The 71190-nt window shown below is 46.1% G+C and overlaps 1 protein-coding gene across 3 annotated transcripts; it reads left to right on the top strand.

The window, feature by feature from the left end:
- The first annotated feature begins 13202 nt into the window (after nucleotides 1–13202).
- Nucleotides 13203–57727, top strand: Mapkapk2 (MAPK activated protein kinase 2). 3 transcript variants are annotated; one of them, XM_047521439.1, is made up of 11 exons: nucleotides 13632–13701; nucleotides 19355–19423; nucleotides 52332–52471; nucleotides 52657–52730; nucleotides 52983–53062; nucleotides 53500–53626; nucleotides 54303–54378; nucleotides 54781–54905; nucleotides 55259–55344; nucleotides 55460–55540; nucleotides 56175–57727. In XM_047521439.1, the coding sequence occupies exons 2-11, from the start codon at nucleotides 19367–19369 to the stop codon at nucleotides 56316–56318; spliced, it is 990 nt and encodes a 329-aa protein (XP_047377395.1). In that variant the 5' UTR covers nucleotides 13632–13701; nucleotides 19355–19366; the 3' UTR covers nucleotides 56319–57727. The 3 variants fall into 3 exon arrangements, with proteins under 3 accessions (XP_047377393.1, XP_047377394.1, XP_047377395.1); XM_047521437.1 differs by lacking the exon at nucleotides 19355–19423 and having other exon boundaries at nucleotides 13203–13701; XM_047521438.1 differs by lacking the exon at nucleotides 19355–19423 and having other exon boundaries at nucleotides 13204–13701; nucleotides 52657–52721.
- The last annotated feature ends 13463 nt before the right edge of the window (nucleotides 57728–71190 follow it).

The raw sequence follows: 71190 nt of genomic DNA, 5'->3' as shown, positions 1-71190 counted from the left end.
ATGCCACAGGTGACAATTTTGAAGAATGACATGTATAAATATGACACATCACAAACACACATCTCATGACGTGAAATGACATGTGTGAAAGGTGGCACAAATGACTATGAAAGCGATACATGTTGATATGTGTGTGAGAAACAACAGTGGGGAAATGACACTTGTGTCATTTGTGAGAAATGGCACATGGGCAAAAAGGACACACCTTAATCAAATGATGAGAAAAATGACACGGGTGTGATAAGTGACATGTGAAAAATGGTGACACACATGAAAAATGACATGAGACAAAAATACCCATGTAACAAAGGACACAGGACACACACGATGCACTTGGTCCATGTGACGTTCGTGACAGGATGGTAGTCTTATCTCTACTGTGCTTTCTGGGTCTAGAATAAGGGTCTGTAGATGCACACCTGGGGATTGGGATGGGATGAGAGTCATGGCAGGGGAATCGGTTGAAGAAAACCTCTCACATGGAGTTCTTTGTTCCCAAACTGCTGCAGTCATTTGTCTGGCTTCCTATTTGGAGAACATGGTAGCTAAGAAGACAGGTGTTGGGTCCTTGCTTCCTGCTTTCAGATCCCCTCTCCAGGCCTCACTTGAAAGCATTTAGATTCACTGGGCCTCAGGGTCCGGGTCTGGGCCACTGGAAGGATATTAGTAACACCTTGTAGGACTCTTCTGGAGCATGGATGGAGTCAACACATGGAACCACAGTCGTCTCAGAAGCATAATGGAAGCTGTTGCCTCAACCTTTTTATTTATTTACCTTTCTCTGTCTGCCGTCCACCAGCCTCCAATTCATCCATCCAGCAAAAGTACACGTGCCATATTTTGTGACAGGCATTTGGCACGTTAGTAGGGATAGACAGATACAAAGTTAGCAGAATATAAATCTTAGAGGGTTCACAGTTCACCCCTCTCCAGGTTTCTGTTGTTTTTTTGGGGAGGTGGTAAACCAGGGCCTCACACATGTGAGGCAAGCCCTCTACCACTGAACTATGCCCCCAAAACCTATTGTTGCCTAACAATAGAGTACATAGGTACTGTCACACTGAACTCAATTCTTCCTGGTTCCTTGTCCATTCTCTACTTCATTCTCTCCGGCTTCCCTATTATTTCTTTTCCCAATTCTATAGGAAGATAGGCACCAAGTGTCTTGGTGGAGGACAGTCCTGGAATCCCTCCAGTCTCTGTCTTGGTGAGGGAGCCCTGGAAGGGCTAGGACCCGAGCTGGTTCACTGGTTCTTCCACTCATCATTTCTCCTTGGGCCAGGCTCCCCTTCCCAGGCCTTGGGTTCTTCCATAAGTTCTCTGGGCAGCTGGAGGAGGGCCGCTAGGCTCTGTAATAACCACAGTTCTTCATGGTAAACAAGAACCAGATTCCTGGGCAGTGACGTGGGCGGGAGCTCTGGCCAGGCAGCTGTGATTACACCAAGACATGAAGAAACACCTCTGCTCAGCCCTTACCTGCCTGGGGAAGGCCCAGAGCAGAGGTTGCCCACAGACCCCTCTTTGCTCCCTCCTGGTCATTTTTGGCCTGAGTTAGCGGGGCCTTGGCACCAACTCGATCTTCAAATATAAGTGTTTAATCAGTTGGGCGAATACCAAAGTAGCATCCTTCCCTATCTCTCCTTTTTCAGAATTCGGTCCCCTTCTTCCTTGCTCATGTGCCCAACTGGCACTCTATCCCTCCATGAGGAGAATTCTCATGTACTCTTCTCTCACTGATGCCAGGAGAAGTCGCTTATTCCTGTGAGGTTGCCTCGATCTTAGGAACTCCAGAACGAGTGCTGCTCTGGAGTCTGGTGCTGGCCCACAGGCTATTAGAGCTGTCTGACTTTGCGTGCATGGCCTGGACCAAGATTTTCCTCTTAGCAATGTGACTTCTGACCATAGGATCAGATCTCCTGGGATTTAGGCCAAACATAATCTCTGCTAATTCCTAGGTGGACGGTTGGACAGGCTTAATTCTCTAGAAGGATACAAGAAGAAACTGGGTGGAGAACTGTGTGCCTGGGGGTAGAGGTGGTTAGGGTGGGAGAGAGGGAGACATTTTATTATATACCCTTTTGAGTTTTTGCACTTTGTACCGTGAGCATGTATCAAAAAATTAAAAACAATACAATGCAACACAACACACACACACACACACACACACACACACACACAAAAGAAAGAAAGAAAAGAATTCTATGATTTTGTAAATTTCTTGTAGGTCAAATATAGAGAACAGCTCCTTGCTTCTGTCCTCATGGCAGAAGGGACAGCGAGACAACAGCATCAGGAAGGCATCCTCTGGACCAAGTTTAGGCTTAGAAGGGACTGTCAAATGTGGGTAGCGGCTTGGCTTTAAGATTTTCTGAGTCCAAATGACTCAGAATCTTGTAATATGGGGCCCCGTTGCTGTGTGCCATCAGCTAGGAGGGAGGTCCTTGCTGGCCTGAAAGATGACAACTCTCCCAGGTAAGGAACAGCAGTATCCCCTCCTGACCCTGAAAGATCGTCAGGGGCAGACCATTGTGCTGCTCACTTATCTTTGTACTTGGGAGCCAACAGGGAAAGAATGACCAGTGTCAGCACCCTGGGGAACCAGTGTCCTAAAGGGTAGATGCCAGAAGCTGCCAGCACTTCCTGGGAATCGTGGAAGTGGGGAAAGGGAGCTGTTGTCTAGCAGGCAGAGTTTCCATTTTCCGAGATGAAAAGAGTTCTGGAGATGGACGGTGGTGAGGGCCACACAATGTGGAGGTAATAACGCTGCTCAACTGTATATTTAATCTTTCTAAGTTCTTACATCATAAAATATATTGCAATTTATACAGCACTGTCATACACACTACCAATATCTCCCTGTTTTCCAGAGTCCCAAAGCCTGAGTGGAATTTCTAGCCCTTGACTCTGTCTTGTGCCTTATATCTTGACATTCTGCCTTATAAACTACATTCCAGCCCAGGCTGTGCTAACCCCATTTGTGCTTCTAAATAGGCCATACAATTTCATTTTTTTTTTTTTTTTTTTTTTGCCTCTCTTCATTTCTATGCACATGTTAAACTCTTTCTCCTGTGTGATTTTCCTTCTCTGCCTGAAGAATTCTTGCTTATCTTTAGAGACCCAGGTGAATGTCACTCTTGTGGCCTTCCTGGATAAATCTCTTCCATTTTTAAGCCCTGGAGCACTGTGCTTGATCTTTTTCAAGGCGACTTCCACTAGGATGCTATTAGAAAAACAAACAAACAAAAATGAATAATAAGAGTTGGTTAAAGTGTGGAAATATTGGAATCCTTGTGCACTGCTGGTGAGAATGTAAAATGGTGCAGCTGCTATGGAAAAACACTAGGTAGCACCCTCAAAAAGTTAAACATAGAATCACCACATGATCCAGCAATCCCACTTCCGGGGATATACCCAAAGGAATTAAAAGGGAAGACTCAGAGAGGTGTATACACATTCACAGTATTATTTGCAGTAGCCAAAGGTAAAAGCAACTCAAGTGTCCATTGATGGATGAACAAAATGTGGTATATGCATACAACAGAATACCATTCAGCCTTAGGAAATTCTGATACAGGCTACAACATGGATGGATTGGGAAAAAAGTCAGAAACAAAAGGGCAACTATTGTGTGATTTCATTTATCTGAGCTAACTATGCAAATTCATAGAGATAGAAAGTTGAATGGTGGTTTCCAGGGGCTGGAAGGAGGGGAGAATGGAAGCTATTGTTTAACAGGTACAGAGTTTCAGTTTTGCCAGATGAAAAGAATTCTGGAAATGGATGGTAGTGATAGTTACATAACAATGTGAATGAACTCAATACTACGGAACTGTTTGTTGAAAATGGTTAAATGGTAGGGGCTGGGTTGTGGCTCAGTGGTAGAGCACTTGCCTACCATGTGCAAGGCACTGGGCTTGATCCTCAGCACCACATAAAAAATAAATAAAAAATCAAAACCACCCTAAGATTCCATCTCACCCCAATTAGAATGGCGATTATCAAGAATACAAGCAACAACAGGTGTTGGCGAGGATGTGGGGAAAAAGGTACACTCATACATTGCTGGTGGGGCTGCAAATTAGTGCAGCCACTCTGGAAAGCAGTGTGGAGATTCCTTAGAAAACTTGGAATGGAACCACCATTTGACCCAGCTATCCCACTCCTTGGCCTATACCCAAAGGACTTAAAATCAGCATATTACAGAGATACAGCCACATCAATGTTCATAGCTGCTCAATTCACAATAGCCAGATTGTGGAACCAACCTAGATGTCCTTCAATTGATGAATGGATAAAGAAACTGTGGTATATATATATATATACAATGGAATATTACTCAGCCATAAAGAATGATAAAATTATGGCATTTGCAGGCAAATGGATGAAACTGGAGAATATCATGCTAAGTGAGATAAGCCAATCTCAAAAAACCAAAGGAAGAATGATATCGCTAATAAGTGGATGATGACACATAATGGGGGGTGGGAAGGGTTAGTGTTGGGGTTGGAGTTGGGTTTAGGGAGGGGGGCAGGAATGGAGGAAGGAAGGACTGTATAGATGGAGGGGAGGGGTGGGAGGGGTGGGAGGGGTGGGGGGGAAGGGAAAAAATGGCAGAATGAATCAAACAACATTACCCTATGTAAATGTATGATTACACAAATGGTATGCCTTTACGCCATGTACAGACAGAGAAACAACATGTATCCCATTTGTTTACAATAAAAAAAAATAATAAATAAATAAATAAAATAAAGAGATATATAGGTATAAAAAGAAAATGGTTAAATGGTAATTTTTATGTTATAGTTTACATATATACACACCTTTGACCACCATATATAGATATGTGCATGGTGTGTGTGTAAAACTTCTCAAGGCACTTAGAGTTGTCTGGCACCTCCACTAGGTGACACATGCATCACAGATCCTTGGGTGTTCCCATGCCCAGCATATCTGGCACTCACTGGTGCTCAGTCAATGTTTGTTGCCATGGAAGGGGACAGAAAGTTGATGGGTGTGTTGGGGGTAGATGCAGGTATTAGGTTAGCCCACAAAATCTACCTTCTCTCGTGCAGGACATTTATGACTGCCCAACTGGAAGAGGTTCTAGTCATCTGTCCAGGACCGTGGGTCAATCCCTCCCCCAAATCAATGAATGCATTTCCAGGAATGAAGCCTGTAACATGTACAAGGGCCACACAAAAACCAGAACTTCCTTTTGTGGTGGAAAAAAGCACCAGAAGTCTTATGAGACTAGAATTTTTAGGGTCACACACCTGCCTGTATGAAGGTATACATGTGGTCCTCGGAGGAAGGGGACAGTTCAGGAGATCTCCCTGTGTCCTTTTACTCTCGACAATGTTGCAGTTTTCACAGCCTTATGAGAAATGTGGGGAAAAGCTTAGCTCCTACCTTACCTGTCATGGGATGAGCAAGAACAAAACAAATAGTACAGGTTGAACATCCCTCATTTGAAAATCTGAAATACAAACTTTTTGAGCACTGTCAAGATGCTCAAAAGGTTTCAGATTGTTGAATATTGTAGATTTTGTTGGGATTTTGGATTAGGAACACTCAAAATATTCCCAAACCCAAAAAACAAAACAAACAAAAACCTCTTATATCTGAAACACTTTTTCTCCCCAGCATTTCAGATAAGGGCTGTGCAACCTGTATATGTAATATCTACCTCATCTATTTAGGTCCTTCCTCAAAAGCTTACAAATGCTCGGATCCCACATTTGTTACTGCTTAAATGACTTTCTTCATTTAGATATAGAGTCTCTGGAAGCTCTGAGTAATTTGCAATTGCAAACTGTGTTTCCTTCTCTTGAGCCATGCACATAGACTGATAGGTGTCAGTAGCTGGACTACATGCAAGAGCATTTAGGAACATGGGTTTTGGGACACATAGAGAGAGCATTGGTTGGAATTCTGATTCATTCCTTCTAGTTGTATAATGACTTTGGCTGGTATGATAGCTAGCTTTCTATTACTATAAAAAAATACCTGAGATAATCAACTTAAAAAAAGGAAAGGTTTGTTTTGGCTCACAGTTTTGGAGGTTTCAGTCTATGGTGGTTGGCCCTGCTACTTTTGGACCCGAGGCAAGGTAGCACATCAGGGTGGGGAGTACATGATGGAGGAGACCTGTTTACCTTGTGGTTGGAAGGAATGAGAAATAGGAAAAGACTAGGGTTCCACAATCCTCTTTGAGGACACAGCCCCAGTGAACTAAAACCTCCCATTGGGACTACTTCCTAAGGGCCCCACCACTTCTCAATAACACCAAGGGGTGAGGACCAAGCTTTACATAGGTCTTTGAAGGACATTCAAGATTCAAATTATGATAGCTGATTACTTGACCTTTCTGAGTCACATTTTTTTTTTTTTTTAATTCTAGTACTGGGCATTGAACCCAGGAATTCTTAACACTGACCTATATCCTCAGTTCTTTTTATTTTTTAATTTTGAGACAGTGTCTAAGTAAGTTGTTGAGGTTGACCTTGAACTTGGGATTCTCCTGTCTTAGTCTTCCGAGTAGCTGGGATTACAAGCGTGCACCACTGCACCCAGATCTGAACCACAGTATTTTTCATGATGAAAACAGCAGAAATAATACCTCTTAGAGCATTGTCAAGAGGATTGAATGGGATGATTCTTATGAGAGTACCTATCATATAACAATAGCTCACATTTATAGAGGCCAGTTACCATGTGTCAAGAACAGTTCAAAATGTTGTCCTTGTATTAAATATAGGGAATATGATCTCCTTTATAATAAAAAAGACACAGTGTGGTGCTGCTAGGATCAGAACCCTGGGTTTGGACTGGGGTTGTAGAGCTCTTGCCTGGCATGTGTGAGGCCCTGGGTTCGATACTCAGCACCACATATAAATAGTGAAGTTTTTTTAAAAAAATGTTTTAATTGTTGATGAACCTTTATTTTACTCATTTATTCATATGTGGTACTAAGAATTGAACCCAATGCCTCACACATGCAAGGCAAGCACTCTACCACTGAGCCACAACCTCAGCCCTCAGCACCACATATAAATAAATAACATAAAAGATCCATTGATAACTAAAAAAAAAAAATAAATAAATAAAAAAAGAAAACCCTGAGCTTGATTCTCCTATACTCTGCTGCCTCAGAATTATGTTCTCATATGTAGCTCTTTATTGTTATATCCTTAGGAAATCTCTGCTCATACCCATTTCACACTTGGACACCACTTCCTCACTTTTTCTACCCTTCCACTTCCAGAAAGGAGAAAAATCCCAGGCACCACCAGGCCACCCAGCAAAAACCTGCTGACTGATCCTTTGGATTGAACCACCCTGGTTGTGTTCCTGGACAGCAAGTTCCCTTTTCTTTTCTCCCTTCCCCAATTCATTATTCAGGCTGCATGTTCATCTGAGTGGCAAATGATGTGCCAGATACAGGGTAGACAGGGGCAGAACCTGTAGTACAGGAACACAACTTTGCACCTTCTGGAATCCAAGTGGATATTTGCCTCTCTCACCTATACTTCTCATACGAAAGGGCAGGATTCAGAATTAGGCATCCTGTAGTCCTAATTAGTCCCATTTTTAGTCCCTTTAGACCATGCAATGTCTGTTGATGTGCAGAGGTGAAGTTTCCGTTCCCCCTGGGGTACTTCCTTCTTTCTCTTTCCTTTCTCATTCCTAACCACTGCTCCAGCTGCTCCCTTGCTGTGGCTTACACTGTCAAAAAGATGGGTACAGACAAGGGCATTACCAGTGGAAGAGCACAGCATTTCTTTGCCCAGGATGTTCTCATGAAGGGCATTTTTGATGACACTTTGGGCAGCAAGCTCTTAACACCTTCAGAAAAGGTGTGATGGAAGGGATGACAGATGCCATTGAGACTAAGTCTTGAAGTTGTTTTCTGGGTCAGAAATTTTTGTGACTAATGATTCTTATATATCTTTCACTGTTGCTTTGGAAGTTTTCTCATTTTCTCTAAGAAATACTAGCCTATGACATGAAGACCGCTTATCTGTCCTTGGTCTCAAGTCATTGTCCTTTTCAAGGATGAGTTTGCAGAGGACACCCTCGCCTGCAGTATTTTGTCTAAGGGCCACTAGCCTGTGAATGACTCTATCTCATCCAGAGATGCTATCTGGACATTTTCAAGAAATCCACTTCCACAGATTTCCACCCTCGATTATCCACTCATAATGCCACATCATAGTAAATTGGGAAATGTGTATTCCTTGATGGTGTGAAGACAGGGTGGGGGAAGCTTCGGAAGAGAAATTATCATGGATTCCTGTAATAGATTCCAGCCATACAAATGAACTTAGGAATAGATTAGGCCAAGATTGAAGGAAATCAGGTTTGGGGACAGTTGATATAAAACGGAAAGTACATCCTATATTTCTTAGGTTATTCCTGCACAGGAATGATGAGTACATATTTCAGACATCAAGAAGAGTATGTGGTTATATGTTTGCTCAGGATTTTAAGTAGGGATCATATGCAGGGACTTTAGGTCAGAAATACTTGAATCTTGTCCTTTGATAGCTGAATGACCCATTGAGAATTATTATTTCATTTCTCTAGAACTCAGTTTTTCTCCTTTATATAATAGATACATGAGGATAAAAGTATATACCTCAAGGGTTTGAGTTCTAGTTAGGATAAGGTTTAGCTATGAGTGATAGAAAACCTAGAACATCAGTCACTTCACTTATTTTTCTTTTCTATAAAAGTCTGGGTAGGGTTCAGGGCTGATAAGATGGATCTGTGCTTACCATGGCACAGGCTCCTCTGTCCTTTTCCTCTGTCATCCATGACCTGTGGTCTCTGCTTCATGAACCATGAGGGTTGCTCAAGCTCCAGCCATTAAATTTTCTTTCCATACAACAGGAAGGAGAAAGAGGAGAGGGAGGAAGACCTATCTCTTTTCCTCAACTATTTCCATTTACAAGTCATTGGCTAGAATTTGAATCTCATGAGTGTAACCAGCTGTAATGGAGTTTGAGGAATTGGGAAATATGTTTTAGTCTAGGTAGACACGTGCTTAGCTAAATATTGGGGATTCTTCATGGTCAGAGAGAGGAAAAATAGTCATTAGCCCAGGCATCTAGCAATCTCAGCTACAGATCCTTGTGAGATTTAATGGAGACAAAGCAACTGGAGAGCTGAACACAGTCTTGGCTACTCAATAATCATTGTCATCATCATCATTACTGTTGCCATGAAAAGGTTGAGGATACTTTGAAACTCTGACAAGATGTTTCCTTATTTTAACTGCATCTTGCTGATAAAGCCACTCGTTCTTCTTCTTTTAAATTTTTTGATACAAGAAATTGAACCCAGGGATTATTAACCACTCAGCCACATCCCCAGCCTTTTTATATTTTATTTTGAGTCAGGGTCTCCCTAAATTGGTAAGGGCCTAAATTGCTGGTCTATCTCCCTTTTTAAGACACTTTGAACTTCATCTTTTTTTTTTTTTAATTTTTGTTTAGTTGTAGATGGACACAATACCTTTATTTTATTTATTTATTTTTATGTGGTACTGAAGATCGATCCCAGGGCCTCACAAGTGCAAGGCAAGCGCTCCATCACTGTGCCATGACCCCAACCCTGAACTTCATCTTTTATGAACTAAAACTACATAAAAAGGAAGAAATGAGCATAGGATTCAGCATGATGGTTATCTTGAGTAACATCAACAAGGTTGGCTGGAGGGTGGAGGAATCATCTCCTTCTGTTTATACTATTGTTAAATTCCTGGTTCTTATTTTGAGTAGTGGGTTCACAGGTGCCTACTAAATTATTAAAACTAACTAAATAGACCAATGATCCAATTGCTATGATCCAGGGTATGCTATGAATTGCGGATTATAATTAATCTACTTCCATATACCTGAGTTTCTTAAATTGCTTTGTGTGCTCTCTTGCATGGCTTGTGTGTTTGTGTGTCAACAGTAGACAAAAATAGTACTTTCTATTTGCATAGATTTCAACTTTTATTTATTTATTTATTTTTCGTGGTACTGGAGATTGAACCCAGGGCCTCACATGTGCTAAGCATGGGCTCTGCCACTGAGCTACACCACCTTTCTGACTTCCAACTTTTATTTTGTATTGAACCCAGGGATGCTTTGCCACTGAGCTACATCTCCAGCTCTTTTTATTTTTCATTTTGAGATAGAGTCTCACTAAGTTGAGGCTGACCTTGAACTTATGATCTCCTGCCTGAGCCTCCTGAATTGCTGGGATTACAGGTGTATGCCACCACACCTAGACTTCTGACTTTGGAAATTGTCAAACTAGTACATTACAGATGACCCAGAGATGCAGAAGCCTGATGACTTAGGAATAATTGGACAACTGAAGTCCAGCTGGGCAGTCCTCCTGGAGTTAGCAAGGGCTGAATGGGCCACAGAAGGACTCTGAGGGTACCTGAAGCAGTGTGTGGAGTCTGCACATCCAGTGCCCAGAAAACACAACACAGAAGCACGAGATGCCTGGCACATAACAGTGCAAATGCCTGAGGAGATGAAATAAAGGAGGAAGCCCTGGCAAGAGATCCTGAGTGGTAAATTCTCTTCTGATATTGGTTAGGTATGTAAAAGCTCCTTGCACCTCAGTGTGTTCTTTTCGGTGCTGAGGATTGAACCCAGGGCCTTGTGCTTGTGAGGCAAGCACTCTACCAACTTAGCTATATTCCCAGCCCCCTCAGTTTGTTCTTTCTTGTCTGTAAAACAGTGACAATAACATCTGTCTGGTCTACCATGCAGCGCCATTGTAATGATAAATGAAATACTTTTCTACAGGCCAGAAGTACAAAGCATCTCCCAGAACTCCAGATAGGTAGAAAGGTGGCTTTGATGTCAGGGACAGGTATCTAGGCAGTGAGCAGAGTAGAGGAGCAAGGCAGTAATGCCTGAGCAATGGTGATATTTAATATAGAATGAAAACTAATAGTTTATACTTAATGAAAAGTTCTCATAAATACTCTCATTTAATTCTCACTCAGTCCTGAAAGTAGATTTTATTAGTTTTCTCACTTTTTTTCAGATACAGAGAGATTAAGTGGCTTCTCAAGGTAACTCCAGAATGGTCTGGAGACCATTCTGCTCAGTCGTCCCTAGGTTCTGTGGTTTTCCCACTGTGCCTTGCTTCCTCTGAAAGGACATATGTACTTATTTTCTTTCCAGCCTTGTGGAGAGGAGCTAGCTCAATGTCAACTACCAGGAAGGCCCCAGCGAACCTCTGTGAAGGACCAACTAAGAGCCCTGGGCAGACCACACACACCAGGGACCCCCTTCCACCTAAGGAGGAGCCTGAATAGCTGGAGCCTTCCTCCTCCTCCTCCTTATATTCCTTTCTCAGCCCTGGGACATCTTTTTGTGTGCTTCCTGGAGGGAACAGCAATCCTGCAGACCTGGCGAGGCTACATCGTTTTCCTTTCCCTGTGGTCTTAGCTAGAGTCTTTGAAGAATCAGGGGAATCCCGGAGCCCTGGAACCTATCTATCCTGCAGCCTAGGCGGACTCTCTGTCTTCCGCCGCGGAAGACAGAATTGAATCCCTCCGCCTTCCCCTCCCAAGTGTGATAGTGCGGCCCATTGGAACCTGTCTTCTTCCCCATCAAAGTAACACCGTTCACAACCACACAGTTAAGAATGACACCTTGTGCGCAGTAGGCACTAAATAAGTGCTACTTGATAAAAGCAACTATTCGTATTAGCGGAATCATTTCTCTCCTTGGTCCATAGAGTAAGCCCTGCCGCCCCTGAAAGGGACAGCACTGGGAGGGTGACTCTTCACTCCATCCCTCATTCTTGACTCCCTGAGGAGGGAGGAGACACTTGCACCTGTGCCTTACCCAGCAGGACTGTGTCCTCATGGGCTCTTTTTAAAGGATGCTCTCTTCTCCCTGGAGTTTTGTTGGGATGTATTAGGGGCCATGTGTGGCTATAGGTCAAGCCTCATTCTCTAATTTGGCAGGATTCAAAATTAAGCTGAGGTTTTATCTTCACTGTATTATTCCTTTGTCTCATTTCTCAGCAGCTCTATTAAAGCAGGGAGGCCAGCAGGAATGTATTTAATGATCATCCCCAAACCCCATCAGAATGTGCGTAGAGATGCTCTGGCAGCTTACAGTCTGGGTCTCCCCAGACCCCTCCCTGATCTGGACTATGCTAGATACTTGGTATCTTCCTCGGAAACCTGGGGCTGACCCAGTCTAGAAGTAGGCCTCTTTAAAAATACCCACTTCTCCTTATGGTTGTAGGTTCTGGGACTAATTTTTCCATATTGGAAATCAGACCATTTCCCAGACCTTCCCCTACGCCACATTATTCCATCGAGTTCTGTCCAGAAATCTATGAAAAGATATAGTTGATCTTCCCACAGAGAGAAGTGCCAGGGGTGTTCAGGATCACACAGCAGATCAGCGGGGAAGGCTGGGGTTGGAGTTCAGGCAGTCTCGATCTTAACCCATCCTTTTCTCAGCTTGTGTTCCTTTTAGTTTATTTACATAAAAATATGTTCAAAGGCACAACTACTAAATTGTTCATGGTTACACAGTAATAAATCTTTACTGAAAACAGTTAATGAGAAAAGAGATGTAAAACTTAGAGGAAAATGTTCCAGTTAAGAAAACAACTTAATGTTTGCCTGACACTTGTTCCTGGGATGAATGACCTCTGCAACTCCAGCTCACCCCTGAGATCTTATCTAGCAGGATTCTTACCAATCATCCCTCTCCTTCAAAATACAGTCCTTCTCCCTGTTCGTTGCTGCTGTCTAAAAGGTTCAGACAACTGAAGAACAGTAGAATTTCCATCGGAATTATTTTGCTTCTTTCCTACGACTCCCTTTCCTTTGCGTGTCTTCTGTAAAAACTAGGATTTCTTCATTCCCTCTCTAGTTCCCCATCCTCCAGCCTCCAGCCCCTAGCCCCCAGCCCGCGATCCCCTCCTCTCCCGGAGCCTCGCGTCCTCCCCTTTAAGGCGCGCCCCTCCCCCACACCCACGCCTCCCCAAGCCCCACCCCTCTGACCCTCCCCTTTAAGGACCGGCCCCGGACGCAGACGAGCCTGTGACGCGGCCGCCGGCCCCGGGGCTGGGTACATTGTCGCGCGGCCGCTTTCCCCCCGGCCGGGCCCCCGCCGTCCCGCGTTCCCCGGAGCGCCAGGCCCCCGGGGGGAGGGAGGGAGGGAGGGAGGGAACAGGGCCGGTGGGCGCCAGCGGCGCACGGCGGGACCCACGGAGCCCCGCGACCCGCCGAGCCTGGAGCCGGGCCGGGGCGGGGAAGCCGGCTCCAGCCCGGAGCAAACTTCGGAGCCGGGCGGGGGGTGGCGGGGACCCCGTCCCGAGCCGGAGGAGGGGGCGGCCGCGGGCCCTCCCGCCTCTGCGCCCGCGTCTCCGGGCACCATGCTGTCCAACTCCCAAGGCCAGACCCCGCCGGTGCTGTTCCCCAACCCGCCGCCGCCGCCGCCGCAGCCCCCCGCCCCGGCCCAGCCTCACCCCCCGGCCCAGCCGCCGCCGCTGCCCCCACAGCAGTTCCCCCAGTTCCACGTCAAGTCCAGCCTGCAGATCAAGAAGAACGCCATCATCGACGACTACAAGGTCACCAGCCAGGTCCTGGGACTGGGCATCAACGGGAAAGTTTTGCAGATCTTCAACAAGAGGACCCAGGAGAAATTCGCCCTTAAAGTAGGTCTGGGGCCCGGGGAAGGGGAGGACGGTCGGAAAGGGGTTCCCCAGCACGCTGGAGTGGCCGCGGTGCACGGGCTGTCAGCGCTTGGTGCTGACCCTCACCTCGGACGGGCGTCCCAGGCGACGGAGGGGGCTGCCGCGGGACTGACCCGCCGGGGCGCCCGAGGTGCCCGGAGGTGCGCGGCCAGGGACGGGAGGGTGGCGGCGAAGGTCGGGTCCCAGCAGACCTCGCCGCCGAGACCGAGTTTCCGGTCACCTCCGGGCGTGAGTGGCGGGGACTCGGGAGGACTTGTGAGGACTCTGCCATTTTGGGGTTTGAGCGGGATCCAGCCGAGTCGCAACGGTTGGCTTCGGGACCACTTCTGCTTATTTCACTGTCTCAAGGAAGTGATTTTCGGGGCTTGTGGTTCCTAATCTTTCCCTCCCTCTCTCCTTTCTTTCTGCGGGCACAAAAGACCCATTACTCATTGAGCTGGTTGGTCGGTTGGTTTGGAGAAGTAGGATCTCAGAGGTTTATTTAGCCTCGCTCCTTATTTGGGAGCCGGAATGTGTGATTTCACTTCCCTGGGCCTTGTGAGGGCGGCCGTGCCGCCGTGGGGCGCGCCCGCCCAGGAGGCACAAGGCTGGAGATTCCGCGGGGACACCGACCTCCGCGCGCGGGGGAGGGATTGTTTTGATCCGGGAGCAGGCCCCCTCCTACCTCCAGTGCCTGTGAGGCCCCAGATGGGAGGCCAGCAGGCTCCGGCGCGGTGTCTGCTGTTTCCATAGCTCCATTGATCATTGTAAACCCAGTCTGTGAGCGACAGCCTAGCCAGGCGCTGATTCCGCAAACCTGAGACAGCCTCTTAGGTCCGGGTCTCGGGCGAGTGATGGACAGCAGGAGGAAACGCTATTCTTGGACTGGGGAAACCCAAGCTTTTTTTTTTTTTTTTTTTTTTTTTTTTTTTTTTTTGAGGGGTAATGGTAGGGAGAAAATGAGGATTTGTGGTAACACCACTTACTTTAGAAGTTAAACAGAATGGACTTGGAGGTCTGATGTGATGGGGTGGGTCCCTGATTAAGTGTGAGCCAGTTGTTCAGGGTCACCAAAAAGGTTCTTTTCTCAGAAGGGTTTCAGGTCCAACCACATCTCTAAAGGTGACAGGGCAGGTCTCTTTCCCCTGGGGCGTCTTAATGATTGGAGGAGGGAAATACTTCCTGTGTTATATTTTTCTCTTCCCTTTCTGCCCACACAGCTAGCTGTATTTCAATTATCAAACATTAAACTCAGATATGAGTTGTGGTGAAATGACGGGCATACAATCAGATATAATAGATATGTAGAAAGCAAGCATGTCCAATTTCTAGAATTTAAGGTCTCTCTTTTTCTGCTGCTTTCTTCCTCAGGGCTGTCAGATTTCTTTGGTTGTTACTCTAAGTTTCTGCCCTGGGATCTCAGTTGTTGCTTAATGTTGACTGTTGGAGAGGGGATTTATCAGTGTCTTGACCACTGTAATATGTGTGCCTTTGACTTCCCTTTCCATACTTGTTACTAAGGGGAGGGAAGAGGAGGTATTTGGATGGACCATGGCTCTGACCTTGGAGATTAGAGGTGAATGAATACAGTTTGACCACAGTTAACCTGTGCTGTTGAGGAAGTGACAGACATTTTTTCCAGCAGAGTTTTATATATCTTCTGAGATGCCATCTGCCTTCACCCATCAGCAGTCTGGGGACGCTGGCTGTTCATTCTCTTGGTTGGAATATAATATAAAGACTTCAGAACAAAAGTTCTCAACGTCTGTTCCTTATTCTATTTAGTAGACACTGCCCTCTGCCCCTAAGACCCATCCTCTAAAATGCTTTTGACTGGCAATTCAGATTTGTGTTGTAACTAATAGTAGAGAAGTTTGGAAATTTTTCTTAGAATATTTTTGAAAGGAAATCCAGTATATTAAATAACACTCATAGTTCATCTTTCTGCAGGTAGAAGTGGGTTAAGATTGAAGTCAGAGGCTGTTTTGACAGGCAGCCTGCTTCCAGATCTTAGAAGTTGACTCAACTGTTAAATTGTAGATTTCCCACACAGCTTAGTGTTAAAACTTAATAATAGAGGAAGAAAGGAGGGATGAGGCATTTGGAGACTGACAGCAGTGTCAACAGCACTTTCATATCCAAATATTGGCTAAGACATAATTACAGCTGTGGGGGAATCTGGTTCAGAGAATCCTGTTCCAGAGACACACACCAAAGAGATTTCCAGATCTTAGATTTTGATTAATTTTAGGTGCTAAATAGTAAAATGATTTTCAAAACCAGGAGCCTTTTGATTATCAATCAAGGGAGGAAGATGTGGTGGAAGAGACAGTATTGGTGACCCCACTGGGAAGGTACCTGAGAAAGAGGCAGGAGACTTGGGCTTCACATGGTGTGCTGAGCCCATTCATGAGGACTTAGGTCAGGTTGTGGCTAGCAGCTGGGCTCTATTGGGGTTTCTGAAATCTGCAGCCCTGATATCTTGTAGCCCTGAGAGTTTTGATGGGAGGTGGTGGCTGCCCGGATGTCCTGTGGCTTGGTGACCTCTTTGCCCTGTTCAGTGAAATCAGTGCTTTGAACATGGTCCCTGCTGCTTCTCTACCTTCACCTTGGAAAGCAGATGCTTCAGTTCTTTCAGTGGGTGCTGTGATCTCTCCCCATCATTCTCTCCTATGAAGTTCTGAGTCATGCCCATACTTCAGGCAGAATTTGAAGGGGCTTCTGGGGTCATCTCATCCAACCCCCTCATTTTGCAGATGAGAAAACCAAGGGCCACAGTGAAGGAGTGACTTGCTCCATAACATAGCCACTCACCTGGCCAAGGCAGGGTTAGACCCAGGCTGCCTGATTCCTAGTCTCAGGCTTCTCCCTATTTCCTAACTGCAGTGACATTGATGAGCATGGGGCTGGCTGTAACTCCAGGGTGCCTTGAACCTGGGGAGCTACTCTGACCACAGGTCCTCTGTTGGCTGTTGCCAGTGGGTGTGGGTGGATGTCTGTCACCTTCCAACCACAATCTCCCAAGTTGGAGGAGCAGTTTCCAAACTCAGTAACTTCATGAGTTTTGGATCTGTGTTAACAAGCTGCTTTTTTTTTTTTCTTTTTTTCTTTTTTTCTTTTTTCCACCTCTCCCACTTTTTTAGGGAGTTCTGGTAGAAATATTATTATTATTTGTACAACAAAATGGGAATTCTGTTATTTATTTGGTAGGGACACCAAGTCTCAATTCATCTGCATATTAATTGGTTGGATTCCCCATGTGGTTCCTCTGCTGCTTCTTGCTTCACTGTGTCATGGTGACTTCCAGGTACTAGCTGAATAAATTTAATTAAAGCTCATACTGTTGTCCTCCTCTGCTACGCAACACTGATTAAGTGAAGCATGTTATTGCTTTACAAAATATAGAATGTTGCCATAACTTATCTCTGTTTATCTTTCCATTGCATAGACTAGAGGAAACAAGGTAATGTAATTTCTTCTCCTCTTTGTCCACCTGGGCCTCCCTCTGCAGGTCATGTAAGTGCCACTGCAGTGTGGCTTCCCTTGGCTTCATGAAGAGGAGACAATTAGAGCCTTTCACATGTGGGGGAAATGCCAGAGCTCCCCCATCCTCCCAGTATAGGCAGCATCCCATCCAGCACACCTTACCCTGTGGGAGAGAGGACAGTGTGGCTGGATAGTGTCTTACATTGGAGTTTGATAGGTAGAATCACAAGGTAAGGAAAGTCTCTCTGACCAAACCAGTCTCTTTTATATCCAGTCAACTTGGAGGTTGTTGAATACTTACCACATACATTGTCCCTGGGAGGATCTAGTCATATTAAGTGGCCTATAAAATTGGGCAGAGATGATGGGGCCAGTTGAAGTCAAATTAACAAATGTTGTCTAGGCCTGCACTGTGGAATGTAGTAGCCACTGCCCATGTGTGGCTATTAAAACTAATGAACAGGAAGGAATGAAACTAAGTTAAAAATTCAGTTGCTGCCAGGCATAGTAGTGTAATTCCAATGACTTAAGAGGCTGAGGCAAGGTGATCACAAGTTTGAAGCCAGTTATGTTTCAAGTGTTTAGTAGCCTCATGTGCCTGATGGCTTCAAAGTTGAAGAATGGAGAACATTTTCATCCTTGTAGAAAATTCTACTGGACTTTGCTGGTCTGGGGGCTAAACTGTTGGTTAGAGTAGAGGAACTTTAAAAGAGATGTCTGTGAGGGCTGAAGGAACTGAGGGAAGCTTTGTCTGGTAACAGGGAGACTTTGCTGGGCCTCTGAATGAGCAGGTCTACTGGAGGACCTAATGAGGTTGGATGTGTCTAGAGCTAAAGTGGGAGGAGTAGGAGACCTGGTTGGTCACTCTGGGGTCTCAGAATTGAACCTAATCCATTTTCATGTCAAAGCAGGTTTTGAGTTTTTGGGGGGCTTGAGGATGTTATAAAGAAATGTTTGGAATCACTGAGGTTGGGGTTTGTGGAGTTTGGAAGGAAGGGTCTGGTTTCTGCTTTCAGAGACCCTGTCCCTCTCTTGAGGGAAGCCTCCAGGTATATTCCCCCTGGCCTTGTCCCTGACCCCTCTCTATTACACCAGAGCTCTTGGCATCAATGACGCAGGATCAAAGCTGAGTCGGCTCATGGTCCCTTTTCACTAGTGAGTTCTGGGTTTTGATGGAGCTTGAAAATAATCACCAGCTAAGATCTGGGATCAGTGGCTGCTAGGAGGGGAGAGAAAAGCCCTCGCGGGACCTCAGAGCCACATATTGGTGGGAGTCTGGAAAATAAAGGACTCCTTTTTTGGGAGGAAGATGATATTGGTATCCATTATTGAGAAGATGTTTTGACCACTTGGGACCTGAGGGGTTGGGCCATCATTCATTTACAATTTAACTTAAGAAGCAGGTGCTGGGGATTTGGAGGAGGGCCTGGAGGAACCAAGCCTGAGGACTGCTGGAGGCATATTTAATCTCTGACCAAATCCTGGGGTTGGGGGAGGGTAAAGTTCCTGTCACCCACAGAGCTCAGGAATATGAGGGGCCTGTGCCAGGGGGAATATCAGCCAAGGTGGCAAAGAGCAGTGGCGAAGAGCATCTGCATCTGAGTTGTTTCACAATTCCCATGCAACTCTGCCGTGCTCCCAGCCAGGATTCTCCCTGGTGGTTTGATATCTGTAGCACAGGAATTCACACTTCCCTCCTCCTCTGCTTCAGACCCTTCCAGGGGTCATGTGAGGCCTCTCTCCCCTTCTTCCCTGTACTAAGTCTTTCCAGGTGGTTGTGTTCTGGAGGAAGATGAGTGGACAGGACAGAGTTGTTGTATGAAGTGCCTGCAGCTGCTCTTGGTAATGATTTCAGGTCCAGGGGTAAAGGGACCCACACCTAATAGTGACTTGGAGTTGATGCCTGTCATCTTTCTTGCCTCCTTCCTTCCATCTCACTAAGGAAGGGGCTGGATCAGTGCAGAAAGGTTCTGTGGTTTGTCCAAGGTCTTACTTGGCATCAGCATCAGAGCCTTGTCTTGGGACCTGGTTCACTGGCATCTGCTTTTGGTCTGGGTTTCTTTGTTTTTGGTTGCTAGAAGGTGGTAGTACTGGGGTGATAAATATGGCAGTCAAAAACTGAGCTCCACTCACCCATCTTTCCACATAGGTCACCTTGTAAATGGTGGCATCGATAGGGAGAAGGGGACATCCCATTGAACAGCTTAATATGTACCAGGTATGTAACCCAATCAGTTTGCTATGCCTTTTCTGGTCTGTAGGAAAATACTGATATTTTGTATTTTAAGATATAGGTCAATAGCTATATTATATATATACATAGATATAGATAAGTAGAGATGAATCTGTTTCTATGGGTTATGTGCTAGATGAGAAAACAAAGAACAAACCAACCAAACAACAACCAAAAACCCCTAAGAAAACAATAATGAGTCTAGCCTCTATGCTCTGCTAACTTATTGTGTGACCTTGAATAGGCCAGTTAAACTTCCTGGGCCTCAGTATCTACATCACAGGGTCTGGCTCCAGTAGCTCCTGAGCACTGGCAGTGTGGGATAGCAGAGGAGGCGGTGTTGGAGGCGCAAGGCCAGGGCCTGCAGGATAGGTGCTGACTTGCTCCGTGTCTGTCTGTCAGCAGTATCTGGGCCAGTGTGATGCCCTTTGGTAGGCATAATGCTGGACTCCAGGGTGGCCTCTGTCCAGTTAATTAATAATCATCACTGACCAGCTGTTCCTCCTCTTCTATGAAGACTTGGAAAGCATTCCATTTAGTGACTCTGCAGAGAGATGGGCTGTGTAATTCAGCATGGTGTGTGTCTTCTCTTCTCTTGAGATCTTAGTGTAGTTGTGGTGCAAAGTAGAGATGAGGAATTCTTTATTTTCCCTACTCCATAGTCCTTTCTCACCTGAAGTCATGGGACACTTGAAGACTGTTCTGACTGTCTATGTGACTGTTCCCTGCAGACATAGTTCTGGGTGGGATGTTCTGAGCTGACAGCTGGGCTGATCCTAGAGCTGACAAGGAAATTAGGATTTATGTCCAATTCCTTTCAGCCCCAGAGAGAGTTGGGTAAGAAGTGAGACCTGGAGTCTAAGGAAGCAAGAAGAGAAGGAGATACTTGGGGGAGAAAATGCTCTCTTTCCTCTTTTGCCTGTCCACTCATGGTGAGAACCATGTTTCAATCCTGGGGATTTGGACTGTGGGGTCTGTGTATCAGGCCATTCAATTTGGTTGGACAAGTAAGAGAGGCAGAGGCACAGAGGAAAGGGGCATGAGGTTGGACTTGGCCTGTGGCATTGTAGAGTTCTTGGGGACTTTATTCTCTGGTCCAGTAAACACCTCTGTATGCCAGCTGGCAGGTGGTAGAGCCTGGGACATAGCCCCAAGGTCACCCCCCATTTGTATGTGATATTCCTCTCCAAGATCAGCCAAACTGTGTGTTCCTTCCACTAGGAACCTGAGCTCTCCAAAAGGGTCATTCTAAAGGGCATCTTATTCTTGAGGGACATTTCCAGGCATCTCCTGGCCAGTGTCCATCTGGGACTCATCTGGGAGTTGAAGAGTGGTGACCAAAGGCAGGGAGAAGCTCTTTGACTGCCCGTTGGAGGCCTTTTCTGTCTCAAAGAAGATAGGAAGCTGGGGCGGCGGGGGGGTGGGGGGGTGGTTTGAGCTGTCGATGCCTTCTTTCTGTTTTGCTCATCTCAATGACCTTTTTCTTCTGAGCATGCAGCAAAGGTGAGATCTCTCCAGTCATGGGAATTGGAAGGAGCTGAAAGGAGGTCTATGGACTGCCCCTGTGCCAACTCCTACACCTTCTTCCTCCTGCAGGACTCTTTACCTGCTCTCCATGGCAGATGATTGGGTTGATCACCTTGCCATTTTGATTATCCATATTGTTAGGAGGCTCCCAGCCCACAGTGGGCATTGACAGCCTGGCCTCCTGCCCAGGACCCAGGACTGTTACTCAGCCCCTCTGTCCCAATGGCTAAAAATAAACCTGCCACTGCTGCAGTCTTCCCCTCACAGCCAGGCCTGATATCTGTCCCAGGTCTTCCTGCCCCACTGCTGACCCATTTATCTCACTTCTCACTCATGCCCTGCCACTTTGCCCCTTTTTCTTCCAGCCTGAGCTTGGTCGGCAGTTTGGCTAGCTCGTTATTCTGGGTTCTGGAAGCTGAGCTGTGGTTGGTGCTTCTCCAGGCATCTAGAATCACGTGAACAGAGGCTCTGTGAAGCAGCTTTGCCTGTTCCCCAGTGAGAAAAGGTTAGATAAAGGAGGGCAAACAAGGCTTCTGTTCTTGCCTTTAGTTCTAGGGTCTTCCGAACTCTTATCTCCAAGTGGGCCTCCTTGCCAGAGGGTATGTGGGATGAGTGGGGAGCCCCATCTTCTGCCCCATCCCTCAAGCTTGCTACCTGCTTGTACTCCTGCCCTGTTGCTAAGTTATACTCTCCACCTCCACAGTGTGGGGCTTCAGGTTACTGCATTCTAAAGTGTGACCTCATCCTGTTGGCTTCCAAGAATAACTGGATTCTGCTCTCTGTGCCTCTCTGCTCAGCCACCTGCAGAATGTTACCCTGAACATGAGTTTCTTTTACCCTCTGACATCAGGGGCTGAGGTATTGGTGATCTGTAGTCTACTGCTTGGGGACCCTGGAGACCTGTGGAACAAGTTAAGGAAGTGGGTGCAGGTAGCCAGAGTATCTGCTTAGCTAAGGGATGCTGGGCAGAGTGTTTCCTTCAGTTTCACTTTGGCATTCTCTTCTTTTTGATTTTTCCAACCCCTGGACAGGTGTTGGTACTAATCATGGTGCAAGAGAACTCTGTCCATTTTTTGGGATTAAGGTTTGTTTGATGGTAGGAAGAGTGATAGGAGCCATGAGGTGGGACTTGGGGGACCCTCTACCTCAGTGGAGTTACATACCCAGACTCCCTGACTCTCCCAGTCTCTCTCCTGGGGCCTCATTTCCTCTGCAGGGAGAGGTTTATCTGCCAAGGCCCATTGGTCCCTGGAGGGGAGGAGTTGGATGTAGTTGCTAAGAATTTATTTTTAACTCTGACAGAAGGAGTCCCTGCCCTTGGAATAGTCATACCCTCTCTCTATTGTCACTGTCTCTGCCTCCTTCCTTGGAGCTCATTCTTTGGAGAAGGCAGTAGGATGCTAAAAACCTGACTTCATAGGAGCTCTCCAAGTGAAGAGTCTGCAGCTTGTTTGTCATGCTTGGTTTTTGCGGAACACAGAGTCTTGGGGCAGGGGAGCGGAGGGGCAGCCCTGGGCATTCAGAGGGTGGTGTATGGAACTCAGAGCATTCTAGGAATGCAGGTAGACTGGTGACAGGACCACGTGTGCCCTGGAGCTTTGCTGGAACAACTAACGAGGGGTCATCTTATGCCTTTCTTCCCTCTCAGGACAGGTGCCCAGGTTGCTGGCATACTGGAAGGTCAAAGGGAGAAAATGAGCATAAAGTAACTGTTTTGCACAGACGTGCTTCATGGTGGTGTTATGCCCTCTGACCGCTAGGCTCACCCTAAGCGTTTTATCCCGTCCAGCATGCTGCTTGGGATTCTCAGTGATTTTACACCCTTCGTGTTCTCATTCCCCTGTGCTCTCAGGAGGAGGAGGGGAGGCAGCACCCTCTCTCTTGGGTCACAAACTGTCTGGACTCATTACCTTGGCTGAGATTCTTTGAAAGAAAATAAAGTTGGATTCAAGGTATAATTAGAGAAGGAAGGAATAGAGAAAGGTGATGGTGGGCAGTAGAAACGGCCTACTTTGAGAACCCTGAGGTGCAATGAAGGTCTTGCCGCTGCAGTTCCTCAGCATACAGAGGGGGATCATTTGCCTGAAGTCCACCTCTGATCATGCAGCTTCCGCATGTAAATCCATTAGTGGGTTCCTTTGGCTGTGAATATATGAGACATCCAGATCCTTCCCAGGTCTGGCTCCAGTCTACATTTTTTTTTCTGAATGCGTGCTTTTTCTTTTCTTTTTCCACCTAAGCTTAAGTGACTTACATTTGTTGTCCTTAATAGAACTCTGCTTTCCACTACTAGACCTTTGCGTCTATCCATCTGTGTCTTCTCTGTCCCTTCCTCCCTGCCCTGCCTATACCTATCCATTCCCATACAAAGGCTGTTCTTCTGGGAAGCCTTTCATGCCAAAAGTGAGTCTTGAGGCTGAGGGAGGGTAGTGGTAGGTGTGGGCCAAGTTTGTGCTTGGTACTCACGAGGCCCTGGGTTCAGTGCCCAGCACACAAAAAAGCTAGTCTTCCCATCCCTCCATGTCTAACTGCCTATGTTTCTTTAAATATTGGATTGGATTGTAAATTCCTTAAAGACTCACATCTTCAATTTTTTGGTATCCTCTTATTTCCATGTGCCGACTGTATGTCCTCATTAAAAAAAAAAAAAAAAAAAAAAAAAAAAAAAAAAAAAATCAGGGGTGTTGGGGCAGGGCAGCTCATCCCCCTTAGTGTCTGTCACTGTTTTGTCTGCTGGTGTATTTTTCCCTCTACCCACTCAGATCTGCTGAATCAAGAAGGTACCTTGTGTTTCTGTGAATGGAATTCTCATTCTCATTTTTGTAAGAGAATTGCAAGAATTGATGTTTCTCCTCCCTATTCTAGGAGCCCTCCCTTTTCTGCTCCATTATGAAGATGACCTTTCTGCCCCTTGGAGAACTTGAACTGAGGGAGGAAGATATGAAATGTGCCAACATTTGTACAGTTCTTGGCATTTTCCTAGTTAGCTTCAGACACACAACAGAGATACACAGATGCAGTCCAGGCTTATCTATCTGCTGGCTTCACTCTTGTGTGTTGCAAGGGGGACTAGCATTGAGCACCAAGTTCCTGGGACTGAGGTCATAGGTTTGAACCTTATGAGGCTGCTTATCTCCATGCACAGCAGATTTGTACAGGAAGCAGAACTCCAGAGACCTGGCTCCCAACCCTATCAATGGGACTCTGAGCAAGCCCTAGAACCTGTCTGGATCTCACTGAGCTTCCTCATTTTAGTAGTAGTATTGGTAGTAGTAGTACTTATTATTATTATTTGGTACCAGGGATTGAACCCAGGGGCGCTTAACCACTGAGCCACATCCTCAGCCCTTTTTAAAATATTTTATTAGAGACAACATCTTGCTGAGTTGCTTAGGGCCTTGCTGAATTGCTGAGACTGGGTTTGAACTCTCTATCCTCCTGCCTCAGACTCCTAAGTTACCAGGATTACAGGCATGTGCCACTGTGCTTGGCTAGTTTCCTCACTTTAAGTCAAAGGACTCAGACTTGACCAGAAGGACTTCTACGTGGATGCTTTTCTTTCTTCATCACTGTTACTACATCCCTGCTGCTGGGAAAGTGACCTGATGCTGGGAAGAAGTGGCCAACCTGGGTCCTAGAGAGCTTCCAGGACAGAGGGCATCCTTTCTGTTTCTGCAGACCAATGTCATTCACCCTTGTGTTGCCTGCAGTATTTTTATTCATTCATCCAGTGTTTATAAACGTTTATTCTCCTCCATGATTGCCTCCTGTCTTCCCTGCTGACTGGCCATCAGGAGGTCCAGATGGCAAGATTAGCACAGAATGGAAGAGAGTAGTTGGGGTCATCCCCTTGGGTTTAGACCCCTTTAATACCTCTGCTATATGAGATGAGAGGAATTTAGAACAATGGGGGTTGATTCTTTCTAGCAGATTAGACTAGACCCCTGCCTTTCCAAGCAGGATTTGCCTTAGGTACTTCTGTCCCCCTGAGATCCAAGTCATCTTTCTACTCAAGAAAATTAATTAGCAGTGACTTTTACAGCTTCTCTGAGGATGGATCAGAAGAGCAGATTGACTTTGATACATGTAACAGTCTTCTGTCATTCAACACACTGTTGGTTCAGCAACTCCTAAGGTTTCTTGGATTAGTAACAAGTCCTCATTGAGCAGATACCATGTATCAGGCATTATATTAGATGTTTTACTTCTACCCTTCTTAATCCTTGAAATAATACTACAAAGTCCCCTTTTTACAGACGATGTAACATGTTCAAACATGTTCAGAATAATTCATTCTTTAGCAGTTATTTATTGAATGCCTAATAAGTGCTAAGCATTATTTTAGGCTCTGGGGATGTGTCAGTATATAAAACAGACAAAACCAATCCCGTGTGCTTGGAGCTTGCATTCCAGCTAGGGAAGACAACGTAATCGATTAAATGGCATGGCTTGTCAGATGGCAATAGGTACAAAGGAGAAAATAAAGAGGGAGGAGGCCCTGGAATGATGGGAGTATAGGTGTGGCATTGTGGTTTTAAATGGCAGATCAGGAAAGGCTTCATTGTGGAGGGGACTGTTGAGTGAACCTTGAAGATGAATATTTGGGGAAGGGGAAGGAAGCACTAGGCAGAAGAAATAACAAGCGCACGGGTCAGAGGCTGCTGATGCTGAGTGCGCCTGATTCTAAGACCTTGCTTTTTACCACTCACAGTCCTGCCTCTGTAATGGTTCCTTTATAACCCCATTATAATTCAGTACTTAGTTGACCTAGCAGTTTATCATCAAATATTTATGGAATGCTTATTTTGTACAAATTGCTACACTAAGAAGAATAAGTCGTAGGGTCCTGCCTTTGGGACTTAGAGTTTAGAGAAGGGGTGATCACCCCAATATCCAGATTATATTTTTTCAGACATTTTATCATTTGGCCCTCATGGGCCAGGTGCTCAGACACCTGGTTTTATATCCAGAGAAAGGTTCAGGGAGCTTGTGGTAAATGAGTGGCAAAATCAGGGCAACTGGATAGCCAAGAAAGGATGCAGACTCACATGGTGAGATCTCCAAGGCAGAGGGGGAGAGGGTGGGATTGCTGTGTTGAACACACACTTGAAACACACCCAGAGGAGAGTGCGAAAGAAAGTATGGCCAGCAGAATAGTTTCTAGGAAGGATGAGGGACTTCTTGGAGTGCTCCTGCCTTTCGTTTGACTGAGAAGGGAGAGATATTTCCCCATGAAGTTTTCTAATAGGAAATGTTTGGGACCATCTCAAAGAGCGAGGGAGGAATATAGAAGTGGATAGAAAAAGAAATGGCTGGACTGATGCTGTGGCAGATGTTTTATTACCTTCCTTTGAGCCTTCATAGGACTCCTTTCTTGCTCCAAAGAATCACATCTTTCTTCTATTTAGCTTCCTAGGTGCAGGAACAGGTAGACTGCAGGTGAAGGGACTGGGGAGTTCTGTGGCCCTAAGAGTTGACCATCTTGCCTTCCTGCATCTCAGGAGCTGGGTGAGCAGAGGTCAGGGCTTGGGAAGGAGCTGTCCACTAGTGCAGATGGGAGAGTGAAGCAATGGTTGGGTCTGTTTTTCCTGAGCATGTGCTGTAGCAAAAGGAAGTTGCAACATATTCCCCCCGCCCTTCTTCTTTATCTTTTTATAGAATAAGGAGAGAGGAGGGGAAAAAAACCCTTCCAGTAAACTTCAGAAAAAGTTTCTAATCTTTGATGGACCGTTATTACCCTCTCCCCCATAGTGTCTTTCAGATGTAGTTTATTTTTACTTTTTTTTATAGTTGTAGATGATAGCATGCCTTTTTTTTATTTGTTTATTTTTTATGTGGTGCTGAGGATCGAACCCAGTGCTTCACATGTGCTAGGCAAGTGCTCTGCTACTGAGCTACAACCCAGATGCAGTTTTTCTTTGTCTTTCTTCCCCATCTGCACTGTCCAGTCTGCCTTCCGCTGAGAGATTATGTTCCTGCAGCAGTCTAACTGGATCTCCATTAAGGGACGTAGCCAAGATGAGAATTATGGGAACCTTGAGATAGCAACTTGTCCATTGCCTCCAGGCCAGAAAGGTCTCTTACATCACACCTGGGCAGTTGCTGGTCACCTCTGCCGATGCGGAGAGCTGTTTAAATAGGGCAGGTGGTTCCTGATATCCACCTGGCATCTTGCTGCCACTTCAATCTTTGTCCATTTGGTATCCCAGAAGATTGAGAAAATACTTGTTTTTCAACTCAGGTTTACCTTGTTGGTAGATTCAGACTGTGAAGGCAGAAGCTGGGAAAAATGGCTAAAAAAATGTATGAGAGGCGGGAATCAAGGCTGGAAGACCACACATGTTCATCTGGAGTCCTTGGTCAGATTTGACTTTGGTCTGTGTGTTGGAACTGGGCAAGGATCCAGTTGTATTTGGAAATGTACAGCTGATATATTTTCCTGATGAAAACTTTTGAGGTCTGGAAACGTAATGGAACTAACTTCATCTTTTTTATTTATTTATTTTTTTTGAGATTCATCTCCTTTCCCTTGGCTTTCTGTAACTTAGTATAGCCAAAAAATTCCTGTACAATCCAGCTTTTTTTCTAAGGGATGTTCCAGGTCATCCCTGAGGAGATCTCTTTGCTCTGAGGAAACCGGGGAATGGCGGCAAGTGAAAGTCAGCTGCTGGTGTTAATTGCTTTCCTGGGCAGAAGAGGGTGAAGTCCTTGCCAGTGAGAGTTTTTGTTGAGCTCTTTGTTTCCTTGTACCTGTTGCTTGGGGCCCAGCTGACACACAGCTCCTCCTTTCCTGATGTTTTCTTTGAGGTTCGTCTCCCTGTCTTCTGACTGGAGATGCGCTCACTGCTCACGGAAGGCAGGGCGGAGGGCAGCGCGGTGGTGGAGAGAGTGGAGCAGGAGTTTGTTTTCCGGATCCCACAGTGGACACATGAACCTTTTCCCACAGGAACTGCACTGGCCTACATGTCAGCCACTGGGCAAATATGGCTATTTAAATTAATACTAAGTTAAATAAAATTTAAAATTCAGTTCTTCCTTTGTGTCAGGAACACGTTTCAAGTGTTCAGTAGTTAGTCTCTGGCTACCGTATTGTGTAGCAGATGGAGAACATTCCATCATCACAGAACATTCTTTTAGGTGGCCCAGGATTCTGAGATAATTGCTCTACACCCTGGTGAAGATTCATCTGAGCTGGAGGGGATTTACTGGATGGGCATAAGGAGAGGTTTTGAGCCCAGGTAAGAGGGCAAATAGAGGCAATCATTTAGAAAAGGATCTTTAAAAGCATTTAGTTTGTCTTGTTCAGGACTACATCCCAACATGAGATGGTCATCTAGCTTTGTGGCTCCCAACCTGGGTTAGTAGTCAGATTCACTTTTTTTTTTTTTTTTTTTTTTTTGTAAACAAGTGGGATACGTGTTGTTTCTCTGTTTGTACAAGGAGTAAAGGTATATTGTGTAATCATACATTTACATAGGGTAATGGTGTTTGATTCATTGTTATTTTTTCCCTTTCCCCCCACCCCTCCTACCCCTCCCTGTCCTCTTTTCCCTCTATATAGTCCTTCCTTCCTCCGTTCTTGCCCCTCGCCCACCCCCCATTATGTGTCATCATCCGCTTATCAGCGAGATCATTCGTCCTTTGGTTTTTTGAGATTGGCTTATCTCACTTAGCATGATATTCTCCAATTTCATCCATTTGCCTCCAAATGCCATAATTTTATTATTCTTTATGGCCGAGTAATATTCCATTGTATATATATATATTTATACCACAGTTTCTTTATCCATTCATCAATTGAAGGACCTCTAGGTTGGTTCCACAATCTGGCTATTGTGAATTGAGCAGCTATGAACATTGATGTGGCTGTATCTCTGTAGTATGCTGATTTTAAGTCCTTTGGGTGTAGGCTGAGGAGTGGGATAGCTGGGTCAAATGGTGGTTCCATTCCAAGCTTTCTGAGGAATCTCAGATTCACTTTTGAGTAGTGTTAGAAGGTACAACTTTGGGCAACACTCTCTTGTATCTTTTTGAGACCACAATTCTACAGTGTTGGTTTTCAGGAATATGTATTTTTCATATACTCCCAAGTGAGAATTCTCTGGGTTTGGGAACCACCCATTTATCTAACCTATGCTCACATTTGACCAGCCACAGGGTGCTTACTCTTTTTCTAGAAAACCTTGCCATTTGAAAAAAAAAAAAATAATAATAATGTTGTTTTAAGTTTATTGAGTCAAAAAGTTGGCTCCCTGAGCAGATAAAATCCTTTGGTGCTCCTTGCCTTCTCCAGAGCCTCACGAAATGTGTCCCTTCCATCTCTTGCACTTAATCTCAGCAGATTTTCAAGCATGCTGTGGTATGGTCCCTGACACCTGGAGTCAAGGCATATTTTCAGGGTGCCTCATCTGCCAAGGGCTCTGGGGAGATGCAGAGACCTGAATCATTCCTAGGATCCTTCCAAATGTCATACCTTTCTGAGAGACTGAGGAAAGATTTGAATCTTAGTGGGGGAGTCCCATGGACCATCTAGCTGGTGTGGGCTGTGTGTGCCTCTCATCTTTCTATCTTCTCCTCCTGTTTGTGTGTTTAACATGTGCTCTTCAAGGGTATTCACCTGGCTTTCTGCAAGGAACTCTACCATCCATTCCTGGTTAGAAATGATCACAAATATCACCTCTGTCTAGAGACCTTTGGTAGACTTTCCCTTACCTCCAGTGTCAAGCACGAACTCCTAAACATGGTATTTGAGCAACCCACCATTCACCCTTACCTCCAGAAGACCTGTCCTTCCTTCCCTGCCATGCGTATGGGGGTGCTTCGTTTCCTCTTGGACCTTCCATGTGGTCATTTTCTGTTCCCTTTCTGGTTGAATTGTATTTATCCTTTAAGGCTCATGGGAGACTTTATCTACCCATGCCCTCAGAGTTAACTGTACTAGATGTGCTATTGGCAGTGCCTGCATGGCTGCTGTGAATTTGAATTATACAGTCACCACTACGTCCTCCCCTGATAGACCAAGCTTCTTGAAAATAAGGACAATGGTCTCACTGGCTTGGTATCCCCAGGGGCAGGCAGAGTGCCTGGCACTTCCTAGGTGCAGTGAGTACCTCTGGGAGTGCTTGTCTTTTTTTGTATGCTGATGCGACAGCCCTAGGGGAGCTGCAGCCTCCTTCTATGCACCAGTCTTCTTCCCCTCAGTGGCCTAGAGCTCATCAACTCCAATGAGAAAAGTGCTACTTAGCAGCTGGTAATTAACAAGCAGGGCATGAGGCTTGGCTGCCTCAAAGGCAAAACCATTAGTTAAACAATAAAGTTTTAAAAATCATACATTACTATGTCAGCTTCAGAAGCAGCCACTTCCAGACATATCCCTACCCAGTTAGAGAAGATAATTAGAGTAATGAGTGGAGCAAAAGAATTCTCCCCAGCCCTGAGAAGAGCCCAGGGGACAGACCTGGCTGGCAGCAGCAGGAAGGGACCTTTATGATTTGGGTCTCTGGGATGGGTGGGGCTGTGGGGAGTGGTGGGTGGAAGGGCTTCATGAGAGTGCCTGGCAGTGTCTACAGGTTGGACTCATTTTGCCAGTAGGCAAGAAGGGAAATTGGGAAAAATAGGGGAAGAAGAAATTCTGGCCATTATTCTAAGATGTTAAAACACATGCTTTTAAAAGTGATTAATTTTTATTTTAAAAGAAATTCTTTAGCACTCCCTGGGGATACTCTTCTTGTTTTCTTCTGGTGCTACTGGGGGTGGGAGAGAAGGGGCTCCTCCTTTTAGGTCAGAACTAGGGCACGAGGAATTCCCCAGCCTCTAGTCGGTACCCGGACTAACCACAATCTGCATCTTCACCCTATCGTTCTAAGAAGCAGTCTGCCAGAGCGGTCTGGTTAGTGGCTTCAGAGCAAGGGGAGCCTGCTCAGGAGGTGGAGGCTTCCTGTTTGTGTTTGTTGTGTGTGTGGGTGTGGCTGGAGAAGGCCCTGCCACCTTTGCGTGGGTGGCAGGCACACCTGCATCTGGGCTCAGCTGCAGAGTTCAGTGGGAGACACCCTTTCAGGGTCTGCTTTATTAGGAACAAAGCAAAAAGCCCACCGTAGGAAATCAAAGAGGCTACTTTCTGCAGATTCACCCAAAAGGTTCAGTGGCTATATTTTTCCAATCCAAAGTTAGGGTCTGTCTGGCATATACTTTTTCTTCGGGGGCAAGGTGTGCTACTTTGAAATCCAAAAGAAAATCTGAGAAACGTAGTTTGAATATGAAGTTTCTGGGAGATTTTGGAACTTTATGCCATGTCTGGTGTCTTCTACTCATTGTTACCGTGGTGGGAGGGAGTTTGGGTGAGCAGTGTGTCCAGCGCCCCTTGCCGGTTGAGCTTGGTTGGCCTTCCTGCTGGTCCTTTCAGGTTTCTCTGCTGGCTTCGTGGTGGTGGTGACTGAGCTCTTTCATACCATGTATAATGGTTATGGTGGTGACTTCTCATTCACCCACCCAAGTTTGTGCATTGAGTGCAGCCACCAGTTACCCTTATAGCCAAGTATAAAACAACTGGTGACATCTGGGCAGGGGAGGACTTGATAAGGCACTAAACCCTGCTGGCTCATCTGGGGTCAAAGCCTTATTGGTGACATAAACACAGATAAGCCAAAAAACCAAGAGTGCCTTGAGTGGTGCACAGGTTCTGCCCTTTCTTCATGAACTTCAGTGATCCTTTCAGAAGCTGCATCAGCACTGGACCTGAATGTGCCAACAGTGTGTGTGCACGCACAGTTGTTAATCCATTCTTTCATCCGTTTGCTGGGAGCTTATGGAGGCAGACATGTGTAAGCAAGGTATTTCTTATATACTCGAATGGTAGAAGAGTCATATATAGGGGGCTGCGGGAACATGGAGGAAGAAGACACTCATTTCTCCAAGCACCGATGCCAATCCTGAGATGCTGTGTGATCACACAAATGGGGCACACTCAAACAGTGTACACTGCCACATGAAAGGCTCTGAGAAGTTCTTCAATAACAGAATCTGTTTAACTTTGTTTAACCTGGTGCTTCTGATTATAGGACCCATTTTTACACATTACTTATTAACTTCCTACAGGGTACTACTTGAGAAATAACAATAAAATCTCTCTCCTTTGAGAGAAATGTCCAGTGGATCAGGGAAAAAGTCACTTGACTTGGGTCAGCACATTTGAGAACTTGGAAAAAGGTGTGTGTGTGTGTGTGTGTGTGTGTGCGCGCGCGCCTGTGCCTGTGCATTTGCTAGGGGGTGTGGCAGAGAAGGGCCCCAGCAGGTGGCTTCTATTGAAGTTGGCCCTGTCTCCATCCCTGTTGGCTTTGTGCTTTTGTCCTGGCTTGAAAACACTGAATAGCAGCTACATCTGTCATGCCTGGGAAGCGGCACTTTGGGCACTTTGCAGTGTGAGGGGTGAAGGAGCAACAGCAGACACCCCGCTTGAGGCCCAGGCTGCCTGGAGTTCCTAGGCAGTGGAGAAGGGAGGGGCTGGGGATCTGGAGGCAGCTGCTTACTAATCCTGGAAGTAGAGGAAAGCAAGATTTAGCTCCCTGTCTCTTTGCAGTCTCCTTTTCCCGTGGGGGAGATGGTGTTGACCATGGAGGGTGCAGCTGGGAGGAAGCAGGTGGACTGGAAGTTTCTCTCTTCTCTACCCACCAAAGGCTCTAGAGTGTGGACCAAGGCAGAAAGGTCCTTAGTTCTCCTTTACCCCGGGGAGTGGAGATGAAGGCATTTGGGTTTAAATTTAAGGAAGGATTCAAAATTGTGAAATAGATTAACTGAAGTTTGTGAAATTATTTTGACACTTAGGAGCCTGGACTTGAATTGTTTTTAGACCATTGGTGGCGGGAGCTGGGTAGGAATGAATGGTCCCCTGGATGGCTGGCTTCCTGAGAAATGCCTGGGAGGCCTCACTGGAATCTTCACTTGGAACAGACCCAGGGCTAGGGGATTCCCGGAGCCCGCCCGTTGCAGGCCTCAGGCCCTCTGGCGAGGCTTTGCAGGAGGCCATGGTTATTTTTAAGGAAATCGGCAGTTGGAAACAAATGGCAATGTGGGGTGAGAATCAGTCCCTCGTCCAGGGGATTGTACACTTCCAGTGTTGGGAGACCTCAGTGTAATTAAGGAAGGGCCAGGATTTCCTAGCTCTGTTTGTTTGACTGATTTTAATTTTGATTGTTTGCTTGCTTGATTTGGACCTTCCCAACAGAGAAGAAGTTTACCTGTCCTCAGCAACAAGTAGGACAAGGTGCCCTTCATTTCCTAGCCCCTGTGACCTTCTCCCTGTCAGGCCCCATCACTCAGATGGGGGAGGAGCAAACCCAGCTTGAGGATGGTTGCCTTTGTTAATGGAAAAGAGTGCAGATACTGTTCCCCAGCATCCTGCCCCCAGAAGTCTGGGTGGTCCAGCTTTGTATTAGCCACTGCTGCCAACCAGCGTTGTACTCGCAGACTCCTGGGCTCCAGCATCTCTAGAGGGACCAGTATCCATGACCCTCTGGACTTGCTGTGGCTCCCAGGGAGGAAGTCCTTGCCAGGAACCTCTGAGCTCACTGAGGTGGATGTGGGGTAAGGGTGGAGAGGGCCTAGGCACAAGAGAGGAGGTGCGATGACTCTCTCCTTCCCCATCCGCTGGGGATGCATCACTGCTGCTGGGAAAACAGACCTTCAGGTCTTTTCTACACAAACTGGTCATGATGGAAATTCTCTCTTACCCACCCGCTGGCCCTGGGTGAGGCTTTACTTGTTCAGAAGAATTTTCAACTTTTCCAGGTCATGGCACTGTGGGCTAAGCCATTTGCCTGTTGTCCCTCAAGGCTGGAAGGCAGAGGAGTGACTGAGTTCCCTATAGTTGCTCCCTGTCTTGCTCCCCTCTGGTCTGTCTTTCCATCGGCCCTGATCAGCTTGTGGTTGTAGTGAGTGAGTGGTAGGCATGTCGTTGGGGAGGGATGGCACTGCCCTCACTTGGTCTTGCCCATAGGTCTTAGGCTTGCTGGGCTCCCATTTCCTGTCATGACCCTATTTGCAGCTATGGGACATCTGAACCTAAACAAGGTGTCCTGTTGTCTTGCATGAAAGGATCCCATATTTCCCCTGGGTGACTGGTCACAGTTATTTCTAAGGAAAAGCAGAACTTCCCTATCCCCAGGCACTTGGAGACTTCCTCCAGGTTCCCTTTTTGAGTCTCCATCTCTGAGCAGCCTGCCCATTCTCCACCTGCCCCCAAGGAAGAGTGGTGGGAAGGAAGTCCTGCCAGAGGTTGTTTTGGTTTGTGAAGTAATGGCCTTTGGTTTGAGAAGCATGTATGTATCCCTTTTCTTTAAGATCTGTGGCCAGAAGCACTAGACACTCCAGTTGCCTTGGAAACCAGTGGCTGAGTCACAGAAAGAAGGGGCTGGCTGCAGTCTAAGAGGGATTCCCTGGGTCCCCTGTGCTTTTCTGGAGAATCTACAGGCTCTACTCAGCAGGCAAGGCTGTCTTAGATTGTACAAAGGAGACAGAGTACAGTGACTTGTCTATAGATACTTAGTGAGTACCTGTAGAACTGGAGCTAGATCCTGGGTTGTATACTTTCTAGCATATTATTCTGTCACTTGGTAAACTTCAGCATGTGTCCTTGAGGTCGAGAGCTATAGAGTAGTTAAACCATACCAAAGAAAATCTAATAGTTTTGTTTGTAATGAAGTTGAAATAATTCTTTTCATTGGGGGCAGGGGAATGGTAAGAGGGTAGGTAATCTTAAAATATTGAAATTGGGCTTTTCAGCATATCAGTGAATTTTCTTTCTCCAGCAGAGGTATCTCCTTAATTCTCTTGGGCTTCCATAATCCTTCTGTGTCCCAGAAACCTGCTGGGTGTGTGGGAGGACAGAACAGGGAGGGTTCTTCTGCTAATGGATTCAATGTTTGCTGTGGCTAATCTACAGAATGGATCATTCACATGCAGATGGTTGAGACTTGCCTGCACCCAGGCTCTTTCTTTGAGTATATATTGATATAATAGCAGGCTCCTTGCCTTTTGCCTTTATGAAACCACTGGAGCTCGCTGAAGCCATGATTGGCATTTGCATTCTCTGGTTCTTGTCTATAAAATTGGTTTTCAGAGATGCTGGAATAGTAGACTGTATCTGGGGTCCTTTAAACTGATCTTTTTCTTATATGTTGATCGCTTTGGTCAAGGCTAGAGGCCACACAGTCCTATAGTGAAGGAACTGGTCCCATAAAAAGCTTTTGACAGCAAAAAGCTTTTGACGTGAGCCCCAGCCTCACGTGTGCTCGCTCCATCTTGGCCAAGATCACCTGTTCCCAGGCCAGCCAGGCCTTTTGCAGTTCTGGTCTTGAGGTCCCTGTGTAGGTTGAAACTGGCCCTCTCCTTCCCCTTGCCGTCTCTTCTCATGACCTCTGAGCCACCTCTCCATTCCCTTTTGGTGCTTGCTCCTGGCTGTCACTTTCCACCCCACAACTTTTTATTTTGAAACATTCCAGATAAAACTTGAAAGAATTATGCAGTAAAACACCAATAAGCTCAACTACTATTCACCTTTTACTCTATTTGCTTTATTGTCTCTTTTCATCTTTCAATCTCTCTGTCCATTTATAGTCTATCTTTTTTGGGGACGCATTTCATAATAAGTTCTAGACATCAATGTACTTCACTCTCAAACATTTCAGTGTATACAGGAATTAATTAGAGTTCAATATTTGGATGCTTTTTCCATGGTAACATTTATGTAACTGTGAAATGCACAACTTTTCAGTCATAATTTGATGAATTTGGATAAATACCTTCACATGCATGACCCCAAACTCTGCAACACACAGAACAAAAAGTTTTTTTTTTTTTCTTAACCTTAGTTAGTTCCCTTATGCTCCTTCCCAACCATCCCCACCCCTAACCCCTTATAAATCATTACATTTCTGATGTGTTCTCACCATAGATTTAGCCTGTTCTGGAACTTCATTATGTAGGATAATCCATATGAACTTTTATGTGTGAGGTTCATCCACATGGTTGCGTGTATTGGCAGTTTGTCCCTTTTTAGGTCAAGTAGTGTTCCCTTTTTGGGTGTGATATGGTTTCCTTATCCATACTCCTGTCGATGGGCATTTGGTTGTTTCCAGTTTCTGGCCACAATGAATAAAGCTCTATAGAACAGTCTCGCACAAGTCTTTTTGTGGACATAATGTTTTCCTTTCTCTTGGGTAAATATACCTGGGAGTGTGATTGATTGCCAGGCTTGGGAGGCTGTTGCTTCTTGTTCCTTTTGAACTCTTTGCCCTGCCCTCTGACTGTATCCCACACCCAAGGTTGTATTAGAAAGTGTCTTATTGTTCATCTGGATTAATGTCTTGTTCTAAGTAAGATTCCCCCTGAAAGCCCACGTGGCTGCCTCTGCAGGACTATTTCCAGGGAGGGGAACATCCTTACAGGGCTCCTGCTATTGTGGAATATCTCTTTGAATCCCTCCTTTGAGGAACCACACAGGACAAGACTAATTAAACCCTTTTTCTGTGACAGCCCTGTTGTATTATTTTATGGCTATTACCACATCCAGTCCCTCAACAACTCCTTCTTCAGACCAGTTGCCTTAGTTTATTGAACTATTTCTTGCGTGTCATGGTTCTCAGATCTGTTACATCCTGATGTCCTCCTCTGGAAGTTCTTTATCAAACATGTCGCCAAGAACTGAGTGCTGGAATCTAGTTGTGGTCTAGACTTGGATTCTAGGTGTGTGAGAAGTGCAGAGTGTGGTTGGGTTTGGATCCATTTCTTGACCCAGGTACTTGATCTGTCAGTGAGCTGAAGGCAATATCAACTCTTTTGGCAGTAACATCATAATGTCAAATCAGATGAGTTAATGTTTGTTAAAAAAAACCACAGATCTAAGGTGGTGTGGAAATGCTCAGCTCGAAGTCCTCTTAAACCTCCCAAGTTAACAGTACTGATAACATTCTTCCTCCTTGCCCTCATCTCGTTCATCTTGGTCCCTACGCAATGAGAAAGGCACTATGAAAATTAGCTTAATAAAAATGCTTTCATTTAAAATAGTGTGTCTTAGTGTTGGTATTATTGACCTTTTGGACCAGGTATGTTTTTGCAGTGGATGATTGTCCTGTGCTTTGTAGGAATTTGCTGGTTCCCTGGCTTCTGTACTCACTAGATGCCATTTGCAACCATTTACTTGTTCTTCCAAGTTATGGCAATAAAAATTTTGCCAGACAATTGCCAAATGTCCCTTAGGGGACAAAATAAGCCCAGGTTGAGAACTATCCCCAAGGTATAGTTCTTCCCAAAAGGGTAATCACTCTTAACTTTTTGTGTATATGCTTCCAGGTTATGTTCTTTGCACAGTCTTCACTTTCCATGATTCTATTACACATGAATTTCTGTTACCACAGATTAAATAACACCAGGCCCCCAACAGCATGGCTCGAATGTCAGTTGCCATGGTGTATTAGCTCTGAGTCATTGCATAGAGTACAAACTTTGCTGTTAGCTCTTCAGTTTACAAATCACTATGTACATAACAGATGCTCATTATGGTCACTGACCAATCATGTTTGTTCTTTAAGAGTGAGTTGGTGATTGGTCACCGTCCATCTGTTGAGTTCACTCACAGGACGGTGTGTAGTTTAGTTGTCCCTTTGTCTCCTAGTGAGAAACTTGTGATATTTTATAAAAATGGGGCAATCGATAGAGGAAATTGGGTAAGAAAGATGAAATTACAACAAAGAAATGAAAAGTAGTAAAGTTGGAAGTGGAATTTGAGCAAAACATAAATGGAATTATAGAATGAACAGCTGACATGGGGATGTGGACACTGTCACCATCCAAGACTCTGCCCGTGCAGATGGGGAAAGTCAGAGAACGCAGCATACTGATGACATGGGGAAGGGTCTTGACGAAAAGGAGGAAGAGTCCCAGAGGATGTGACACTGGGACAAAGTGTCACATCAACAGACCTCTTGGAGATGTTTCACAACACTGAAAGCACAAAGGATATAAAATGTTAGAAGTTGACATTTGGTGAAGTCAAAAGGAGTGTGATAGTTTGGGAGGGCATGGAAGGCACGGGAAAGATGTTCTCAAACTGTGCACGTTAGTGAGAAGCCAGGCATTATTCAGACTGCTCTGGATTTTATAGATACACTGAAATCAAGTTATAATAGGATGCATGTGAGCCCAGACTAACTCCTAAAAATATCACTTGTAAGAGTTCAAAAAACTTATCCACAACAGCACAGGAAGAGAGAGAAATCTCAAGTCAGATCCAGGTAACAAGGGAGGAAGCAAAGGCTCTGAACCCATTAGCCCTGGGGCGGGGTCCAGCACCTCTGCTCACCAGAACTTTAGAGATGAAGCACTCATTCTCAATACTCTAATGTTTTCAACAACTGTTTACAAAGTACATATGAAGTTAGTTAGTTAATTAATTAATTTATTTATTTAGAGTACTGGGGATTGAACTCAGGGGCACTCGACCACTGAGCTACATCCCCAGCCCTATTTTGTATTTTATTTAGAGATAGGGTCTCACTGAGTTGCTTAGTGCTTCACTTTTACTGAGGCTGGCTTTGAACTTGTGATCCTCCTACCTAGGCCTCCCGGATTATAGGCATGTGCCATGGTGACCCATTCTTTTTGACAATTGCTTATTATTCTATGATGTTGATGTGCCATGATTTATTTTACCAGTTTTCTATTGATATTTAGTTTATTTCCAATTTTTTTTCATTTGAAAATATACAAAATGGAAGTACCTTTGAACCATTTCTGTCATGATGCCCATTTAATGGACAAGGATGGTAGCGATTTTGAGTGTGAGAACACTGACTCAGGCCAGGCAGGCTGTGAGCTGCAGGTGGTGTCCCAGAGCCCCTGCTTTAGCCACAGTGCTTTACACCTTCTTTTCCCTTTGCTTAAAGCAGCTTTTGACAACAAAAACAACAAACTGTAAAAAGAGTTTATTGAGTAGGCCTAATTCTAAGTGCAATTGCATTATTATTATTAACTAAACAACAGCCCTATGAGGTAGATATCATTGTTACCTTCTTACAGGAAGGCAGCTGGAGGCTGAGGAGGTTAGGGAACTTACCAGGCCCCACAGCTGGTGGGACGCTGGCTTTGGAGCCTTTGCTCCCTCCCTTGTTACTTGGATCTGACTTGAGAGTTCTCTCTCTTCCTGTGCTGTTGTGGAGGAGTTTTTGGACACTCACATACAATTTTTTGGGGGGTTAGTTTGGGCCCATATTTCTCCTTAATAAACATCTAATACCTAGCACAGTGAATGTCTCTCCCTTATTTCTTTCTTTTTGTCACTTGCAAGATGGATAAACTTGCTGGCTCTTGTGTCTTCAGCAGCTTGTTGGTAGTACTAGGCAAGGCTTGGTTTGTGCTTGTAGGTGCTCTTCAACAGGCCACTATTTATTGAGTACCTCCTAAAAGCTACATACTGGGGTTGGGACTTAGAAGATGAATAAGATGTTATTCCAGCCCCCAAGAGGTCTACAGCGGGAGGAGGAACTCTCTTGTAAATAACACCAGAGAGTGCTGACTTAGGAATTTAATAACTTATGGGAACAGAAGAAAGAGGTGAACTCTGCCTGAAGTTGTCAGAGAGGTTATATAGAGGAAGTGACATTGTGCTGGTCCTTGGGGAACACAAAGACATAGTCATGAAAAGATATGGCTCTTTGAAGTCCTGAAGTTCAGTGTAGCTTAAGTATAGGGGCTCTTGGGAGATGAGGGTAGAGATGATATGTGTAGGAGCTGGGAAGGACCAAGTTCAGGACCTGGATATTGTCCTGGATGTTATCCAATGGAGATGTTTAATGGAAAAGATGTCCTATGCAGATTTGCCTTTCAGAAGGTAACTGGATGTAGTGGGATGGAGTAAGTCTACCATCTAGAAATCAGTTAGAACACACACAAGAGAAAGGGGCTGCTACTGAATGTGGGGAAGTCAGACTGGAAAAGGGAAGATGGATTTGGGAGATCTTTCCAGAGACACAGTTGGATTGATTCTGTGGGTGAGAGAGGAAAAGAGAGAGAGAAAGTGAGGTTGAGGACTTACGATTTACATCTGGGAACCCAGCTAGATGGTGATGTCATTGCCATTTACTGAGATCCTGGAGCAAACTGGAGGGGCAGTGAGTTCAGTCTGGCGAGTGTTCAGCAGTCTGTCCTCAAGCCATTAACTGACACTTTATTATTGGTCATTTATAGCAACTGCGAATATTATCTAAATGCTTTGTCATTTCACTCGCTCTTTCATTGTCATCCCAGAGGCTTGGCAGGAAGAAGACTGGGTCAGTATATCTCATATCCGTCAAGGCCCCTGTGTCTGGCATTCCTTTGGGCTATAATTTAGTAATTCTGCTAAGAAGCAAATGAAACTGGTTTGCCATGGCTTTGTGGGGAGCCCAGGCTCCCCTTCCATGTGAAGGTCCAGTTCGTGATCTGCTCTAGAGTTTTGCAGGGACCACTACTGTGTTAAGCAGTCCATCCTATTTATTCCATTCCCTTTAAACAAACAAACAAACAAAAATGCCAGACCTGTTATTTGCATGCTTTTACTCTATTAACAATTTTGTCTACATATTGTTTAATTTTCCCTCTTGTCTGTGAACCCTTGAAACCACAGGCACTTAGTCTAGGACCTGGAGCACAGCAGGTTCTGAGTGAAGTGTTCTGCCCCAAAGCAGGACACAGGGCTGCTGACTGTCACACTAGCAATGGCTCTGGAATCACACCACAGTTTCTTGCTGCATCCTGGGATGTGATTCTTCTAAGATTGTGATCTTTTCACTGAGTCACTGAGTGTGATTGTAAGCTGCTTCTTGGTCTAGCCTGTATTTGAGGTTTTTCCCTGAGAGCATGTGCATGCTGTAGGTAATTATAAATGTTCAGCTTGTTGTGGTCAGAAGAGCATTCACCTTGGTAGAAAAGATGGACAGAATAGGGATGAACTTCCCCATTCTCTTTTTTATAGAGGAACCTCTGCTCCCTGCAGGGGGCCACTGCCTCCTTGGGGCATCTTAACTTTGGATGTGGCTTGGAGAGTCCTTGCATTTTCATGAGCTCTGTTCACTCCATCTTGTGAGCTCCTGCCCCGGCTTTGGGTGTGCCCTGGCTTACCTACGGGCATTTGCTTGTGTCTAAACACATTATTTAGCCTCAGTTCTCCCTGTGCTGTGGCCCGATCCCCTGTGGCTGCTGCCTCCTGCCTTCTTCAGGGGATGATTATGTTAGATGGTCAGAATTCACTCCCTAGAGACACAGACTGGATCTTTCCAGACCATTCCCTTTTGAGATCTCTGTGTATAGATTGGTCTAAGCTAAACTATGAATTTTGTCCTCAGGTTTTTTCCTTCTCTCCTTTGAACTCTAAATTGACAAGGTTACTTCCTCCCCACGTGGTGGTGTTCTTGTTAATGTGGTTTTCCTAGCTAAGGTATGTATGTATTTTTAAACATAATATTCAATTTTCTTTCCTGGTCAGAATTTAGTTCAAAGTAACTGTTCCCTTGAGGAACTAAGTAAGGTAAGACAAGAATTTGCCAGGTGTCCTGCTCTTAGCAGAAAGACTTAACCTCTCTGTCGTAGATGTCCTCATGTTGGCTATCTTGTGCATGGACCATTTTTGCTACAGTGTAGGAAAGAGTGGTTCATATCTTCTCCCTGACCATGGATTTTCCTATACTATGTTACCATCGTACTGATTTGTCTTCCAGTTCTTTTCCTTCTTTCTTCATCAGCTGTTGCTACTGTGTTAAGTGTGTGGAATTGTGAACAGGGATGTGTGTATGTGTGTGTGCGTGTGCTTGTGTGTGTGCACAATACTTTTTCATTTTCTTCTTCCACCTTTTCTCTCCCTGCCCCTCTACCTCCCACCAAATCTATTGATTTAGTATACATGCCATGAATCGCATCCCACTAAATTGGAGTGATAAAGATAAGCCTGCATTTATTACTTCAAATTAAAATTTTAAGTTTGCTTTGGCAGTCATGCGGGACCAGATTGACAGACGCTGCCTAGGCAGGAAAGCAGTGCTACCGACCTTCAGTCCTTTTTTTTTTTTTTTTTTTTTTTTGGTACCAGGGATTGAACACAGGGGTACTTAACCACTGAGCCATATCTCTAGCTCTTTTTGATTTTTTATTTTAAAACAGGGTCTCACTGAGTTGCTTAGGGCCTCACTAAGTTGCTGAGGCTGGCTTTGATCTTGCCATCTTCCTGCCTCAGCCTCCCTAGCTGCTGGGATTATAAGGATGTGCCACTGTGCCTGGCTCCTTCTGTCTTAATTAGATGACTTCTGTGACTTCTCAGGAGTTGAATCTGGTACAGAAAGCCAACTTGGAGAGTTAGTGTGTTGCCTCCCTCCCACTGTCTCCCTTGTCTTCCAGGGACGCTGCCTTGTATCTTGTTAGGAGCTGTGGTCTGTAAAGCTGCTGGGCAGCACAGTCTGCCCATTTAATCAGTAAGTGTTTATTTTGACTCTTCTGTGCCAGGCTCTGCGTGTGGCCTGATGGATGTAGAGATAAATGGGGCGGGCCTGGAACCAGAGGAGGCACGGGGAGACGGAGACGTTTAGGAGGCCAAACAGGTCAACAGTAGACTAATATTAGCCGAACAGGGTTTATTGTTAAAGCCGCCTTTGTTGTGAGGGGTGGGGAAAACTTGGAGATGAGTTTGAATTGGGTCTGAATCTTGGCTTTATCATTCACTGGCTGGGTGGCCTTGGGCAAATTGCTTCCTTGGGGCTTGGTCACCACACCTGTACAAGGGAGCCAGCAATTGACTGTACTCTATAGGGCTGTTGGGAGGTTTAAATATAGCAATGTTTTCTATATATAAAGTGCACCTGGCACATGATCAGTGCGGTACAAATGGAATATGTCTCTTTTCCCGCTGTGCAGCTAGCAGCAGTGACTGGGGGCCTTGACTGCCCTAATCATCCTTCGGTTATGTCCTCCAGGAAGATGCAGGCCTTTGCCTCAGCCCCCTAGCCTTCTGCCCCCTGCCCTTCACCCTCTGGCCAAGAGTTGGACCAGACCTGATTTTTTCAGCAGCCCCATGTCATCCTTCATCTCTGCTCCCTCCCTCTCCAACTTGGAGGACAACTGGCTTTTGGGGCATGTGTACTGTCACCATTTGAGGCCAGGAGTTCTATGTGAGACCCAAGGCATGCCACACCTCAGAATCCAAGCTTTTTGATTTCATTAAAAAAAAAAAAAAATTCATGCAGATGGTGAAGATTCAGTCAATAAATAAAAGTTTAAATTGAAGAGGAAAAGGAAAAATACATGTTTCTCTAGAACATTCTCCCTGGTGGTCAATATTGTTAATTTCTTTTTAATTCCTCCAGGAAAAATTTAAGCTTTCATAAATCCATGTATCTTCTCTCCTTTGTCTTAAGAAACAAAACAATAACAATAACAATAAAGCCACACGAATGGAATTATACATTCTATTCAGTACTTTCCTGTCTTACTTTTGGAAATTTAAAAAATATACATAGGAAGAAAATGTCACCCATATTACTACCATTTATAGTAAACCACTAGTTAACCTTTTGTGTGTTTGCTTCTTGTTTGTAGGAATATACTTAAAACTTTACTTAAGAAATATGAATTCAGTTCCATTAAAACAAAACAAAACAACTAGAGCATTAAACATAAAGCCAAAGTGTCACCTTGTTCCTTGTCTGCTCTTTGCACAGGAGTGGGTGCGGAGCTGCCTCACCTTTTACAAAGGTGCACAGTATTCTGTTGAATGAATTTGCTGTCATTTATCTGACTAGTTCCTCACTGGTGGACATTTAGGTTATTACTTAGTTTTTTGCCATTAAAATGCTTTATGAATGTAATTTGTAGGGTGGATTCCTAGCCGGGTAAGTATTGAGTCCAAGGTTTGAACATTTACCATTTTGATAGATATGGCCACATTCCTCCAAAATAGAGTAGTTTATATACCTACCCAGTGAGTATATGAGAAAGTGCCTTTTCTCCTAAAATCTATGTATAAATCTAAGAGTTTTGTTTTGGTCAAACATTAAAACAGTTTTGCCAGCTTGGTGAAATTATCATCCTTGTTTTTATAAACATTTCTCTTTTAATGAGTTACATTGAGCATATTTCATTTGGCCATCTGTGTTTCTTTTTCTTTGAACTGCCTGTTCTTATCCTTTAGCCATTTTTATATTGGGCTGTTAATCTTCTAAATTGATTCACTAGAGTCAAGTTAGCCTTTTATCCATGTGCTACAAATATTTAGAAAAATTAGGAAAATTTGTCATTTTCTGTGTGACTTTTCAGCTTCTGGCCTCTTTTGTTGAACATCAGTCCTTTGTGACCACCCTGGGGGATCTTGAGAATGCTGGGGCATGACAGGGATGCTCACCCCTATTAGAGGCAGGCCCCAGCTCCTGAGCAGTGGGAAAAAGGTGTTTTAAGGCTTTTGGTACCAATTCTTTGAGAGATAATTACTATTAATGATTTCCTGAGTATTAATGTCCTTGCTGTTTTATATATAATGTGTGTATGTGTATGTATAAATAGATTTAGTTATATATATAGATATGAATAAATATACATATAGCACTGGGATTATATTGTCTATAAAGTTTTGTAACTTGTTTTTTCATTTATTTCAGCTACTTTCTGATAAATAAATTTACAGATTAGGATTTGTGCTGCAAAAGAAAAAACAGGGTGCTGTGCTAGGCAGTGACAGTGATGGTGACTGAGAGTTTAATAGACACGTGGGAAGCCATTATCTCATTCAATATTCTTTGGAAATATCATTTCAGTGACTATGAATTCAATAGAGAAACTCACTTTTTTTTTTTTTTGTTCTTGTTTAATATGTAAAAGGTTAATAAAAATGGTAGTCAGGGTTGTAGTTTTTAATACATTCTTGGAATGTTGACCTCCCGGGGAGTACTATTTCAGTTAGCTGAAGGATCACCTCTCTTTTTGAACTTTGTAAAGACAGAGTTTGTGTAAATCTTGAAAAGATCAGTTCACAAGATTATGGTAGCTAACTTATTGTGAGAATTAAGTATAAACGTTGTCAGGTTAACTAACAGAGGTAATAACTAATGTGACAGAAACAGCTGGAGCAGATGGGATAAGAGGGAACCAATCCTAAAATTACTTTCCCCTTATAGCAACGTATTAATGTTCCAACTTAAGTCAATCATGCATTCATTGTGGTGTTTTAAAACAATCAAGCCAAAATAAATTCTTCATACCACTGAAAAAGATATATGTACTACAAACTACTTAAGCACAAAGGTTTTTGTTAGGCAGCTCTTGGCTTGGGCCATACACATTTATAGGGTCCTCTGCTTCTCAAACTTAATGTAGGTCTCATTCATATATATATATATATATATATGACTAAACTTAAGCTCAGCAAACTAGGATTCTGGTGGTAGAGAAAATCAACAAATTAGACCCCAGGACAGCTAATGCCAATGGCTGTCAAAATTGAGCTCCCATCCCAGTCACCTAGAGGGTTTGAAAGACAGCTTGCTAGTACCCAACCTGGAATTTCCAATTCAAGAGGACCCTGTGGGGTCCAGATTCTGCATTTATAACAGGTGCCACGAACCCCACTTTGAGAACCACTGGCTGTGACAACTGTAAGAACTTGGCACCATCCCCATCACTGTTCTGTGGGTGACACCATCAGCGTGCTATCCGCCATGTTTGCCCTGCAGAGGGCAGCATGGAGTCATCCCACTGGAACAATGCCATTGCTCAGCATCTGGTAAGAGAAGTCCTAGTCTAGCTAACAGGTGCTCCTCTGCAGCCTGTAATGCACTTAGTAACTAGAGCCATATACACTGTGTTTGAAATGTTGATACACTCACTTTTTAAAAGAGCATTCTGTTTGTTGCTGGGCATTGAGTTGTCAGCCATTTCTAGTTAAGGTGAATAACTGTTGAACTATATCCCCTTAAAGCTGCACCTGTGATTAGTACTTTAGGATAAAATTGCCCAAGTGGAATTTCAACAGCAGAGGGTCTGCACTTAGTGCATTCTCAGCTCATTACTGGCCGCTGATGTCATGGATAGTCTTGGGCAAACTACCTTTTACCATGGGGTGGTGGGAAGGGGCTTTAGGAGCTGCACGAGCAGAGTTCCAGTTCCAGCCCTGCTACAGACAACTGGCTGAAAGACCTTGAACTAATCCTTCTACAGCAAGTTATCTTAGTTTTAAAATAGGATGTCCCCTCCCAGAGTAGGCATCTAGGATAGGTGTGAGCAGGTGAGCTGTCCCCCACCCCCCAGAAGTACCTAGCCTTTTCCCAAGGAGCTGCCAGCCCCTCTTGGACATGCTGCCCCCTTGAGCACTGTGCTCAGGACAGTGCTGGCAGTGGCTCCCCTCCCAAACCTCCTCTTTTCTTTACATTTGCAAAGCATCCAGGCCAGCCATCCTTCATGTGGTGCAGAAGAAGAGGTATCTGTTCTGATCTGAAAGCTAGCGAGCTTAGTACTCGACACACAGGGCTTTCCTGACCCCAGCTGCCTTGGGTGTGTGTGTGCAGAGGTCTGTGGAACAGTGGGCACCACACCCCACTGAAGCACTTGGTTCCTGAATCAGACCATCATTCTTAGCACCGAATCAGAATCAGTCTTGGGAAGGGATGTCTTCCTTCCCTTGTTGTATACACACCCTACCTCCAGCTGCCCAGCTCAGGTAGTGTATAGGGAGGAAAAGCTTAGGGCTACCATGCCAAAGCCTGCTTCCCTCCCTGTATCCTGGGCCCCCATCACTGCCCAGAGCTATGAATAACCCTGTAAGTGAAATGGACGGGATCAGGATCCCAGTTGCCCACCCAGTGTGACTAACACATGGTAGCGGGGAGCAGAATAATAAAAGCCAGCTACTGCAGTGATCACTGTGCACAAGGTAAATTACATATTGTGTATGCGTTAAGTCATTTAATATGGTGACCCCATCAGATGAGGTAGGGACTGTTATCCCATTTGACCCATAAGGAAACTGAGGCACGAAGGGGCTAAAAACATCTGAGTCCACACAGTTAGTGAGGAGCAGCACTTGTGAGAGATGATCCTTGGGGTCTGGGTTTGTTCTTCCAGTTCTACCCTCTTATCTGCATAGCTGGTGAGTAGCACCTGAGGCCCAGGTCTCCCTGATTTCCTTCCTTTTTTCTGGCTTTCAGCTTGGCTTAGAATGTCTTTTTAGGGGACCCTGTGATGGAAGTGGGAGGGGAGATAAATGAGACCAGGTACAACCTGAATTGAAGGCCTTGTCCCTTTCCCCTCTGAAGAGGTCGGGAACTATTTTGGGGCAGCTCCTATGTCTCTCTCACTGCCACTGTACTGGAGTCCCCAGGCAGTGGGCTCTGTGACCTGGTCCTGACCCCTGCCACACTTGGCAGGTGACCTAGGCTATTGCACTGCAGTGTAGCACATGTAGCAATTAACCTTTCTCTAGCGCAGGAGAATTTCAGACACAGATTCTGTGGGACAGAGGCAAGTCACAGTATTAGTTCCAGGCTTAGCATGGGTTTCATGCTTTTTATTCCTTGCAAGCACTTTGTGACTAAAGGCCTGTGACTTTTAGTAGGAAGACCCTTCCTTCTTCTTGTCCATGGTCCTCAGATCCATGGTCCCCAGAACCATGGTCCTAGAATCGTGGTCCCAGGCCATTTGGCCTCCGCTGTCCATGCCAGAGGACCTTTCCCAGGTGACTTTCTTGGCTTTGGTTGTTTACCTGCTGCCCTCGCTCACTTTGTTGGTGGCCCCTGGCAACCCCCTGGAAGCTCTGTGCACTTTCCCTATCTCCCTCTGGCTGGGAGCACAGGCCACCTCCCCCGCTGTTCTTTACTTAGTCCTGAATTCCAGATTAGCACATTCCTGACTCCTCTCTCCAGGCTTTTTGTCTTCCACACTTGTCTGCAAGTATCTTTGGCACTTCATGGCTCTGCCCAATGACATCAGCCAACCTGCCTGACCAATTGGAAGGTCTTGCTTTCATGGCTTGCTTGATTTTCATATCCAGTCATAGATTTCTGATAAACATGTGCCTGGATAGATATCAGTTACCAGTCTTCTTGAAAAATTCTTCTGTTTAAGAATTAAGAATATTCTGGTGCTGGGATTGTGGCTCAGTGGTAGAGCACTTGCTAGCATGTGTGAGGCACTGGGTTCAATTCTCAGCACCACATAACAAATGAATAAATAAAGGTTCATCAACAACTAATACAAATATTTAAAAAAAAAAGAATATTCTGCTTTCCAAGTCACTTCATGGAGGATAGACCTCTTGCAGCCCCTCTCACAGTCCCTTTAGTGGGGGCCCCCATGGACAGAGTTTAGATACATAGAGAGAAGAAGCAACAGGACAAGGATTGTGCTCAGAAATGCCTTTTCCCTAATGTAGGGAAAAACTAAAAATCCACATACCCCTGGGTGAGGGGAAGATGGGAGCAGTCAAACAGAAATAATAGGAAACCTTGCCCTTCAGAAATGTTGGGGAGATAAGGCACAAATAAGCAAAATAGTAAAATGTTTTTTAAAAGCAAAAAGTACCTGTAAGAATATTATTTCACAAAATTATATGTAGTTTGACAGATGAAGATCAGCAAGGTAGATTTGCTTCCTGAAAGCAAAAAATGCAGAACTGGAACTCCAAATGCATGCAGTTTTGCACGGGGTTTCAAAGGTCAGGTCAGGTTCATTGTGCTACACGAACTTGCCCTTTCTAGCAGATGAAGAATTTCTAAGTCTGGAAGTGTGCTGTGAACCAGACATTCTGATGGCAAATTCTCTTTTGCTTCGTGTTGTGCACCTGTCAATGGCAGAGAGAGTAGAACTTGCATTGAGTGCTCCAAATTCAGGGGTACCAGAGATGTGTACTCAGGCTTGGCCTTGGTGCATCCTCACTGAGCATACCTCTGGCTGTTAGAACAGGGAGGTGAGGCCCAGGTGGTAGCCACTGGGCTAAAGACAGAAGCCAGGCTACTGCCATCCTGCCAGCTCTGGCCTCAGCTCAACCGTGACCCTGCTGCTGTGGCAGCAATGCTATGACTTGCAGTGGTGAGTGTCTTCCTGATGATAAAACCCTTTAGAGGCTTTATTTCATTAACTGCTCACAAGGGCTTTGTGAGAAGGAAGCTAGGCAGGTCTCATTGCCCCATGCCTTCTACACTTGGAACAGGCTCAGAAAGGCTGTGCAACCAGGTATTAACAAATTCCAGATCAGGGCCCAAGTCTCTCCTGGCTGTAAATCCACAACCACAGTTGCATCTGAGTAAATTTGACAGCTTTTGACTCCTCTTCTCTGGGCCTCTGTTCCTTTGTGCCTGTAGAGGGCGACAGAGATCGCTCCTGCGAGGCTCTGGAGGCGTTTGCTCCTGAGCCCTTTGAACTTAGCACTCTTATAGTACATAAGCTCACTGAATTATAAGCATTTTTTTTTTTTTTTTTTTTTTTTTGTGGTGCTGGGGATCGAACCCAGGGCCTTGTGCATGCAAGGCAAGCACTCTACCAACTGAGCTATCTCCCCAGCCCAGCATTTTTTAAAGAAAGCATTTCACTGAGAACTTTTTACTGGTCTTTTTGGATAGAAATGGGAATTCGTTTGCCAGGATGGATGATCTCATCTTACTTCTGCTGGAACCACGCATGGTCTCTTCTTTGCTGATTCCGTATTTGGCCCCAACACACTCTGTCCTGCTCTTCTTGTCTGTGATGCTGAAACCTGACCTGCCCAGAACTATCTAGAAGCCCAGGCCATTGAAACCAATGCTAGGGTCACATTTGATCCCCAGACGAATGTGTTCTGGGATGTCAAATCAAAGCTTCCATTATCTGAGAAATTCTTTCTTAACTCATATTCATGTACCTTTAGCCTTTTCAGGATTTCTTCTACCTTGGCCCCATGGCAGGTGTAGTGGGTGGCCATCTTTTTTTTCTTCCTGATGCCAGAGGATCTGGCAGTGCCTTAGCTACCCTTCTGTTTCCCCTGCAGATGTGGGGATGAGTTCTGCGTGGGCGTCTCCTTTTACCTCAGTCCCACACCTTGATGGAGAACAGGAAGAGAGGGACAGATAATGAGAACTTACTGTGTCTCCTTCTTCTCATGTCCTCCCTCTCTACCCAACTGTTTTGAACTTTCAGATTGGGGCACCATTTGGCCTTGACATTCAGCAAGGCCTGCAGTAGGAGCTCAGTAAATGCTTGTTGAATTGAATTACAGACACATGAGATCAGCCAGTGCCTCCTCCTACTCTTCTCAGAGTATAAGAAAGTGAAATAAACTTTCTTGGTTGATCCAAATGAATAAAGTAAAAAGTAGAACTCAGGACCTGTGCAGTGTCCCATGTGGCCACAAGGTGGCAGTGTTACCCCATGGGGACCTTGCCTCCTGCAACTACTGGCTCTGAGTACTCCAAGGAAGACTGAGCTATGTAGTTGATTCTTTCTGGATACCTGTTTGGGGAATTGTCTGTCTGAAGTCACTCTGGAAAGTTTCAGCTTCTGGCCTCCTCTTAAAATCCAGGTAGTAAGATGGGCATGGTGGTACACGCCTGTAATACCAGTGACTTGGGAGGCAGAGGCAGGAGGGATTGTGAGTTCAAAGCCAGCCTCAGCAATATAGTGAGCCACTAAACAACTTTGAGATCCTGTCCCATAATTTAAAAATATAAAATAAAAAGGAGTGGGATGTGGCTCAGTGGTTAAGTGCCCTGGGTTCAATCTGTAGTACTGAACAACAACAACAAAGCAAAGCAAAACTGGGTAGTATGGTGGAAAAGCTTGGACTTTGGAATCTGTCAGGCCTGGATTCCAGTTCTGGGTCTTTCTTCTCCCAGAAACTCAGCTTTGGGAAAACTATTTCTCTGAGCCTCAGTTTTTTCATCCTATAAAATGGTAATTGTTATATAACTAGAAAAGGCCCAGTGTATCATGGGCCATAGTGTAAATGCATGCTGGTTTTATTGTTGCAAATTCCTGTGTTTGCCTTTCACTGTAATCTGGCTCCATCTTGGTCATCTGGTCTTACTTACCAGGCCTCATGTGCTTTCCAGCAAGCCTCTTGGACCTCACTCACCCACCCCTAGCTGTACTCCATCTTGGTCAGTCAGTGCCCGATTCTTGTCATTTCACCTGACTGGGTGACTTCCTTCTGCCTGTCTGTTTGCTTTCCAACTTCCCTGTCTCCCTGACACCCCAGCCCTTGAAGTGTCCAAAGCAGTTGAAGTGAGTACTACATAGGGCTGATCTTGAATTCTCATGAAAATGAGAAGCCCATGAGGATCCTTGCCTCAATTATTTTGGCATCTGTAATAAAAATGACAGCTATTGAGCACATGTCAGACACTCTGCTAGGTGCTTTGCAGAAATATTTGACTCTTACAACATATCTGTGAAAAAGAAGCTGTTACCCCCACTTTACACAGGAGAGGTATATCAGGATACTTTTGGCTCCGAACAGTAAGAAAGTTCTACTAAAAACAACTTCAACAGTTAGGAAAGTTTTTTATCTTACGAAAAAGAGTCATTAGGGATTCTTGGTGATATCAACAGGGATCTAAGTAGCTGCCATTTTCCTGTTTGCTTTCCTCAGCATGTTGGTTTATCCTTTTCTCTTTGGTGGCAGTCTCTGAGTAGATTTCCTCAAGCTCTTCTGGGTCATTTGGGTCTTAGGCTTGTTCCCAAGCCAGTAACTAGCAAAAGGAATGGAACCAGTGAGACTGGCTCAGACTAGCCAAAGTTCAGCTCCTGAGGCTAGGGAAGGTGCGGCTTCCTTTAGTATCTAGACACCTGGTCCAGGGAAGAAAAGGGTTCTGACTCGGTGTTACTTGCTTAAGGTTGCAAAGCTGGTATGAATGGGGATTCAGACCAACAATAGGCTGACTCTGGAGGCCATCTGCTGGTTGAGTGGAGTCAACTGTGGGTAAAAAGGTGTTTTTCTGGATCTGGTGTGCAGGTGTGAGTGATCTTGGGGTGCCTTTTCCTGCTGATTCTGGAGTCTCTCTTCTCCAGGCCCCTTCCCATTATCGTATTGGTTCTTCTCAAGTCTTTTTTTTCTCCCCACATTTCCTTCACTGTGGTCCTCTGATACCCAACGGCTTCCTTCTTCTGTAGACTTCGTGCCCTTGTTTGGCCCAAGGGCTGATCTCCACCTAACTGTTGAGGCCATGGAGGGGTCATGTGGAGAGTCCTTTCAGGATCCAGGAGGAGTCGCCATGCCTTTGGGGTGGGACTGGGATGGTGGTGAGTGTGGGGTTTGGGATCAGCATGGGAACGCTGGGGTTTGGGGTGGGGGCATCCCCTGCAGAGCCTGCATCACTGAGGAGGTGCTCTCTTGCAGATGCTCCAGGACTGCCCCAAGGCCCGCAGGGAGGTGGAGCTGCACTGGCGTGCCTCCCAGTGCCCACACATCGTGCGCATCGTGGACGTCTACGAGAACCTCTATGCAGGCAGGAAGTGCCTGCTGATTGTCATGGAGTGGTAAGCAGTTGCCATTGTGTGTTCTGGCCCAGTCTGTCCCCACCTTGCTCAGGCGCCTCTCCCTCTGAGCACAGCCCAGTGTACACCTGAAGCTTGGCATGTACATGCTTGGCTTCCTTCGGGGACAGTGGAGCGTGGCAGTGGGCTGTTGCATTCCCCAGATCTGAAGGTGGGTTTTCTTTCAGTTTGGATGGTGGAGAACTATTTAGCCGAATCCAGGACCGAGGAGACCAAGCGTTCACAGAAAGAGGTAGAAAGGGTCTGTTGTGGGGACGGGCTTGGGTGGGTAGGGCAGTGGGGGACCGAGGGCTTCTGCAGGAACTGCTTTTGGGAAAGAGGCTGAAGCTGCTGCCTCCTCAGCTCACTGCCAGAGGTGTCACTTCAGTTGATGAGGACATCTCCTGGTTTCTGTTTCTGGGGGTGGGTGCTGGGTGTGAGGCCTCAGGCTGCATGGGTGGGCTGATGACACATCTTTGAGACTCTCTTCCACACTTCCACCCCTCCTCTCTAGAAGCGTCAGAAATCATGAAGAGCATTGGTGAAGCCATTCAGTATTTGCACTCAATCAACATTGCTCATCGGGATGTCAAGGTACCAGCTGTTTGTGTCCCGTGCTTGGGTACTTGGCAGGCTGTGGGGCAGGACCGTGGGAGGGTTGCCAGAGTCACTCTGTACCCTGGGTGCCTGGTTTCTGAGTGTGGAATGGGTTAGCGTGTCATTCTGTCCTCGGTGAGGTCCTGCTTTCTTTGCCCATGGACAAACTGCAAACCCAGTAGCCAAGCCCTCTCTGGTCACACTCAGACTTGGGCTGCCCCTATCAGCACCTTGGTTTTTCTGTCCTGGTAGTGTTCATGCTGCCCCGTCCTGTCCTGGTGTTGTCTTGAGCTCCGTGTCCCCACGTGTGCAGCACTGGAGCTGGACGAGTGGCTCTTGGGTGGGTGGAAGGGAGCAGGCATCACCCTCTGGGATGCCGACGGTGCCTCCTGGGTTCACCGAGGGTGGTCACTTACCTGTCTCTCTTTCTGTAGCCCGAGAATCTCTTGTACACCTCTAAAAGGCCCAATGCCATTCTGAAACTCACTGATTTTGGCTTTGCCAAGGAAACCACCAGCCATAACTCTTTGACCACTCCTTGTTATACGCCGTACTATGTGGGTAAGTCCAGAGGAGGGCCCGGTACCTCGTGTTTCCCCAGAACTTTTCTCAACCCCTCCTCTTACAGGTTCTGGGAGAGTCTTTCAACCTTTTCTGATGCTGGTTTTGGTAGGATCCCATCAGAAGTAGGGTTTTCAGGGCTGGGTTTGTAGCTCAGTGGTGGAGTGCTTGCCCAGCATGTGTGAGGCCTTGGGTTCCATCCTCAGCCCTAGCAAATACCAAAAAACAAAAAAACAAAAAACCAACCAATAAACAAAAAACAATAGGAGTGCCACAGTTCAGCTAGGATCAAGGTATGGTGGAAATCCTCTGCCTGGAATCATGGGCAGGATTTGGTGCCTGAGCTCTATTCCTGAGAAAAACCATCACTTCCGTTAGGTTGTCGGTGGAGTCTGGGACTCAGATTTGGTTCAGCTAACAGGCACAGAATAAGCTCCCAAGGCATGTTTGTAAAATTACCTGGCTGGCATGAGTCTGGAAGTCTGTGGTTTGGGAATGCTTTCGGGTCAAGATGCTGACTGCAGGTTCATTCCTGCCTGGAGGGGAGTCTTCTGCTCCCCTCCTCCCACTCCCGCTGTTGTCCCGTCATGTTGGGCCAGAGGATTGTATGGAGAGCATCACCCACAGAAACGGGTAGGTCACACTGTTCCCATCCATGCTGATCTTTGTTTTGTAGCTCCAGAAGTGCTGGGCCCAGAGAAGTATGACAAGTCCTGTGACATGTGGTCCTTAGGTGTCATCATGTACATTCTGTGAGTGTGCTGGGAAGGGGCCAGGGCGGGTCGGGCTGTAGCAGGGCAGGGAGCCAGGGAGGTTTGTGCCTCTCCAGGGTAAGAGGAAGAGGTGAACGTTGGCACTCTGCTGTGGACGGGAGATTCCCTGGGAATCCCCTGCATGCCCCTTCTCTCGGTGCTTAGTGGGTTCTGACTGCTATGTGGTGGGGAGGAACTAACTCAAGGGCTAGATGTGTGTGGTTAAGGTACTTGGTGTGTTGGATTCCCGGACTCAGTCCTTGGCTTTGTATGTTGTGCCTGTGTCAGTGAGTCCCTTGTGACCTTTAGAAGGAGAAGAGCCTGTTTCTCACTCTGTTCCTGGCACAGGGCCTCTAAATAACAGCTAGTCTCTCCCTTTCTTCCTGCCTCTGTTTGCCACAGGCTCTGTGGGTATCCCCCCTTCTATTCCAACCACGGCCTTGCTATCTCTCCGGGCATGAAGACTCGCATCCGAATGGGCCAGTATGAATTTCCCAACCCAGAGTGGTCAGAAGTATCAGAGGAAGGTAGGAACCCAGCTTCCTGGGACAGGGGAAGAGCCTGTGTTTGTGTGTACATACATGCATGTGCATGTGTGCACGCATGTGTGGGCATCTGTCTCACATGACGGTGGCACTGTGGGCCTGCATCTGGGCCTACACCTGCTGGGTGTGGCCAGCCCGTGTGATGGGCCTGGGCAGGACTAGGGCTGTGGGGCTGGGTTGGGCCTGTCAGGTGGTACAGCATAGTGGTCCTTGGGCCTTTGCTGTTGGGCAATCTGCCTCCATGGGACCCCCTTTTGAGCCTGGTTTCCTCTGAAAAGTGAGGAGAAGAATGGGGGATGAACCCTGAGCTGTCTCTGTCCCCGCCCACCCCACAGTGAAGATGCTTATCCGGAACCTGCTGAAAACAGAGCCCACTCAGAGAATGACCATCACAGAGTTTATGAACCACCCCTGGATCATGGTAAGCCTGGCAGACAGGGACACCTGGGTCTAAGGGGTTGTCCCTTAGGACGGGTCCTTAGGCAGGACTTTACCTGCCCCAGACTTTCACTTGGATCTCTTTTCTCTCCCCTCAGCAATCAACAAAGGTCCCTCAAACTCCACTGCACACCAGCCGAGTCCTGAAGGAGGACAAGGAACGGTGGGAGGATGTCAAGGTGAGTGGTGAACCTGGGTGGGAGGACTCAGGGAGGCCCCTTGCAGGGAGTGCCCAGTGTGAGCAGTGGCCCTGGCTGGCAGAGAGGTTCTGCGTTCTTGCCGAGGGTTGTCTCCCCAGGAACAGGAGCAGTGACTCTGAGCCACTTCCCTGAGGTTGTAGGCAGAAGTTTTGCATACTTGTTCAGACTCCACCGCAGCTATTTCCTACAAACCCTCTACTCCCAGTCCCTAACAGGTACCTTAAAGACCATTTGGTATGATCTCCTCATTTTGCAGATGAGGAAACAGGCCCAATGAGGGGGAATGACTTGTTCTAGGTCACATAGCTGGTGACTGACTGGGACCAGACCCAGGGCTCCTGACTCCAGGCCTAGGGCTCTGTCATCTTCTGCAGGGTTGTAGGAGGGACCTGGGAGAGCAGCAGTGCAGTAGCCAGGCTCTGCTAACCCAGCAAGGGGCGACGCTGCTGTGAGCAGTGTGGACCCCCTAACGGGCCTGTCTTCGCTCCCTGCACCCTCCTCCTGCCTGGCCTCGCGTCTGTTGCCTCTCACTTCTGTGCACACCGTCATGCCCTTTGGCTTGCTCTCTTTCTCTCCCTTCCTGGTGCTATTCCTCTGCTGCCCCTGCCCTCAGGAGGAGATGACCAGTGCCTTGGCCACAATGCGTGTCGACTACGAGCAAATCAAGATAAAAAAGATTGAAGACGCGTCCAACCCTCTGCTTCTGAAGAGGCGGAAGAAGGCTCGGGCCCTGGAGGCTGCAGCCCTGGCCCACTGAGCCGCTGAGCCCTCCTGCCCACGGGAGGACAAGCAATAACTCAACATGAATTTATTTTTTAAATGAAGAGACACAGACTGTCCACTCTGCCTCCTCTCCTCTGCAGCTGCATGGAGCCTGGGACAGCGTCAGGAGCTGAGTCCTGCCTTTGGTCCCAGCCACCCCAGAGAGGGAGGGCCTGGGAGGCTGCGGAGAGGGAGCAAGCAGCTCTCGCCCCTGTGCTCATTTTGCAATTTTATCTGCGATTTGACTTAGAGTTTTTATGAAACCTCTTTTGTTGTCCTTTCCCTTTTTCCCCTTCCTTTCTACCAGACACCTTCCCCTCTGGATACTGCAAAGGTTTGGGGCTTGTCCAAGGGTATTTGTGGAAACTGTTACAGGGAGTGTCCCTGTGTTGTCCCTTCTGCCCTCCCGGTTTTCTCACTACAGTCCTGGGTCCCCACTGTCTCAGGCATTCTGGGGGCTCAAGGCTGCCCTTGGAAGGGTTGCCACCCACCTCCTCTACTGGAGAGCCCTCAGGTGTCACCAGTGTGCTGGACAGATAGGAGTGAGTGTGCGTGTGTGTGTGCATGTGCGCGTGCCCAGATCTGTGCCTGGGACTGCATTCAAGGGGCCGGGCAGGCGGGGCTGCAGAACCTCCCACCCCTGCCTGTGCTGAGCCTGCCGAAGTGCCTGGGAAGCCTGTCCAGACCCAGAGCCAGGCCTCCGTGGCCTGTTAACTGGGTTCCAGGAGGCAGAGAGGAGTGAAGATGGACCCTCAGGACTCCTGCCGGAGTGCTGGTCCTAGGGCCTCTTGAGGCACTGACCTACCGGAATAGCCTCTGTTTCCCCTTCTTGCCATTATTAACCCATTCTTGTTTATTTTTCTTAAATTTTTAGTTATTTCTCAGTGGGCAGCCTCTCAGGTCACGTGGGTGAGCCCGGGTAGGTCAGACTGCAGAGCTTCTGTGTTTCAGGTGTCTCCTGGGCTCTGGGGCATCAGCCAGCTACTCTTTGTGGGCAAGGGTAGGACCACTTTTGTGGCCCTCCCTCAAATTTCCACTGTGTGGCCTAGTGGGTGGGGGTAGTCTTCGCACCAAAGATGTCCCCACTCTGCCCCCTGCCCATTAGCCACTGTATCCCCCCTGACTCGGCCTATGAGGAGAGGGGGTGCCCCCAGTATTGAGGAGCAGCAGCGTGGGAAGAGTCCTCAGTGCCATGGTCCCACATTCCTTCCTCCCCCTGGAGGAGGGAGCGGCTCCCTCAGGGGCTGGTGGTGGAGGGCCTCTGGGTCTTCTCTGGGCCTGGGGGCAGGGCCCTGGGTGCCTACAACACCGCCCTTGTCTGTGATGGTGTGTCAAGCACTCAGACTGTTGTAAACTGTTGTTTTGTATGAACGAATTTGTCTTTACTAAACAGATTTAATAGTTGAGAGTTTTTTTTTTCCTCTTTCTTCCTGAGGCTCAGGCCCGTGTTGCTCACCTCTGTTCTTCCAATCTGTGGAGAGAGGTTTTATGCGCTGGGGGCAGAGTGTGGTGCCTGGGAAGGGGAGGGTCGGGGAAGGCATCTGGTGTGGGGGCCATGATTACTGCCCTCTTTGAGAGCTGCAGGCGGGTTGGGGGTTGGGGGTTGGGGGACAAGGACTGGGAAACCCTTCCTCTTTGGCCAAATACTGACTCAGGAGTTGAGCTGCTTTTCAGCACATGATTCTTTGGTCTTCATAGCCACAGTCAGGCGCTGGCATCCTCGGTCTGGGGGGAACCACCCATGTGGGGCCCTGGGAGGAAGGGGTGGTGATGAATTGGGTTTCAATCCTGGGAGAGACCAAGGGAGCAGGTTGGTGTAATACCTGATAATTCCAGGAGGGGGCGATAGGGCCCCGGCAGAAATCTAGGTACCCTACCTCAGAGCTGAAAGAGACCTTTGTTCCAGCCACGCAGTCTCTTCAAAAATCACAGTATGACCTGATTTATGGTAGGACCTAGAGTAGAACCTGGTCTACTGACCCCATTGCTTCTCTTCCAGATCATTTGACTTACCCCATCCTCAGAACTGGCAGGGGAGGAAAGACCAGGCAGGATGGGTTTTTAATCTCTGCTTCATGGGCAAGGAATGATCTGAGACTGGGAGATACTGGAGGTCACATAGCTGTTGGTATGGACTGGAACCCAGTCCAGGATCCCAGGGTCTGGAAGTTCTCTGCTCCACCAGTGTCCTCCTTGGAGGAGAGGCTTGTTTATTCCCTCAGCTGTTAAAGTTATCATGTCCCACCCTTCAGCTTGTGATTCCTGAATTGGGGGCGGAGGTTGATTTCTGCCTGGAGACATACCTGTAACTCTAGAGAGCGCTGCTCAGAACCAACCAACTGGAACTTTAACTTCCAGAGAAATTGAGGTTTTTGCCTGTATTTATAGTATCAGAGCGATGAGAATCCAAGGGGAAGAAGGAAGGAGAGGTGGGGGAGGTGGGGAGAGAAGGGAGAAGGACGTTTTCAGAGGTACATTCTAATCAGAGGTTATTATATCCCTGTTGCTGCCATAGTAAATGTAGAGGCAGTGATGGGCTGGGCCCATCCTGCTGAGAGCAGGGGTGAGTCTCCATACCTTAGGGTAAGGGGGCAATCGAGTTGGTAAATAATAACAGTAAATTTGGGGTTTTCCTTTGGGTTGGAGACAGGAAATGCAGAGGGCTGTGAATGACGAGTGGGTAGGTCAAGTCTGCTCAAGGTGTGAAGAAAATTGTTATTCAAGGGAGGAGGATGAGGTTGGTAGGGCTGGGGAAAGTGGGTGTCCCACTGCGGTGGATGTAAACAAACTCTGCCGGGGACAGCTGGGGGACCCAGAGGAGTGGAGACCGAAGACATTTGGGGGCAGCCTCTGTGCCCTCAGCCCAGAGCACAGAACACCTTCCCGTCTCTTGACATCTACAATTAGATGCCTCAGATGCCCCGTGGTGAGATTGGCTGGGTTTGAGAGTAGCTCCTCTTTAGAAGAGACATCAGGCGCCAGCTCTGGGGACCTTTTTGGTGACTTTCCCCACCTCTCCTCCCTCTGCACTCAAGCCAGTGTGGAGGCTACTCAATGTCCTATATCACAGAACATCCAGGCTCTTATATCAGCCCTGAGCTTGGGGACAGAGGAGGTGCAAGACCAGACTTGGCCTGAGGAGCCGTGGGGGAGATGGTGCCTGTGTGCAGCAATGAGCCTGCCTTCCTGTCCCTGCACCATGTGTCTGGACACAGAAGCTGCTCCAAACAGCGAGGGGCGTGTCTTCCACCCCAGATGGCACTGTATCCTCTTAGGGCTGTGGAAGTAGAAATGAAGTCAAAGGAGGGGGACCCTGGCTTCTCATCCTCCGTTTGGCCGGAGCCCTCACATCTCTGCCTTGATTGAGGGTGATGCTGCTCCTGGCCCCAACCAGATACACGAGAATTAAGTAAGTTGTGCTAAGACTTCAAAAACCCTGTTCTTGGGTGGTAAGGTTAGGGTTGCTCCCACTGAGCTCCCGATAACCCTTTAGGCAGGTCAGTGGTGCGGTCTCTTCAGTGAGAAAACTTCCAGCCACATCCAGGAGTAAAGATACCACTTTTCGATTCTGTTCATCTTGAGCACCTGCTGTGTCCGGTGCTCAGGACTTTGGGGAGATATAGATGAGGAAAAGCAGAGGGTGTGGTCCTCCTGGAGCTCAGTGCACAAGAGTGGATGGACACACTCTGTCAGAACCAAGCTGTCCAAACAGCAGCAGCTCTTTTGGTGCAGAGGCGAACCTATTGTCAGAGACCCAGGGGAGCTTCCTAGCAGCCCTTTGAGCTGGCGGTTGAGGTGATAGTTCTGATGGTGGAACAGTATGGGGGAGGTTTTCCCATTGGCTTTCTGGTTTCTTTCTGCTAGAGCCAGATCCTTCCTTCGACTGTGGGTTCGCCCCTTCTGTCTTTTGCTCTGAACTTGTCTGCTTAGCTCTTTCACTTAACCTTTGACCCCCATGGGTTCTAGCCAAAGAAATCTGGTTTGCCCCTCCTAGTGGGGTATCCTTAGTCTTTCTGCTCACTTTGTCTTTCCTGACTCTAACCTGAGTTACCCTCATTAAGAATGTTTGCTCCCCAAACCCAAGTTTGGGAACATACTCTGTCAGGGATTTCCCCATCCATTTTTCAGTTCACTTTTTTTTCCTTTTAGTTTTGGGGATTGAACCCAAGGGTGCTTTACCACTGAACTACATCCCCCGCCCTTTTTATTTTATGTTTCGAGACAGGATCTCACAAAGTTGCTGAGGCTGGTCTGGAACTTGTGATTCTCCTTCCTCAGCCTCCAGAGGACTGGGATTGCACGTGTGCCTCACCACGCCTGGCTCATTTTTCTGAAAAAGCATTACAAAATGATACTTAGATCATTTAAATGATCTAAGATAAAAATCAGATCATTTGTAGTTCTCCATCTTATGAATCACTATAGAAAAGAATAGCTCTAGGGGGCATCAGAGGCCTCCTGAGAGTGGAGGACTGGTCTTCCCACTTCTTGCTTCTCTCTCCTCTGAGTCTAAAAAGCCACACCTCTCTGCTGCCTTCCTCCCCATCTGTCCTAGTGTGCCCTCTACCACCTGTCAATGGATCCGAAGTCCTTTGGAGTCTCCAGGGGGCAAATTCTGACGTTAATGTCCTTAAGCTTCACCCTTTTTATTTTCAACACACTAACATATTAAACCTGGGACACTTGGAATGTACCTGTGCCCTCTGGAGGGGAAGGTTTTTCCTCTGAAGGTGAGTTGCTACCCAGAACCTTTGGCCAGGAAGTCTTGTGGTCATCAGGCCTACGGGATTTCAGGTGGGGTCTCTGGGGCAGTGGAACCTGTGTAGGGTTAAGTCATTTTTAGGGACCAGGACGGTCATGCAAATGCATTCATTTGCATAATTTTCTTGGTCTCAGGGTCAGTAAAGTTTCCTACCCTCATCTCACACACTTGCCTGGATTTGCAAGTGAAATCTTAGGACTAGCTTTTCCCCTTTGCTACCTTCCTCCTTTCTCTCTGTCCCTCAGACTCTGTGTGACCCAATTCTAACTAGTCTTAACCTCTCTGATCCCAAGGATGATAGATATGCAAAGTGTCCACTAAGGCTGTGCAAATGAGCACCCTGTCTGACTACTGCTGGCTGAGTCCATGTGAAACGTGATCTTGCTCCTCGCTGGGACCAGGCTGCTGTGGCTCTCTTGTTCCTCAAACAGCTACAGCCTCTCGGGGTAACAAGACTTCAAGTTTCAGAATGAGCTGAATTCTCCCAGCCCTCAGCCTCTGATTTGAAGGCCTGTGGTTCTGAATTCACCAGTCAAAGGTTTACTTTTCAAAGAAACCACCATCTTAACCTAGACTTTGGTTGGCGGGAGTCTGTGGTGCAGATAGAGCTGGTGTTTGCAGTAAGGCCCAGAGGGGCCTATGGTTTTCTGGCACTCAACTGTCTCCTTTTCTGGTCACAAACCTGTTCTAAGGAAACCGGTCCTCATAGTGAGACTAGAACTCTACCTCTCACCCCACCCGCCCACCTACCCATGGGAGGGGCAAGGGTTGAGGGGGCAGGCCTTTCTTTGACCCCCTCTGTGAGGAAGAGGAGAATGGGAGTTGAGAAATTCATCTGACCTGCTTATTCCAGGTCCTGAAAGTGACAGCGACTAGGTAGGGACCAACTAGGGATAGACTAGGGATAGGTGCTCTGTGTCTGGGGGATGGATGAATTCATTTTAAAGAGAAATGAACACAAGTAATACCAGTAATTCAAACATTAAATTACACATACACTTTGATAGACACAGAGGGATGTCTGAATGTTCCTCTTTATAACTTCTCACCCCACAGTGCAATTCACACTCCAGGAGTTAACTTCTTTTAACAGTTTGATTTTATTTTGATTTTTATTTAAGAAGTTTTGGTTAATTTAGCCAGATACATAACATACTTATGAACACAGCTGATAAATTTCTTTGATGTTTATAACAAGTATAACAGGAATAATTAGGCATATTGTTCTGCAATTTATTTTTTTAAGTAAAATACAACACCACACTTACCACTGAAACTATTTTTAAGTGTATTGATCAATAGCATATTTATGGTGGTGTACAACCAACTCCCAGGATTTTCTCCTACCTGTTAAACAACATTCGACTTGGGTTTTTTTTTTTTTTTGTGGTGCTGGGGATTGAACCCAGGGCCTTGTGCTTGCAAGGCAAGCTCTCTACCAACTGAGCTATGTCCCTAGCCCACAACTTGCTTTTTTTAACTTAGCATAGCTCAGGGAGTTTCTGTGACTAAAGTTATAGAACTATTGTTTCCTTTTTATTTATTTGATTTACAGTGCCAGAATAAAACCTGGGGCCTTATGCATGCTAGGCAGGTGCTCTACTACTGAGCCACACTCCCCTCCCCCAAGTCCTCATATTCTTTTTTTTTTTCTGTTTTAATAGTTTTGGAGTGTTCCATAGTATGGATATGCCATAATTTTTTTTTTAATCTGCTATTGGTGTATTTTTTTTTCTTTTTCTTTTTCTTTTTTTGGTACCTAGAATTGAACCCAGGGGTGCTTAACTACTGAGCCACATCCCCAGCCCTTTTTGTATTTTATTAGAGACAGGGTCTTGCTGAGTTGTTTAGGGCCTCCATAAGTTGCCAAGGCTAACCTTGAACTCAATGATCCTCCTGCCTCAGTTTCCCAAGCTGCTGGATTACAGGCATGCACCACAGTGCCCAGCTATTGTTGGGTATTTTGTTTTCTTACTTCTTTTTTTTAATGATCATATAGATGTTGCAGATATGTTATGTAATATCTTTGAGCACACATGTAAGGATTTCTGTAGGATAGATTCCTTGAAGTGGAATTGTTAGATTTAAAGTTACATATCTTTTAGGTTTTGATAGGTACTGCCAAAAAGTCAGTGTTCATTCATGAATGAATGTACTTTGCACATCACTTTCTGAGTGAAAAGTCTATGAAAGGACTTGCCATCAGCAATGGAGCAATCTGGGGGTAGAATCAGTCAGCTGAGAATAAGAGGATGTTGGAAGAAGACATTGGAAGCACTTCCCAAAACCTATAGATGCATAACCTTGGCCAAGTCATGGGCAACTGATAAATTCCTATCTAGAAAGGGGAAGGGGATTCCTTCAACCTCTCCCCACAGTGACTCTGCTCACTCAATTATGGTTATTTGCATATGTTGTGGGCATGTTGGCAGAATGGCTCCAAGGCAAAAATCTGAGGTTCAGCCTTCTTAACCTCTTACCTATGTTTGTCTTGAACAGACAACTTGGTCTGCTTCTCAAACTGCAGTGCCAATGACCCTGGGGGACACCAAGGAGATGACAAGAGTGCGTATAGCTTCAACATTGGACAGATTGGTGGGGGTGTAAGAGACCCCAGGCTGTTGTGGGAGGCTGTAGGGAGAGGACCCCTTGATTAGGGATATCCAGGAAAGGCATATGGTCAAGAAATTCTTGCTCCTAGCTGTTGTGGAGACACAGACAAGCATTTTTTCTTCTTTACAAGAGCTCAGCCACATTACCTCCTAAGAAACCATTATAAGACACTCAATGTGACCCTAGCCCTCTGCTGGTTACTGAGCTTGAGGAGTCAGGCTTATATCACAGTCAATAGTTCAGATGCACACAGGAATCACGCTACACTGGGTTCAAACCACATGCAGGTGACTTGACCTCTCTGAGCCTCAGTTTACCAACCACTAAAATGGGAATAATTGTTGAGGTACCCATGAAACTTTCTTTCAGGGAACTTAATTGCCTGAGGGTCCCCAGCTGCTGTGCTCTGAAATCCATGGTCAAATGCTTTTCTCCTCCTGCTCTCAAACAATGAGCACCATGGGGATCCCAAGGCACTCCTATTCTTGGGAGAGCCAGGATGCGGTGAAGGCCAGCATTGGCTTCCAGGGGCCCTGCACTTTGTGGAAGTGCCCAACCTGCACGGCAGTCGAGGACTCCAGTGCCCTCTCTCCCTCTCTCGGCTGCTGAGACATGGTCTGATGGCTGGCCCAGTCTCACTTTACACTCTCTATTTTCTCAAATAAAGATGTTTCCACTGATAAAACCCTGGCATCTTTAATCCCATTTTGATATCTACTTCATGGAGAACCCAGACTCACGCTAATATCACCTGCTTTCTTGGGTTATTGTGAGGAAGAAATGAAAAATCATGTAAAAGCCTCAGCATGATTAAACCATGTCAAAAAATCCTGTCAATGCCTTAGCCTGGCACGTAGCACCTGCTATTACCATATTATTAAGCACCAGAGGAAGTAGTCATTATTATCAGGCCATCATGAACAGACGGATTTCTAAGGGAATTTGGATGTGGGAATCTCTCCCCTGCTCCCTCACCTCTGAGTTCTCCCATTCTTCCGTCTCCCATTCTATTACAGTGGTAGTTGTCCCTTTAAATGTGCTGGGTTGGCCCCGACTCTGCAAGTACAGGAGAAGGGGATTAACAACACTGTGTGACTTTTTATTTTTTATTTTTTTGTTATAAACAAATGGGCTTGGTTGAAAAAGGAGGCTGCTACAAGGGTCAGCTTCTGGGAAATGTACCCCATGGGACTTGTGGCTGTTAAGCCCAGCGGAGAGAACCGGGGCCCTGCAGAGGTGTAGACTTGCTGGGAACCCGCGTGGCAGATGGGCAGCTCGCTGAGGGACCTTGGTAGCCAGGTGGAGTTGGCGGAGGGGGAGCGAGGGGGGATGATGGGAAGAGTGTGCCTTCCAGTGAAACATCACCAGAGGCTGGGGTGAGTCACAGGGTTTCTCCCCAAACCCCTAGGCCATGGTCTCTAGAACAAGCTGAATGTGGAGCCCGCTAGCCCAGCCCTGGTTCTGAGAATGCCCCCTTCCCTCCCTCCCACGGTTGCCCAAATTAATCAGGCTTTGGGGATATTATTCTCTTTTAAGAATTTGGCAAAGAAAACTCTTGGGTTACATCCCTGCAAAGGAGGCCGCGGAGATTTGGGTTGACTTAAAGGAAATGTGAGAACGGGTGTGTTTAATTTGAGTTTCAGAACCTGGTTCTTTCTGCTCACTCCACCTAAGAAAATCTGGCTCCAGAGACCCAGAGAGGCCTACAGTGGGGTACAGGCTGGAACCCTGGAGTCCTGCAGATTGGGGCTCAGGTTCCGGGGTTGCTACTTACCAGCTCAGAGTCCTCAATATGCAGAGGCTGCAGTGTTCTGGTGAGTGAAACAGTGACTTGAGAGCATCTTCGCCCGGGTGTGGTGAGAACGAGGTAGCAGAGCAGGGTTCACCCTTGACCCAGTCCTGACACATAGCAAACATGCCCAGAGACTCAGCTAGTTCAGGAAGCCCACTTGCGTTTGTGAGTTTCTCTTTTGAATTATTGTCCTCAATAATCCAAAACGACCCTCGAGGGAGTTGTATTGACCCCATTCCGTAGATTTTTAGACTGCGAGTGAATTCCACTAAGTTTCTAGGAAACAATCCTTGGTAGCACGGGACCTCGAGTTTCGGCAGAGTGTGTAGCCTCTTGGAACACCTCCCATAGCCAAAGAGGAGAAGCCTCCAGGGCTCAGGAGCTCTGGGCCCCTTGTCCTTGTGAAGGCCAAGCCATAGTTTAGGGGGCCTACAGTGTTCCTGGTCCTAAAGGGCCAGAAGGGCACAGTGTAAGCCACATTGTCCACCCCCAGGTCTCCAAGAGGGAACATTCTTCTCTTAGATATCCATACAGATCATAATAAGTCCTGTTTATGTGTCACAATTGTAGTGAGGCCCACCCTACTTAAAATTGCAGTCTTTCCTCTCTTCCCATTATAGTTTGGATCTTAATGTCCCCAAAGGCCATGCGCTAAAGACTCGGTTGTCAGTCCTTAGCACTATGGGAGATGGTGCAAGCTTTAGGATATGGGGCCTAGGGGGAACGTGAGGTTGCTAGGCCATGTCCTTGAAGACAATATTGGGACACCTACCCTCCTCTTTCTCTTTCCCTTCCCATACACCATGATGTGAGTGGCTTTGCTCCACCATGTGTTCCTTGCCATGATGTCCAGATTTGCCACAGACCCACACAGGGTCCAGCAGTCATGGTCTGAAACCTTGGAAATGATGAACCCAAATAAACCTTCCCTCCTTTTAAGTTGTTTATCTCAGGTATTTTATCACAGCAACAGAAAGTTGACTAATACACTCCCCTCACTCCTCATGCAAGCACTTTCCATACTCCTTCATGGCTCTCTTTTTAGAAACCATTTTCACTGAAGTATAGTATATATATATATATATATATATATATATATATATATATATATATATATATAAAGTTTCCCAACTTGAGTTTTCCCCTATAGATCTGATCTTTCTTTAGAAATATGTGTAACTTATTTATAATGCCTGTAATGTTAGCTAGGACAGGACTTTGTGTCTGCTTCATTCATAGACACATCCCCAGTGCCTACAATGGCAGGCTCTCAGGTACGTGCTGCAGGACACCTACTAGCATCCAGTCCTCTGCAGAGACTGCAGATGTACAGGACACCAGGTACTGTACGAGTAGGTGTCAGAGCGTGTGTTGGAGACTGCAGTGTGTTCGCACAGGCCAGGAGCAGGTCCCCAGAGATCAGAGAGATTGGGGAAGACCTTCCCGAGGGGTTTGGATGTCACTGATTTTTTCAGTTCTCCTGTCGCCAGAGATGCTCCTCCTCTCCTGATGAAGCAGAAAGCTTCCCTCTGTCGCACCCCATCCCCCGTGCTGCTGCTTCAGCCCATTTCCTCTTGCTCTGCCCTCAGTGGGTCCTGTGGCAGTTACCACACTAACCATTCCAACCCATCTCATTCCCCAACCCCACCCCTGGCAGGCTAAGCAGGAGCTGCTGCCGACAAATTGCCCACAGGCTTGTGCAGCCTGGCTGGGGCACGTGGAGGACAGTTTGCCCTTGGAGTAAGGTTTTCCTTATCCTTGGTCTTGCAGGAAAGCATACAGATAATACTCAATAGATAATGAACTGGGGATGAAGGAAGCTGAGTGTTAACTATCACCCAGTCTCTGCCTGGACATGATAGGGGCATCCTTTAAACCAATCTTTGACTGTTTTTTATTTTATTTTATTTTATTTTTTAACTTTATTATTTGTATTTAGCATTTTATTTTATGCCACTTTTCCCCACATGGAAGCTACCAAAATTGTATTCAAAGTGCTACAATACAGTTACATATAAATAAGAAAACCATTAGCTGGGCAGAGTGGCACATGCCTGTAATCCCAGCAACTTGGGAGGCTGAGGCAGGAGGATCACGAGTTCAAAGCCATTCTCAGCAAAAGCAAGGTGCTAAGCAACTCAGTGAGACCCTGTCTCTAAATAAAACACGAAGTAGGACTGGGGATGTGGCTCAGTGGTTGAGTGCCCCTGGGTTCAATTCCTGGTACCAAAACAAACAAATGAACAAAGAAAATCAGAAAAAAAAAATGGAAATGTAAGGAGGCACGTAAGTGCAAAATGCTCTTCCCCAGTGGAGCCGGGCAGAGCAGAAACACTGTCAAGAAAGCCCTGCTGTTTTCCAGCCCCTGTCTTCCTGTTCCAATGAGCCACTGAGGGAAAGCTAGGCCTGCCACCCTATTGTAGGTGTGGGGCATGTTCCCTGCTCCTGGGGCCTGTAGGGGTTTGGAGTGTCACAGTTCTATGGGTCCTAACTCTCCTCTGGGTTGGTATCACATCTGCCTACCTAGCATGCCAGAGAGTAGGTTGAGGCACTGATGTGCTGGGCTTCTCTGAACCACAGAACCTCAAGGTTGGAGGCCCACAAAGGGATATTGGTGTTTCTCAAACTTTCTGAAGTCACAGAACACCGATGGATCATACCTGTCATACTTCACTGTTACAAATCTGTTACTTAAAACAGACGTTACTCCACTGTTACACTGAATAGCCACGTACAGAGCAAAAAACAAGGAGATATAATTTCTTTAGGTATTGAGGTTGCAAAGAGGTAACATTTTATTTGTCTCTACTAACTAAAAATATATAATAGTATTATTTACCAATTCTTGTGGCACATGTCAATTCTTTAATAGGATCTAGACTAGACTTCCATGGATTCTATAACTGAAGCCACCAATCCCAGAATTTGCCCCTTTCCAGTAAAGAGATCTATGACCACATCAGAAACCACATTCCTTTCTTGATTGGTTCTTGCTGAACATGAAGAGTGGCAGGCAATGGCCTGTTTGGAGTCATCTGTAATAACTTATAGCAGGAGGCCTCCACTGGGAAGCTAATGCACCTTGAACTTCAGAGTCTTGACTTGCAATGACCCTTTGCTAATTTTTTTTTTATCTGTAATTTGTATTATTTATTAAAGACAGCCTCCAAAATTATTCAAACTTTGGACCTGGAAAACCTGGTTCCATTGCTGCTTATGTGCACCTGTGGCAGAGAGGGCTGATGCACACTCAAGATTCCTCCCCTTCTGCTAAGCTGGTTACGTTTCCCAGCCCCTTGCATCTAGGTGACTTGGTTCTGACTAATAGAGGGTGGGTGGAAATAATACGACCACCATTCCCAGGCCTGAACTGTTAGAATTTCCCATCTATCTCCTCTTTCCTTATCTGCTGGGTGCAGTTGGAACCAAGGGCAATCTTGGAAGCCCCACATTGACGATAACAAAGTGTGATAGGATCTGACTCCATCTTTGGTGTTTGCTGACAGCTTTCAAGCCCACCTCTCCTTTTACCCTTCCTGCCCCACAAAGCTGGTGAGAAAGTCGGAGTATTCTCTCCTTTCGCACTGGTAGGAAGCTCAAATCATGAAAGTCCCGCTGGTACCTGGGAATCCTAACCCTCCCATCCAAACCCCAAGTCAGTCACCCTCCCTGTGCCCTCTCCAGCCATTCTTAGACTTGGTCGGTGAGTCTGCCCTGCTTTCTCCAGAAAGCCTTATTATGCAAATAAAATAGCTTTTCATTTTTCTCTCAATGCCAGTGTGGTGTCGTCTGTCTAAAAAAAATCTCAGCATATAATACAGAATGAGGATGAGATAACTTGGTCATAATACAAAGAAAGAAGATTCAAGATTTTAACTGACTCTAAGGTACTGGTTTCCTAGGGCTGCTATAACAAATTACTACAAATTGGATGACGTAAACCAACAGTTTAAGTTCTGGAGGCTGGAAATCCAGTATCAAGGTATTTTCAGGGTCATGTGTCCTCTGGAGGCGAGGAATTCCTTGCCTCTTCCAGTTTCTGGTGGTGGCTGTCAGTACTTGGCATTCCTCGGCTTGTGGCAACATAACTCCCACTCTGCCTCTATCTTCATGTGGCCATCTTTCTCATGTGCTTTATGTTTCTGTACCTACATTTCTGTCTTATTGTAAGAACACAAGTCACTCTAAGGCTTACCCTAAGTGCGACCTCATTTTAACTTGATGACAACTGCAACGACCCTATTTCCCAATAAGATCCCAGTTACAAGTGCTGGGGATTAGGACTTGATAGAACTTCAGGGAGACACAGCTCAACCTACTTCATGCAGAATGGTCAACTGCATGGTAAGAGTGCTGCTAACAGATCTGCATTAGAGCAATGAGGCTGTGTCATGACAGGTAATCCCAGAGGACAGAGGGCATCCTGATCCTCCTAGGTCAGCACAGCTAGTGGACTCTCAGCAATGCCAGCTTCTTCCTGTTTCCATGGGCTTCTACGATGCCACAGTCCCATTTCCCCCCTTTAATCTCTCTGGCTGTTCCTCCTTGGCCTCCATTGCTGATACCTCTTCCTAACTTCAAGCAACAAGTGATTATATTCCCTGGTAGTTTAAATCTTCTCTTTTCATTCTACTTATTTTTTTCTGAGTTGACATCCTTTCCCATGGCTTCAGTTTCCACTTTAGTACTGATAACTCCAGTATCTTGTGAAGATGTCTCTTGGAATTCAATTAAACATCTCTACTTAGATATTTCAAGTATCCAACTGAATATATCCAAAATTAGGTTCCTCATCTTCTGAACCCTGGGTATCCTTCTGGGTTTCCAGTTTCAACAGATGGCTCCTCTGCCCATTTGTCTCAGAGGTCCTTGATTTCTCTTTCCTTCATCCTCCACATCCAGTCAGTCATCAAATCAAATTGACTTTACATTTTGACTAGCTCACAATAGGTTTATGTAATTCACATTTTATTTCTACTGCTATTATCTTGGTTCAGCCCACTGTCTTGATTTGTTTGTTGGACTTGGATGTGTGTAGCAGGTTTTGAATTGGTGTCTCAGCCTCTGATTTTGTTTTCCTCCAATCCACTTTCTACATAGGCACCAGCATGCAAATAAGCTATTTCCCTGCTTAAAGCCCTCCAGTGGATTCCCACCCTCTTTAGGATATGAGTCAACTTCTTCTTCTTTTTTTTTTTTCAAATATTTTTAAGTTCTTAACCAACCTTTATTTTATTTATTTATTGATTGACTTACATGTGGTGCTGAGAATCAAACCCAGTGCCTCATGCATGCTAGGCAGGCGCTCTACCACTGAGCCACAACCCCAGTCTATGAGTCAACTTCTAACATGGCCTAAAAGACTTTGTAATGTCTGATTTCTATGATCCCCACGCCTCATTTGGCTTTATTCCACTTTCTTCCTCTCTCTCCCCTTCCTGTTGCCTCTACGTCTTTTCATGTGCTGGATTCTTAGGCCAGCACACTCTTCCTCTCTTGATTCTCCTGATTAACTGATACCGATATTTCAGATATCAACTTAAATATTCTTTCTTTTAAGGAGGCCTTTCCTGATCCACAGTTTGCTGATTCCTACCTGTGGCTGCTACCAAGTTGCATGACTCTGGGGCGGGGAATCTGCACTGTGCTATGTGTGAATGGCACCTCGGGAGCTGTGCATGTGATGCTGTGATCTAGCCC

Source organism: Sciurus carolinensis, chromosome 12 (genome assembly GCF_902686445.1).
Source record: "Sciurus carolinensis chromosome 12, mSciCar1.2, whole genome shotgun sequence".
NCBI lineage: Eukaryota > Metazoa > Chordata > Mammalia > Rodentia > Sciuridae > Sciurus > Sciurus carolinensis.
This window is presented reverse-complemented; position numbering and strand designations above follow the sequence as displayed.

Bases quoted from the DNA above. Each gene is read 5' to 3' on its own strand.
- Mapkapk2 (XM_047521437.1), top strand. From the start codon at position 13,420: ATGCTGTCCAACTCCCAAGGCCAGACCCCGCCGGTGCTGTTCCCCAAC. The intron at 54,379-54,780 runs GTGAGTGTGCTG...TGTTTGCCACAG, and splicing joins GGTGTCATCATGTACATTCT to GCTCTGTGGGTATCCCCCCT. The intron at 54,906-55,258 runs GTAGGAACCCAG...CCCACCCCACAG, and splicing joins GTCAGAAGTATCAGAGGAAG to TGAAGATGCTTATCCGGAAC.